Genomic DNA, 72089 nt, shown 5'->3' on the forward strand with positions numbered 1-72089 from the left:
AAATTTGTATAGCCACTTTAGAAACCAATACAGTGGTTCCTCAGAAAACTGGAAATCGATGTACCTAAAGACCCTGGTCATATACCCAAAGGATACTCCATCCTACCACAGATACTTGCTCAACTATTTTAACAACAGATTTACTCATAATAGCCAGAAACTAGAAACAACCTAGATATCCCTCAACTGAAGAATGGATAAAGAAAATGTATGTTTATACAATGGAGTATTACTCAGCTGTCAATAATGACATCATGAAATGGATAGAACTAGAAAAAAAAAATCATCCTGAATGAGGTGAGCTAGACCCAGAAAGACAAACATGGTATTTACCCATTTGTAAGTGGATATTAGCTGTTAAGTAAAGGATAATCATGTTAAAAATCCACAGACCCAGAGAGGCTAGGTAACAAGGAGGCATCTAGAAGGAACACATGGATCTCTCTGGGAAGAGGAAAAAGAGGATGGACTGGAGGCTGAGCTGGGAACAGGAACAGGAGGGATTAGGTCAAGGGAGGATGGTGGGAAAGAGCACTGGGAGAGACAATTGGTATTGGGGGACACTGTTGAAGGATGGGGGTGGGGTAAGAAGTGGCAATACAGAGCCTGAAGCAACCTTTTATAACAGACAAGGCCTTCTTTCAGCAGTGTGACTGGGACACCAACCCAGCCACAAAACTTCAGCCTACAATTTGTCCCTTCTGCAAGAGGTTCTGAGGTAATGGTGGTGCAGAACTTGTGGGAGCAGTCAGCCAATCACTGGTCCAACTTGTGGACCATAGAGGCCCATGCTGCTATGAGAGGGAGCCATGCCTGATAGTGATTGGATGGCCAGGAACCAGGGGCTGGCTGGACAGCCCAGAGACCCAAGATAGAAGCAAACATGAGCCAAAGAAATTACTAATCATTTCAATGAAATGATTACTGATGATATTCTGCTATACTCATAGCTCAGTGCCTAGCCCAATTGTCATCAGAGAGGTGTCATCCAGCATAAGAGCAGATGCAAAGATGCACAAACACTAAGTAGAGCCAGGGGAACCACACAGAAGAGGAGGAGAAAGGATTGTAGGAGTCAGAAAGGTCAAGGATTGACACCATGAAAACACAACCCAAAGAATCAACTGTGCAGAGTTCATAGGGGATCACAGAGACTGAACCAACAATCACAGATCCTATATGGGTCTGAGCTCAGTCCTCTACATAGACATTATGGTTGTGTAGCTGGGTATCTCCATGGGTCTCCTAACAGTGGGGATGGGCGGTGTGTTTCCTCCTCAAACCTTGGTATGGGGATTTATGCCTAGTCATTGTAACTTAATACGCCATGTTTGTTGATACACTGGACACTGGGAGACCTGCTCTTTTTTTTTTTTTTTTTTTGAAACAAAGGAGGAGTAGATCTGAGGGAGAGGGGATGTGTGTGGTGGGGACTAGGAGGATTAGAGGAAGGTGAAACTGCTGTCAAAATGTAACATGTGAGAGACAAATAAAAATAAAAAACGCAAGCATTATTAGCAAGAAAAGCACCACCGTGGTAGGAAATATCCACAATGTTTATTCAAAACAGAATGGAAATCTATAAGTACCTGTGACTATATTAGGTGCTTAGAGTTTGTTAGAAAAAATAGGCATTAAAAAGACAATTAATTTTAACTAAAATAAGTATCAGAGGAAATTAGAGGGATCTTATAGAGTTAAGAAGACAAAATCTATTGGGAGTCATAGAAATTTTCCCTTAAAAAGTGACCTTCAAAGGGGCATGTAAAGGACAAATATAGTCTATCCCAGGGAAGCGACGGGGAATGGCATTGGGTGGAGGATATGAGCAGAGCATTCCAAAAAGAGGAAGCAGCATGTATCATTTATTGTGTGGCAAAACCCGACAAGCTAGAAAGAAGAAAGTGTGGCCCGGGGCTGGGGAGCTTGGCAAATACCTGCCCATCAGAACCCTACAGACCATGATGAATGAATAAATTAATAAATATAATAGGCATTTGTGTAAATATTCCTAGTTAGTGTTTTAATGAACAGTTATAACTCACAGAAAAAGGCATAAGCACGCAGAAATACATGAAATAAATTTTTCTTATCCAGGCTTTTGAAAGGAAATTTTCCAGCTGGAATGAAGGAGTACTTTCAAAGTCATTGGAGGTAAGAAAAAAAAATGGCGTTTTCTAGAAATAGTGGAGGGAAGGACAAGAGGAATAGTTAAGCTGCATATGTGGCCAGATTGCTGAACTTTGAAATAACAGGATTGGGCAAATGAGTACACCTGCTGTGCAGGAGGTATAGTGACAGCAGATTCAAGGTTATGCAGATGATCATTCTATTTGGGCCACTGAGAAACAAGGAGACATTTGCTGAGAACTCTCTGGGAAAGAAGCTTTTGTGTGGATCCCAGGGTGCTGGCCAAGGGGAAGGTCTTCTTCCCTTTATGACAATGATGAGTGGGAACCTGAATAGCTGCAGCCTTTCTATACATGGATGAAGAACCTGAATGATATAAGCCTATCACAGATGTCAGAGCAGAGTCAAGAAGCCATAGAGAAGCCTGTCCAGTTCCCCCATGACTACAAGGACTTCTGATTCAATGGCTGCACTTCAGTCCTGTGACCAGAGATATCCTTCCTGGTATTAACATCTGAGGTAATCCTACACCTGACTTTAGCCAAAAAGCTGAAAAGCCATTAGGGTTTATTCTTTCAGTTATTTTTGCTTGTATACAAATTTATTCTTGCAAAAATGGGCTGCTAGGGCAGTAAGATTGTTCATCAGATAAGGGCGCTTGCAACCAAGCCCAATGACCTGAATTCAATCCTTGGAACACACATGGTGGAATGAGAAAACTGACTTGTATAAGTTGTTCTCTGATCTCTACAGGTGCGATGCACTTCGTACACACACACACACACACACACACACACACACACACACACAAACATACATACACTCACACATAAGTAAATGTAAAAGAATCAAAGAATTAGATCCTGTATTATAGCTTGAGTTTTACATATCACAATATGTAATAGTCACATTTCCTTGTCAGTAAACAAGAATTTCTATAATTCTTCTCTTAGAAATTTCATGGCTTTTGTAAAGAATATCCATAGGTGATAAAGGGTTTAAAGCCATAAGGCATTCTCACATTTTGGCTCTGATATTTACCATTCAAATTTGTTTTCTTGTTTCTGTTTTGCCATTTATTTATTTTTAAGGATTTACTGATTCTTTCTGTATGTGGATGAATGTTTGCCTACATATGTATATGTGCACCACAGTTATGCAGTTCTCAAAGAGGACAGAAGAGAAGGCCGGATCCTCAGATCTCCAGGAAGTGGGTTTACAGATGGTTTTGAGCCACCATGTGGGTGATAAGAACTGAAATCAGGTCCTCTTTAAGTGCAGCAAGTTTTCTTAACTGCTGTCCATGTCTCCAGCCCACATTTTGCACTTTAAATGTTGTATGTTAACACAATACAAAGATGACTGATTATCATACTATTTTCCCATTATTAATATATTGTATATGTCAGGAGGCCACAATGAATAGATGTGAAAAATATTTATTAGAATTGGATATAGAATAAAATGTCACTTTCTGTACAACAAAAGAAAATATATCAGTAAAAACTCTTCAGAACTTATTTTCCTTCATATAAAAATTATAATGTTAGTGTGAGGGCATGATGAATTTTATAACATGATTGATACAAAATCAGAGCGATGGGTTTGCTAAACAACTGAAATTTGAGCCCCTTGTTTTGATTCTCCTCATCCTCCAAACATTAAGATGAGCAGAAACAGAAGAGTGGAGTGTGTGTGTTTATGAAAAAGTGATTTTCTCTGTGTCCTTAGGCAAAATGCCTTCGATTGACAAAGGCTCCATCTGTATTCTAAGCAAAGCTGCACATTCTTTTTTTAAATGTGTGTTTTTAAAATACCATTCGGCACCTACTCTACAAAGCTTAAAAAATAGCTTTTGGGGAAAAATTCACCCAAAATGTTGCTTCTTGTGTAGAGGCAAGAAAATTGGATTCATGTAAATGATCCTTAAGAAATGTCTTTATGTCTGTATGCCAACAATTGCATTTATAAAAATACACATTGATTCTCTTTTAAAATTCTAGTCTTGTTATATTTTTATCCACTATTGGAAAAGAATCTGAATGGTGCAAGTCCTTCCTGCATTAAGACGCCTAGTGAAGGAGAGCTCCTGTGTGCGTGAAGGGCTGACTAGAGAATCATTATTAATTCTTTGCATTTTTTTTCATTTCAAAAGACATTTGTATATGGGTGTTTTCCTTCTTTAATTACCTTTCTTTCATTAGCATAGAAAGAAATAGGATTCATTGTAGCGTTTCCATCTGTCTGTATCAGTATACTTTGTTCTTAATTGTCCCCCATACTCATACTGCCCTCCCGACCATGTGTCTCTCTTGCCTTCTTGCTGCACCTTCCTCCCCCTCAAACACTTATAGTCCACTAGCCTCTCTTGTTTACATCTCTCTGTCTCTAAGTTTCCTCTTTCTCTCTCATAGTGCACTTTCTACTTGCGCACTTCCACATCATACAACACACACACACAAGTCTACATTTAGCATATGCAAAACCACAAAATATTTCTCTTTCTGAGTCTGATTTACTTCACTTAACATAATGAGTTTCAGTTCCATCCATTTTCCTGTAAATGTCTGGCTTCATTTTTCTTTAGAGCTGCATAGAATTCCATTGTATATGTGTACCACTTTTATCCACTGATCTGTTGATGGACCTTTAAGCTGGTTCCATGTCTTGGCTATTGTAAATAGTATAGCAATAAACACAGATATGCAAGGATCCGTGGTAGACTGACAGAATCTTTTGGGTATAATCTCAGGATTAGTATCATGGATTATATAGTAATTATGTTTTTGAGGAGTCTCCATATGAATTTCTGTAGTGGCTGGACCAGTTTACATTCCTACCTGAGAATATGAAGGCTCCTCTTTCTTCACATCCTTACCGAATATGTTTTCTGTTTGTTTGTTTTTTAGTCTTACCATTCTGCCTGATTTTTTGCCCATGTTTTGACTGGAAGATTTAGTGTTCTCATACCTTTTTTTTTGTTGTAGATTTTTACAGAATATATATATACCCAAATACATAGTTGGTGTAGCATGAATCTTAAATGGTCTTACTAATAAAAACAAACCTGGGGCCTGGTATTGGGGGTGAATGCTGGAAGATCAGAGAAGCAGAACAAGCCACAGCTACCTCACCTCACCAGTTCCTCAGCTGATCCTGTTTCCTCATACTGGAAGCTTCTGAGTCCTCATCCAGAATGAATCTCAGCTGAACTGTTGCTCAAAAGCCTAAAAGCTTAACCAGCCAAATGCTTCTAGTTTTTGGTCTTCATGCCTTATATATCTTTCTGCTTTCTGCCATCACTTCCTAGGATTAAAGGCTCTTGTTACCACGCCTGGCTGTTTCAACTGTGGCCTTGAACTCACAGTGATCCAGAGGGATTTCTGCCTCTGGAATACTAGGATTAAAGGTGTGAGTGCCACTATTTTTTGGCCTCTATATCTAGTGGCTGTTCTGTTCTCTGACCCCAGATAAGTTTATTAGGGTGCACAATATTTTGGGGAACACAATACTACCACAAGTTGGCAAAGTTTTCTTGCATCCTACAAGATGTCTCTACTACACTGGTTATTTCCTTTGTTGTGAAGATGCCATTTATTTTCAAATCCCATTTTTTCAATATTGGGATAATGCTATCACCTATTTATATGCTATTAGAGTCTTTTTCAGAATGTCCATGCCTATGTCCATATCTTAAAAATATTTCAACCATGTTTAATCTAGCAGTTTGTGTGTTTTAGGCCATTGATGCAATTTGAATTGGTTCTTGTGCAGAGTGAGAGACGTAGATCTAGTTCACTCTATAAAGATAATCAGTTTTCTCAACATGATTTGTTAAGGTTGTTGTCTTTTTTGTGATGTGTGTTTTTGACACTGGGATGGTTAATCTTGATTGTCAACTTGGTGGAAGTTGGAATTGCCATGGAAACAAAGCTCTGGACATGTATATGGAAGAGTTTCTGATTAACTGAAGTAGGAATACTCACCCTAAAAAAAGAAAATGAGCCAAGCCCTGGTAGTCACTGTTCTCTGCTTTCTGACCATGGGTGCAATGTGACTACTTGCCATGACATCCCAGCAGTGGTGGATAAACCCTAGAACGATGAGTCAAAAACAAAACCCTGCCATTCTTGAAGTTGTTGTTGTCGGGTTGTCACAGCAACAGGACCAGTGACTAACAGAGAAGATCAGCTACCTGAGAGGTTCATTATTACCACTGTAATCGCGCTGCTTGCTCTGCTTCTGTTTAAACTGTTTATATCTTCTTGATTTTATTTTGGTAGATCATATGTGTCTAGAAATTTGCCCATTTATTTTAGGTGTTTCTAGGTTTTATTGGAATGTAAGTTTTCAAAGTATTCCCTTATTCATTTCTTATCTCTAATTTTATTAATTAGGGTCTTCTCTCTTTTTCTTTTAGATTGATTATTCAAGTATTTCCCAATCTGGTTTATCTTTTCAAAGAACCCACTTTCATTTGCTTGATTCTACACGACATACTGTTCCTTTAGTTTCCATTTCATGGGTTTCTGTCCTGCTCTACATTCTTGGTGCCTACAGCCCTTAGATTTGGCTATTTCTTTAGAACCTGAGGGGCATGGTTGGGTAAGTTAGTTGAAATCTTCTTGCTTTTCCTTTAATAAGACTTTCATTGTAAACCTTCATATCTCCAAGCTTTTCTCTTAGAAATGTACCAAGCTATACCTCAAAGATTCTGGTAAGTTGTGTTTTCATTTTTATTTTATTGCAGGAACTTTTTATTTCCTTTTTTATTTCTTCAACTTGTTCGGTCTTCCAGTATTTGTATCATTTCTGTCATAGCTCTTGTCATTGAATTTTTAAACATGATTCCCCTGTGCTTATACAAGAAGTTGTTTAGCTCCTTTGTATCTATTAAGACTGCCATTATACTAGGTTGTGTTATACTTTAGAAGAGTTTCCATAGGCTACTGAGAAGAATTCTTACTACAACTATTGGAAATAATATTCTTTAGGTATCTGTTCAGCCCCTTTGATCTGTGGTGTATGTAGTTTAGCTCTACATTTTATTTGTATGTTTTTAGTTTAGATGTCCTCTTAGAAGACAAAAGTTGGGCACTGAAGCCACCCACAGTCCTTCTATTGAGACTTATCAAACTCTATATTATCAATGTTTGTTTTGTGAAATCAGCATTAAGCACAGAAATATTTGCAAGTTCTTACTTATTCATAAATCCCTTTCTTAGCACGTAGTGGCCTTCTTTATCACTTCTGACTAACTTTGTTTGAAAACTACTTTATCAAATGTTAGAATTGCTGTGCCAGCTGTTTTCAAGTTTCCATTCACTTCATAGTTTGACTTTCATCCTTTGATCCCCATTCTTTGAGTACCTTTACCAATGAGGTATGTATTTCTTAAAGACGATAGCTATGTCTTGTTCTTTAGTCCAGCCAACTAGTCTACATCTTCTCATTGGTTGGTTGAGGTCATTTACATTTGCTACTTTTGAGAGAGGTTAGATGACTCCTGGTTTTTTTTTTTTTTTTTTTTTTTTTTTTTTGGCATTTTATTCTGGTTGATTGGATTCTTGTGTATTTATTTTTATCCTCAGTGTGTTTGTTGATGTTTTGTTTTGTTTGCTGTTGTCTTTAGTATATTTCCTTGTAGCACGAGTCTTAACTGGTCTCATTAATAAAAACAAACCTGAAGCCAGGTATTGGGGTGAATGCTGGAAGATCAGAGAAGCAGAACAAGCCACAGCTTCCTCACCTGGCCAATACCTCAGCTGATCCTGTTTCCTCAGACTGGAAGCCTCTATGTCCTCATCCTAATGGATCTCAGCTGAACTACTGCTAAAAAGCCTTAAAGCTTAACCAGGCTCTAGTTCCTCATCCTCATGCCTTAAATACCTTTCTGCTTCCTACCATCATTTCCTCTGCTGTGATGAAATATTCTTACAAAAACAACTTAAGGGAAAAGGGATTTATTTTGTTTAACAGTTCCAGGATACAGTTGCTCATAGTGAAGAAGTCAAGGTGTCAATGGGTCCCATTAAACCAGTAGTCAGGGAGAAGAGAATGAGGAATGCTTGTGTACAGCTCAGTTTTTCTTTTCTTTTTCGTCTGGGATCCAAGCACTGGGTGTATGTAATATAGGACACAATTAAGGTGTGTCTCCTCACCTCAAAATAACCAAGATTAACCTAACCAAGATAATCCCTCACAAACTTGCCCAGATCCTTGTCTCCCAAATGGTTCTAAATTCTTTTGAGTTGCTAATATTAGTCATCACACTAATGTGTGTTGGACATGATGGGTTCCTTTCTGATCTCTTGTTTATGTATTCCTTTCATTAAATTTATTTTTTCTGTGATGTCTTGATAAGACTTTGTTTCTTCCATGTCTTTGTAGCATATTTTTAAAGATCTCCTGTACTGTTGTTTTGATGTTCATGAACTGTCTCAATTTGTGATTATCTTAAAATATCATATTTCTTCATCAATTTTAAAGATATTTTTGCTGAGTTTAGCTACCAGAGTAGGAAGTTATTTACTTTCAGGTTGTAAAATAAATCACAAATTGAATAAAATATGTCACAAAGAGGTTTGTCTCTAGCCATGACAGTTTGGGTATCTAAATTCTTTTTCATCTGGATGTAAAATTGTTTCTTTATAATTGAGACTTTTCTTAAATTTTGTTGAGTAGATCCTTCAAGATGGGAACTGTGTTTTATTTATATCTTTTTTTGGTGCTCATTTCAGTAGTACATATTGAGAACTTGCATTATAAAACTTATGTTCTATGCATCATTAATAAACAGTGAATGGCTATAGACAAAACTAAAACAAGATCCCTACCATGCTCTGTAACAAAATTGCTTTTACTTGGATCAAAGAGTAAAAGAAGAAAAGAAACATACACTTTAACTTTAACATGAAAGAGTAGGTTTTTATCAGATATCTTCATGGTACAGACACCTGTAAGTTTGAATTAAAACTTTTAATGTTTTGTTGCATTTGTGTGTGTGTGTGTGTGTGAGAGAGAGAGAGAGAGAGAGAGAGAGAGAGAGAGAGAGAGAGAGAGAGAGAGAAACAGAGAGAGAGAAACCACAGCACGCCTTTAGAAGGCAGAACAATGGAAGTCAGTTCTCAACTTCTACCATGGAAATCATGGGGATCAAATTTAGGACATCAGGCCTGGAAAATGCTTTTAGCTGCTAAGCCTTCTTAACAGTTCTAAAATTTTTAGATCTATTTTAATGCACAGAGAAACTACAATGAATTTCAAACTTCAGTTTCCTTACCAGAGGGAATTGCAAGTCCTTCAGATCAAAATCAGTAATAAAGCTAAATAATGTTGCTGAAATTTCTTATTCCTGGTGACATAAAGTCTTGATTTTATTAGGCCACATGTGACATATGTGGCTAGTAAGGAAAAAGAAGAAAGTAAAATAATAGAATAAATAAAACAAGTACTTAAATATTGGTATCCCCATTAAGCAATAAATTTACAGTCAAAAGAAAAACTTAGTCTGTCTCAGTTTGACTGTAGATGAGTCTAGGGAAAGGGAGAGTGAGGAAAAGACATCTCCCCCTAAAAATTCCTAACCACAGGCTCCTGCTTGCCTTAGATACAGGATGAAATTACTTTGACATATGCACTCCCATCCCCACATACCCCTGACCACAAGTGTGGTCAAAGTAAATATGTAATTACTGGTACACTTGACACAAGTTATGTTTCTAAAATAATGAGTTTTAATGAGAAAAATAAAATTGCCTTTCTACCTCACACCATGTACAAAATAATTATTGAGACAAATTTTTAAAATATTGAAAAATAAAGGATGTATTTTAAACCTTGACCTAGAGAAACACTGCTCAGGCAATATACAAAATATGTAAACCAAAAGGAAGAGGCTGATAACCTTGATAATTGAAATGAAAAACCATAAATAAATAAATAACTATTTATAAAATTTATCATAGTAATGGGGAATTTCAATACTAAATGGAGACTCTGACATGCTCAGAAGTGAACTTGCAAAGCTCCCTTTTCCTTCATGTCATTTGGAATCTCCTCCCTCTGTTCTTCATGTAAGAACATTTCTTTGATTATGATGATGCCATGACACTCAACCATCTTATCCACAAGCTTGTCATGCAGTCTCTATAAGTTCTCCATGACAAACTGTTCAGATATTGTTTGGCAATATACTCCAAGGCCTTCTTACAGTTATTCATCAAATCATGAATTTATTCATTCATGGATTACAGGGAGCTGTGATTTTTTTTTCATGCTGACAGAATGGGTTCAATGACTTCTTTTGTCTTCTTAATTTTAGAATTTAACCCAAGACTTGTTTGCACTGAAGAGTAGCATCTGACAGAAAGAAAGGAAGAAATCTACAGTACTATGTAACTATTAAACATTTAAACCTACCTACTACATCTACAAAACAAACTAAAACTTAAAATCCTTTGATGAGTTAACATTTAGGAATAAGCAAATCTGCTAGATTCATTTGCCACAGACAGGCATGACTACCCTAGTTTAAAATAAAAATCTGGGGGCTGGATGAGTAAAAATAGCTGAGTGAGTAGAAGTTCAGTAAGTATAAGGACCTGGGTTTGAATCCCCAGCCTCCATGCAAAACTGCTGTCATGGCTAAATATGTCTGTAACCCCAGCATTGAGACTAACCAGCCTGAACAAAATGATAAGCTTCTGTCTCAAGGGAATAAACAAGAGAATGGCAGAGTAGATAGATACTTGACATCTCTCTCTGGTCTCTGTATAGTGTCCATGGTGTGCATGGTGTACATAGCCACATATTCATACATTGCCAACCCACACACCACACACATATACAACATGCAATACACACACACACACACACACACACACACACACACACACACACACGCACAGAAACAAAGTATAGAAATGCTAAGTTATTTCAATAAGTTGTCAAAATTAGAAAGTGAAAGATCTGGAATTTGAAAAGAAGGTCTATGTTATTTCTCAACTTCATTCCAATCCCTTAGTCATATACTATAATATTGCTATTATAATTATTATATTATATTGTTATTATATTATATCATATTATATTATTGCCCCTAATACTGGCCATACAGCCATCCTTGGTTCTCACTCTCCAGACAAGTTATAAACACACTTGTTGCATTGTTCACCATTCAAAACAGAATTGGTGGAATTAAACAACCTCCTCAATTACTAGACCTTTCAGCATGTTTCCATAACAAACACTGGGGTTCATAGACAGCTCTGCATGGCAGAAATCTTGATCTTTTTAGCATCTTGGCCTCAGGAAATAAGAAAGAGGCTTTTTGAAGTCCTACTGCTTCCTGAGGATGCTTCTCTCCAAAGGCTTCTGAATGGAATCCTGCAGAGAGAAAATTATAGAAAGGGGCCAAATTGCTAATCTGATTAAATAGCTCGATTGCTTGGACTCAGATGCTTGACAGCATGTAGAGATGCACTGATCAGTTTATAGCCATGGAATCTAATCCAGATAATGTTCTGCCTAAAAAGATAGCAGCCCAGGCTGAGAGCTTTCCGGTTAAAGAAGCCAAATGCCCAGGCCATTGTGAGCTTCATCTGTGGTGAAATAACTGCCTTTGCTTGAATTTTGATTTTCAGTGTATCATTAAAGATTCCCTCGTCACCCCTGAATTTTTGCTGTTGTCTGTACAAATGGCCCAAAGCATCCTGAATAATGATTTGTGCACAGTGATAGGACTCTTTTTCATTCTTAATATCATGACAATAACATATTGGCCCATTGGGCAATTATAACAAACATTGTAAATGACATAAGTAGTAAGCTATAAATTTATTTATTGAAAGGAAATCCAAGATGAAGGCATATTTGGTGTCTTGTGGGAGGTTACTTTCTGCCTCATAGATGGTAACTTCTTGCTGAAACTTCACATGGTAGAAGAGGAAACTAGAGTAACTAAGTCACTAATCTTATGTCTCAAAATCTTTGAAAGGTTCCTACCTCCAATACCATCACCCTTCAAGAAGAAAATCTTTTTTCTTTTTTTGGTTTTTCGAGACAGGGTTTCTCTATGTAGCTTTGCGCCTTTCCTGGAACTCACTTGGTACAGGCTGGCCTCGAACTCACAGAGATCCGCCTGCCTCTGCCTCCCAAGTGCTGGAATTAAAGGCGTGCGCACCACTGCCCGGCTTCAAGAAGAAAATCTTAACACAAGAATTTGAGGGGACATAAATATTCATCCATAGCAAACAATAAAGTAATCAGTTCTAGGTACATATTACATGACAGGTACTAAAGTAAGCAAGTGCTTTAGGTCAATTGTTCTAGAAAAGCTCACAACCCTGTCATTGAGAGCCATTGCTATTATTCACATCTTACAAATAAGGAAACTGAAACTCAAAAATTTTAGATAGCTTATAAACTTTGAAAATTTGTCCTGAATTTACTTGGCATTGATTCATTTTTTAAAACAGTTATCCTGTAGATAATTATCTTGGGGTATACAGAATTCATGTATACATATATAAGATCATACTGGCTCCAATGGAATAAGTTCTTTTGCTCAGTATGGTAGACAGCACATAATAGTTTAAACCAAAGATCTGGGATCATTTCTGGATCCGTAGTTGGTAAGGCATTTAATCTTGAACAGATAACTTTTTCATAGTCTGTATTCCTTGGTTGTAAAATAGAAATGATACAAACACAACCCAATTATATTGAGAATCTGATGTATTAACCACCCCGTAACAGTTCTTTTCCATATACTTAGCTGAATATTCGTGATGTTAGAGGACAGATCTTCTAACTTCTAGTCTTCCATGCTCTCTACTTGATTGGAGACCATCTGACTTTCTAGTTACTGTAATATATTAGGCCAGTAGCTGTGACCTCTGTTTAGTTGAATATGCTAAACAAATCAAACACTAAAAGTTCATTAGGAAGGAAAGAAACAAGAAGAAAACTAAGCATTAGATATACAAACAGAGGCCATTTCACACTGGGGAAATACCTAGGAAGATTTGAAAGCTTTCTTTTGGTAGCACATGAAGTTAATGATATTTTTAAGTGTTGATAATTGTTCAATAAATTTTAAAAACCTGTCTACTGAATATACTCCAAACTTAAAAATATTTCCTAATTGGTAAGACAAATCTGCTATCTGGCAATTACACTAGCCAGAATTTCCCTTGCCCAGGTTTACTGATCTAGTCATTCAATAACAACTGAGACACCTCTCATGTACCATATGTAATAGGACACAATAGCCTGCTTTATAAGGGGGAGACAAAGAGGAAGTATATACCAGTGCAGCATAGAACAATAGTACTAACAAGAGAAATAAAGCTGCAGCAGTGTCCATGAAATATGGAGATTTAAAGCTGGCAATTTATGTACAGTGGATTCCTCACAAATAAAAGGAATTTTTTAAAGCAAAGCCATGGAAGAAGTGCTGAAACTAGCTCGGTGTTAATGTGCCATCATCCTATGAGGAAGGAAAATGAATGGCCCCACGGTGAAAACATGGGCATGCCTGGATTGCTGAAATGTCAGCCAGAGGGGGACAAACAGTGATAATGGACACAAGTAAAGGCAGAAAGGGACCAGCCAGGCAGAATATTAACAATCACAGCAAGAACTCCAACTTTTATTCTGTGTTAAGTAATTTATGATACAGTGACAAGATTGCTTCTTCTGTTTGTTGAGAATTGACTATTGGGGGCAAAAGCAGAGTGATGAATTAAGATCTAAGAATCCAGGCAAGAAATGGCTTAGAGGATGGACAGTGGAAGTGATGGGGAAGTTTAGATTTGGTAGAACTGTGTGGATTTAACAATGGACTTGTGGTCTGAAAGAAGGGGATGAGTCAAGGATGATTCCAAAGTGTTCTGCCTGAGTTATGGAAGGAAGGTGGAATTATGCCAAGCCAAAGGTCAAACCATGCAGAACAGGACCCAGCACCTTTTACTATGACATGCTCTAATCTTTCCAGCCATTTCCCTCCAAGCTTATTAGGACTCCCTCTTTCCTCAACATGTGGCATTCATTCATTCCTCCAGTTACACTATTTACATTGTTCCATGAACAGGTCTTAACATCATTATTAGCAGTATTTGAAGAATAAGTGAAATGAATTCCTGAAACCCAGTTGCTAAGGCTTATCTCAAAATGCCATAATGTAGGTAAGAAGTTTGGCCAAGGCTTAGAGACAGAAATGTGAATTAAAGAGCTACACAGAGGTCTAAGGACCTACATGCTACAGTTGCTAGAGTCTAGTGCATAGAGTAAAGAGAGACTATGTTTGCTTGCTGTACACCCCTCATCAGATTAACCTTCAGACAGTGGGATATTGGCTAAACCTCTCATTTGAAACCATCTTAAGCCCCAAGAGACTACCAACAAAAGTAATATTCTCTCATGCAACAATCTATGTCCAATGTCAGCCCATATTTGGATGTAAAGACCCGGTGGCTTCTATGTCTCAATTTAGAAGAACTCTGAAGTAACTTATCAACAGAACTCCCCAGAGGCCCAAGTTGGAATTGCCTTCTAGGTCATCTTCTGCTTAGTTTTGCCTTCCAAATTTCCTTATGGCTATATTTCGGAAGAGCACTTCCCAACAAAATTTCTACAAGCAACCCTTCATCTCACTCTTTTCCCATAGAGCTCAATCTAAGTCAAGACACATTTTGTCAAAGTACAGATCCATTGTGGACTTCAGGAAAAAGATCTCTCTATTACTTCAGGTCACATGGAGGCGTTAGGGGATGTGGCAGCTATGAAGTTAAGCCCCTGATAACTGGAAATGCTCATTAGTGAAAATGTGCAGTATAATTTCATAGAAGATTATTCTATTTGGAAGATAACAGATGCTATGAAGCCAAATTCAGGACTTACTGAACAGAGAGATTCTGCTGATGTCACTAGCAGTTGACTGGGTGTTCTAGTGTGGGCTTTTTAAGGGTTTTTGGTTGTCTTTTTTATTTTTCCCTTCCACAAACAGCCATAGAGCCTCGAGAGTTAATTCAGCCTTGCAGTCACTCCAAGGCCATCTGTTGTTCAAATTAAAATACATATTTTTAACTTTAACCTTTCAATCTCTAAAGTTTTAAACCTTGGCAATAAAAACAGTTATTTTGCAACAGCTTTTCATCTTCCTGGTTCAGTGACATCAATGAAGGGGTAATGTCATCTTTAGGGACGTCAATGAGGAACATTGGCAGGGCTGACACCAGTCTGGGAGTATGGAGAATATACTAGGTTATTTTCTGTTCTTGCATGACAGTGTTATACCTTCTTAGAGTTAACCAAAACTAAATAGGTTTTGTGAAGAATAATTTGAGAATATACATATCACTTGAGGCATAAATAAATAATGAGAAGCTGCAGAATCTAGGTCTTTTTTTTATTAGACCTATTTGCTTTGGGATGGTCTGTATGTCAAATTACTCTGATTGGTCAACAAATAAAACACTGATTGGCCCGTGGCTAGGCAGGAAGTATAGGCGGGACTAACAGAGAGGAGAAAAGAGAGAACAGGAAGGCAGAAGGAGTCACTGCCAGCCGCCGCCATGACAAGCAGCTTTTGAAGATGCCGGTAAGCCATGAGCCACATGGCAAGGTATAGATTTATAGAAATGGATTAATTTAAGCTATAAGAACAGTTAGCAAGAAGCCTGCCACGGCCATACAGTTTGTAAGCAATATAAGTCTCTGTGTTTACTTGGTTGGGTCTGAGCGGCTGTGGGATTGGCGAGTGACAGAGATTTGTCCTGACTGTGGGCAAGGCAGGAAAACTCTAGCTACACCTATTAATCTATCAGCATATTCTAATTTGGAAGGTAGAATAAAATAAAACCAAAATACTAATTTCTTTGTAAATATTTTTTCTTATTTGGAAAGTCGTACATGCTCAATGTAAAAAATGTGCAAGCCTGTGGAAATCCACAAAGATACTTACCATCTAGAAAAAGACTGTCACTCAGGACAAACCAATGTTCTGAAATAACAAAAGGCTCGTCAATATTCTTTTCATATGTCAGTGAACCAGTCCCAAGTATATTGCCACAGCTACTCCCTTTATCTTACAACTAAACCAGTATTTCCTGTACCCTAAATCATTCCTGGGCAGGTACAAAACAGCCAGAGACCAACTTCCTAGTACATAGCCCATGAAACTCCGAAGATTAGCCAATATCAAAGTGTTCACATTTTCACAAAATGCTCCACTTCACATTTTCCCCATAATCTCCAACAAAAGATTTGACCTAGATCTCCTTGCTTCTACCTCTGCCTTCTTTCAAATCCTGGTTCTCCCTCTGTGGTCTTGCACAGTGTGGCATGCTTCCTTCTCTTAAGTTATAAATCTTTGTATAACTTGCCACTCCCTGCTATCACTCAGTCACTTTTCATAAACTAAGAGCATTGAAACATAGTGGTAAGTACTATGAAAGCAATACAGTGGCCCAAACTGACCAGCTCAGTTACCACCCAGACCCACATTCTGGGCCTTGGGTTGGCCCACCCTAACATCCACCCCATCTGTGACCCCTGGAACACAAGAAGGGACTGGTCTTGCAGAATAATACAGGCAGGATCCCCATGACTGAGGCAACAGCAAGACACCAGAAAGGAATTTTGATGAGGGGCTTCTGATAATGGTGCGCTAGAGGAGTGGGGCCTTGAGCCAGATCAATGACTCGTTGAAATGAATATTTGTAGGTGGGGCTGATTGGACCACTGCTGGCTGTGTGGCTCACCATAGCTCCCAATGCCACTGGAATGGGCGTAAAGGTGTTGGAGAGATGGAAAAGACGAAGGAGCAAGGTGTTTTTCTTGTTTGTTTTTTAATTAATTTTGGGGTTTGTAGGGGATACTGCAGGAGTGTGGGGAAATATGGAGGGATGGGGTGAGGGAGGGATTGGGGTGCACGATGTGAAATTCCCAGAGTCTATGAAGAATTATGTTTTACACACACACACACACACACACACACACACACACACACACACACAGCATATAGATAGATAGATAGATAGATAGATAGATAGATAGATAGATAGATAGATAGATAGATAGATAGATAGACAACTAAGGTATTTTGGTCTCATCCAAATCCACCTCCTAAGAGAATTATTTCCTTGTTATTATGCTGAAATCCTTAAGGACTAACAGGACTAAATGGACTTAACAGGAGTGTGAAGTGGAAACGATCTAAGCACAGTACTCGTGTAAGAAGTTATATATAAAATAAAAATAAAAAAAAATTAAAGATAATAAATGCCAGATGTTTAAAAGGCGGGGAATGCTCTGATAAATGCAACTTGAGGAAGAAAGGGTTTATTTTACAGTTCCAAGGGGATACAGTCCGTCACTGTAGGAAAGATAGATATCAGACAGGAACAGGAAGCTGAATGGCTATATTGCATTTGCACTTCGGATATAGAGAATACACAGGAAGAAGTGGGGCTGGCCTGTAGCTGTGGAGCCTCAAGCCTGCCTCCAGCGACCCACTTCTTGCCGTTCTACACAACCTCCTCAAAGAGTGGCAGCTGCAGAGGACCATGTTCAATCATGTGATCCTATGGGGGACACTTCATATTCAAACCACAGTAACCATATTCTTGAAGGAGCAAGCCGTACAAAGAATTTTCTAAGTGATAGGGAGCAAGTGCAAAAATCCTGAGGCAAACCTAGATTTACTTGTTCATTGAAGAGAGGGGTCGGGATGACAGAGGCAGAGTGGGACAGAAAGGAGAGGTGAGTGAGACAAAGGTTATGAAGGGCCTCGATGTAAAGCAGGCCAGGCACACATGCAAATAAGCATGGTAATGTGTGACCATCTCAGTCTCTGGAGACCCTACGCTGGCAAATTAAAAAATTCAACCTCTGATGCAGTTCCAGGAACCATGACTTAGCCAGGAGTGACAATTCTGAATGCACTAGTCTTTGATTGCAATCTTTTAAATTGTAGTCTTTCTTTTCTTTTATAAAGCTGTATTTAATAAAAGACAAATATTACAGTTTATTCCATACAAGCAAAAACCAACTGTAAGGTGTGTATCCCTTTGTGGCATGTGGGCTTATGGTAAAAAGCTGGGGGCAGGGATAAGACAATTCTTAATAAAATCTTGATGCCCAGTTTACCAACTGTTGGATTCAGAGCCAGCTCATGAATCACGATTCCCAAGCTGGGCCTGAATTCTAATTAAAATGAAAACCAAGTAGATTAGCCCTGACAGCTTTATATTAGGTCACGTGAAGAAAGATGCATTCACCATTTCACTGCGGTATATCACAACAATGTTTTTACAATGTTTTACCTGCTAAGTTCATGAGCATATTTACTTTTAAAATTCAGAAAACAGACTATCAGTTTTATAAATTTCCCTTTCCTTTTAACACAAAATATTTTCTCTTGAGCAAAGTTGGCCTGCAGCTTTACTCAGATATATGGGTGTGGGGGTAAGGTTTATCAAAAACGAAGCCAAGCTGTACACTTGGGGCTATTGAATTTAATACAATTATTATTATCGGGATACTGTTCTGTAGCTGCTAATATTTCCCAAATTTTATAGACTAGGAAACTAGATCTCAGAAAGTTCAAGTTATTAGCCAAGGACTGACTTGGGTGCTTGGTGGACTGGGAACTCATGAGGAGTGTCAGACATTTGTCTTCACTGCCTGTCAAACCACATCCCCTCCTTGAGTACCATTTAACTATCTATGGAGCAGGGGCAGGGCGACCCCACCTTCTCAGTTCTGGTCAGAACGGAGGATACAAATCATAGCTTGAGAAGGACTTTGTACATGGTAGTTTAAATATGAGAAAATGACACCTATACTATCCCCTGTAGGGCCCAGAGAACAGAAGATGGGGAGGCAAGAATGTAAGAGCTCAAAGATAGGAAATAAGAGTTATAAAATTTCCTGAGCAAGACATGGTCGTTGGACAATGAACTTACAGCCTCTATGGATGACTGCACTGGATCTGCCCATGAATGGGACATCAAAAATCAGGCACGGATAGAGGGGGGACTTGGGGAGTGCCTTATGCCTCCCTGAGGAAAAAAAAATAATTTAAAATATTTATTGTACACCATATTTAGGGAGCAGGGAATGATTGCCTTTATTTATGTATTCATGAATGATGACCTCAAGCTCCAGTGTATAGTTCTACTACACTGGTCACACAGACGGCCCTGATTAAAGGAAAGGGGTCATAAAACAAAATCAAAAGTCATAAATCTGAGCAAGGGACTAGGAGGGAACAGTGGGGTTGATAAAGGACGGAACTGGGGTAAGAGAAGGTGAGTGGAGAGACTAATGGGAAAGCATTACATACATGTATAAAATTGTCAAACAACAAAATCAGTTTAAAGGAAACAAGAAATGAAAGAAAAGCTCACATTGTGGTGTTTGATCTAATTAACACACTGCATTTCAGTAGCAAGTGAACGCTTTGGTGATGCTGAGCAGGAACTCTGTGAGCATCAACTCTGCTGACATTTTCCTTTCTATATACATGGGTTTGAGACAAAGAAATTCCTATTAGACAACAATACCATCTTAAAGGAGTATATCTTGATGTCAAAATCAACAGTAAGACGTTTTTTTCTACAATGCAATCTCTCTGTAATATATTTTCTTCACAATACATTCTCTGTATAATTCCCCTAACATGTGTTTCTTCAAGATAAAAATAGCCATAGCAATCCATCAAATATTAGGTTTGTGTATATTGAACAGGTGCACACTCTACCAACATCAGATGAACTCAGCATCACACAGCAACAACAATAATTAAAGAACAAGAGGTCATGAATTTGAGATGAAATTGGGGGACAGGAGGAGTTGAAGTGGGAGGGAGTAGAAATTCTCAAAAGAAATTAAGTTTAAAGATAGTCATTCTACACCCTATCTCAAAAAGAAGAGCAAGCTCCTTGAAAGGTAGAAACACTTTAATATCATGATTATAGAAAAGGGGTATAAATAATTTTTTACATAGTGCAAGGAAAACACAGGAAAAGGAAATAGAATGGAGGCAGAGTTTGCATTGCGGATATATGTGCTTTAAAGCTCTTTATTGACATACTCCTGAGAGGTGGAAAAATTAGACTCGTGTGTGTGTGTGTGTGTGTGTGTGTGTGTGTGTAAGTATTTTATTAATTAAGGAATTGAGGAATTTTAATCTATAGATTGCTTTTGGTAAGATTACTATTTTTACTATGTTAATCATACCTATCCATGAGCATGGGAGATCTTTGCATTTTCTGATATCTGCTTCAATTTTTTTCTTCAAAGACTTAAAGTTCTTGTCATACAGGTCTTTCACTTGCTTAGAGTTACCCCAAGGTATTTTATATTATTTGTGGCTATTGTACAAGGTAATGTGTAGATGATTTTCTAAATCATCTTATTAAATTAAAAAAAAACATGGAGCCAAATATAGGGGGTTAAGCCTTAGAGAGATCAGGGAAACAGGGAGAGCTACCAGTCAACCTTACCTCACTAACTCTGTAGCTTCCAAATGTGAGCCATTTCCTGTCTACCCATGCTTTTATATGCCTTGCTTTTCTGCCCACTTATTGGCTCTTAGCCCAGATACCTCACTTCCTTGTCACTGTCTGTCTGTATAGACCTCCAGGTTTCTATGGTTGGTACTTGAACTAAAGGCATGTGTCACCATGCTTGGCTCTGCTCACTGGTATGGCCTTGAACACACAGAGACCTTGCCTGTTAAGTGATTGGATTAAGGGTATGTGCTGCCCGACTTTGTTTACTTAAAATGGCTGGCCCTTCCCCCCTGATCTCCAGGCAACCTTTATTTATCAAAGCACAAATAAAATATCACCACATTTCAGCACAAATAAAATATCACCACAGTAATGTTTCCCTGATTTCTTTCTCAGCCCATTTATCATTTATATATAGGAGAGCTACTGATTTTTTTAAGTTAAACTTGTATTCTGTCACATTACTGAGGGTGTTTATCAGCTGTAGGAGTTCTCTGGCAGAATTTTTGGGGTCACTTATATATACTATCATATAGTCTGCAAATAACAAAAATTTGACTTCTTCCTTTCCAATTTTTATCACTTTGATCTCCTTTTGTTGTCTTATTGCTCTAGCTAGGACTTCAAGTACTATATTGAATGGAGAGTGGACAGCCTTGTCTTATCCCTGATTATAGTGGAATTGTTTTGAGTTTCTCTCCATTTAATTTATTGGCTGTTGGCTTGCTATAAATTGCCTTTTTATGTTTATGTATATTCCTTGTATTCCTGATCACTCCAGGACCTTCATCATGAAGGGTTGTTGGATTTTTGTCAAAGGCTTTTTTAGCGTCTAATGAGATGACCATGTTTGTTTTTTTTCTTTCAGTTTGTTTATATGGTGTATTGCATTGACAGATTTCATATGTTGAACCAAACTTGCATCTCTGGGATGAAGCCTACTTAGTCATGGTGGATAATACTTTTGATGTGCTCTTGGATTCAGTTTGCCAGTATTTTATTGAATATATTGTGTCAATGTTCATGAGTATAATTAATCTGTAATTCTCTTTCTTTGGTGCATCTTGTGTGGTTTGGTATCAGGGTAACTGTAGCCTCATAAAAAGTTTGGCAAGGTTCCTTCTGTTTTTATTGTGTGGAACAATTTGAAGAGTATTGGTATTAGCTCTTCTTTTAAATTCTGGTAGAGAATTCTGTGCTGAAACCATCTGGTCCTAGGCTTTTTTTTTTGCGGGGGGGGGGGGGGTAAACTGGAGAGTTTTCTCTTCAGGTTCCGCCAAGCCCTGGCAGTCCAACAGCCCACTTATAAAATAAACACACAGACGCTTATATTATTTAAAGTGCTTGGCCTAATGGCTCAGGCTTCTACCTATCTATTTCTTACACCTTAAATTAATCCATTTCTATAAATCTATACCTTGCCACCTGGCTCGTAGCTTACCGGCATCTTCACATGCTGCTTGTCATGGCGGCAGCTGGCAGTGTCTCCCTCCGCCTTCCTGTTCTCTCAATTCTCCTTTCTGTTAGTCCCGCCTATACTTCCTGCCTGGTTACTGGCCAATCAGTGTTTTATTTATTGACCAATCAGAGCAACACATTTGGCATACAGACCATCCCACAGCAGGGATGCGGGGAGACTTTTCATGACTGTTTCTATTTCCTTAGGGGTTGTAGGGCTATTTGAATTGTTTATCTGGTCTTGATTTAATTTTGGTATGTGGTAACTATCCAGAAAATTGTCCATTTTTTTCAGATTTTCCAATTTTTGTGGAGTACAGGTTTTTGAAGAATGACCTGGTGATTCTCTGAATTTCCTCATTGTCTATTGTTATGTCTTTCTTTTCATTTCTGATTTTGTTAATTTGGATGTTCTCTCTCTGCCTTTTGGTTAGTTTGGATAGGGGCTTTTCTAGCTTGTTGATTTTTCTCAAAGAACCAACTCTTTGTTTTATTGATTCTTTATATTGTTCTCTTTGTTTCTATTTTATTGATTTCAGACCTCAATTTGATTCCTCTTCCTCTTCTATTCCTCTTGGGTGAGTTTGCTTCTTTTTGTTCTAGAGCCTTTAGGTGTGCTGTTAACTTCCTAGTGTGAGATTTCTGCAATTTCTGTAGGTGGGCATTTAATGCTATGAACTTTCCTCTTAGCACTGCTTTCATACTGTCCTATTAGTCTGGGTATGTTGTACATTCATTTTCATTGAATTCTAGGAAGTCTTTAATTTCTTTATTTCTTCCATGGCCCATTGGTGATTCAATTGGGCATTATTCAGTTTCCATGAGATTGCAGGCTTTCTTTTATTTTTGTTGTTGTTGAAATCTAACTTGAAGCCATGGTGGTCCAATAAAAAACAAGAGGTTATTTCTTTCTTTCTTTCTTTCTTTTTTTTTTTTTTTGTATCTGTTGAGATTTGCTTTGTGACTGAGTATGTGGTCAATTTTAGAGAAGGTTGCATGGGGTGCTAAGAAGAAGGTATATTCTTCTGTGTTAGGGTGAAATGTTCTGTAGGTATCTATTAAGTCCATTAGAGTCATTACATCTGCTAGATCTCCTATTTCTCTGTTAAGTTTCTGTCTGGCAGATCTGTCCATTGGTGAGAGTGGGGTGTTGAAGTCTCCCACTACTGGTGTGTGGGGTTTGATGTGTAATTTCAGCTTTAGTAATGTTTCTTTTACATATGTGGGGGCCCTTATATTTGGGCATAAATGTTTAGAATTGAGACTTCATCTTGGTGGATTTTTCATGTGATGAATATGTATTGTCCTTCCCGTTCTCTTTTGATTGATTTTAGTTTGAAGCCTATTTTATTAGATATTAATATAGCTACACCAGCTTGCTTCTCAGTCCATTTGATTGGAAAATCCTTTCCCAGTCTTTCACTCTGAGGTAGTGTCTGTCTTTGAAGTTGTTTCGTTTATGCAGCAGAAGGATAGATCCTGTTTTCATATCTATTCTGTTAGCCTGCATCTTTTTATAGTTGAATTGAGTCCATTAATGACCAATGATTGTTAATTCCTGTTATCTTTTAGTGGTAGTGTGTGTGTTTCCCTTCTTTGGGATTTGCTGCTGTGGGGTTATCTATTGCCTGTGTTTTTGTGGGTGCATCCAACTTCCTTAGGTTGGAGTTTTCTTTCTAATGCTTTTTATAGGGCTGGATTTGTGCATAGGTATTGTTTAAATCTGGTTTTGCCTTGGAATGTCTTGTTCACTCTATCTATGGTGATTAAAAGTTTTGCTAAGTATAGTAGTCTGGGCTGGCATCCATAGTCTCTTAGTGCCTGCATTCTGTCTGTTTATGACCTTCTAGGTTTCAGAGACTCCATTGAGAAGTCAGGTGTTATTCTGATGTGTCTGCCTTTATAAGTCACTTGGCCTTTTCCCTTTGCTACTCTTAATATTCTTTCTTTATTCTGTATGTTTAGTGGTTTAATTATTATGTGGCAAGAGGACTTTTTGGAGAGCTCTAGTCTATTGGTGTTCTATAAGCTTCTTGTATCCTCATAGGTATTTCCTTCTTTAAGTTGGGAAAGTTTTCTTCTATGATTTTGTTAAATGTATTTTCTGTTCCTTTGAGTTGGTATTCTTCTCCTTCTTCTATCCCTATTAATCTTAGGTTTGGCCTTTTCATGGTGTCCCAGATTTCCTGGACATTTTGTATTATGACTTTTTTGGCTTTAGTGTTGTCTTTGATTAATCTATTTCCTCTATTGTATCTTCCACACCAGAGAGATTCTCTTCCATCTCTTGTATTCTGTTGGTTATACTTACATCTGTAGTTCCTGTTCATTTACTCAGATTTTCTACTTCCAACATTCCCTCAGTTTATGTCTTCTTCACGGCTTCTATTTTTTCAGGTCTTGAACTGTTTTTTTCAACTGTTTCATTGGTTTTTCTTGGTTTTCTTGGCTTTCTTTAAGGGATTTATTGATTTTTTTCCAATGTTTTGTTTGTCTTTTCCTCAACTTCTTTAAGGGAATATTTCATTTCCCTTTTAAAGGTCACTGTCATCTTCATAAAGTTATTTTTAAGGTCACTTACTTCTGCTTTTTCTACATTGTGATGTTCAGGTCTTGCTGTTGTAGGACTGCTCGGCTCTGGTGGTGCCCTACTGCCATTTATGCTGTTGTTTTTATTTTTGCACTGGTGTCTACCTATCTCTTCCTCCAGTGGGTGCAAGAGGTGCCTGTGTCTGAGTGAGCTGCTCTTGGTCCAATCTGTGCTTGCTGTGTCTGTGTCTCAGGGGGCCACTCTTGGTCCATTCATAGCTCTTTGTCTAATTGGAGCTGGCAGATTCTGTGTCTCAGGCAGCCACTCTTGGTCCAATACAAGCTGGCAGATTTGGTGTCTTAGGAAGACGCTGAAGTTGCAGGGGGATGGGTGGATTTGGGGCAGGGCATGATTCTTATAGATTGCAGGGTCTGATGAAGGGGTGTTGGTCAAGAATCCTGCCTGCAGGAGTCTCCCCTGCTGGCCAGCAACTGGAGCAGCCAAAACTAGACTCTTGATTTTATTATATAGATGAAGAAACTGAGGTACAGAAAATTTAAATGATGTTCTGAAGATGACAGAACTATCAAAAGAGACTAAGTGTTCCTAACTGCTTGTTCTGAATTCAGTGATGCCAAGTTGCCTGGATGGGTTAAGATGCCAGAGACTGGGGGATTCAGGTAGGATGTGTCTTGGCACAGTTTACTCTTTTCTGGTCTGCCTTTAAACATCATCCAAAGCCCTTTTTGTATTTGTCCACTGTCCACATCCTCTTGTTAGAACTTTTGCCCATCTATACTTGAAACTCTACCTCTTTCAAAAGAATCCCTTGGTAGAGGTGCCTCTCCTACATCGTGAAAACCACCCAATCCAATTGCCAGGTCTCTCATTGCCAATTCTTATCTATGGTGTACTAGCTGCATACTCAGGATTAGACATATATTCAGTCAAATCATAAGCCAACAGTGGTGATTACGTTCAGTGATGTCTGGGTCTCAAAATAGTAAGACCTCATTGTGACTCCACTGTCCCAAGCCAGAGTATTCTATTTGGGTAAGGGAAAGAATGATTGAGGTGTGAGTGTTATCTCATGGTGGCTCTAGCACAGGCTTATGTCCCCTTGTCAGAAATAGAGTGGGCAGTGGATCACCCCAACATCTAGAGCAAGATGCAACACCAAGAACAGATGGATTAATTGCCTCTGATCCTGCTTCTAAATCCTTTTTCTTTTTCATCTTCAGCAAGAGAGTCTGTATTGATGAGCCATGATAGTTCTGTTGTGCTCTCAGACAACCCTTTCACAAGAGCCTTAGCAGTTAATGCCTTTAATCAATAGGTGGCTACATGAAGAAGAATTTCCCAGGCCTGCTGAGTTGGGGGTGCAGAGAGATTTAAATACCCTTTAATTGCTGTAGGAAAGAATTCACTGAACTCACACAACCTCATTTCCTGGGATAACCTCATTATATTTATAGGTTCTTTCCAAAGACTCTGTTTTTAGGGTGTTTAAAGGTTTTCCCTAAAAGATCACTGAATTGTATCTCTATTTTTAAAGGCCTAAAAGCATTTCTCAGTGAATTTGAATGTTGGGAAACATCTCAGCATTAAAGCAGCCTTACACTTTCATCTTCTCTGATCTCACTCTGATCACACAGCAGTTGTATCCACCGAGATTGGTGGTTACATAGAACTGGGAAGAGGGAAAAGAGGACTCCCAGTTCCTCAGCCAGCGTGCCTCTTCCCAACGGAGCACATGTCAGCACTTTTACAGTAATGTATGTTGACAGTGCTATTCCAAAGACAATCACACAAGAGATATTTGAGGAAACAAAATAAATGCAGGAGCATAGAGCACTCAGATAAGACAACCCATGACATCATCCCCAGCCAAGGTCCAACCATTTCCCTGCCTCAGCATCATATTCTCCTTAATGGCAGTAGTATTTGTGCCAACAAAACAGTCAGTCAGACACCTGCTCTGTGTGAAGGAGGAGAGCTGATGGTCTTCCTGAACATGAGAAAGAAAAATACTTCTTATGCTGCACTTGTTCAAAAAAGAAAGTTGTTCACCTCGAGTGGGGAGCATGAGTAACAACATGAAACAAGATCAATGGCAAAGTGCAAACCGTAGATGAATAGCTCCAGTGTGGTATATCCACACTAGGGTACTATTCACTCATTGAAAGGAAGGCTATCAAGACATATGGTATACCTTATAGGAAACTTGAGGATAGGATCCTTGGTGAAGTCAACCAGTCACACAAGGATGAATATGACCTGCTCTCTCCTTCTCTTCTTCCTCCCTTGCTCCCTCCCTCCCTATCTGTCTGTCTGTGCCAAAAATATTCAAATTCACAGAGACAGAAAGTTGAATAGTGGTTGTTAGAGGCTAGAAGAAAAAACAACCGTGGACCTGATGTTTCATAAGCATAGAGCTTTAGTTTGAGGAGATCTGAAGATCTATGGTGGGGACACATGCCCAGAAATGTGAATGTATTGAGCCTACTCTTAAAAAATGGTTAAAATGATAAATTTTATGGGGTTTTTGTTTGTTTGTTTGTTTGGTTTTGGTTTTTTGAGACAGGGTTTCTCTGTGTAGCTTCAGTGCCTGTCCTGGATCTCATTCTGTAGACCAAACTGGCCTCAAACTCACAGAGATCTGCCTGGCTCTGCCTCCCAAGTGTTGGGATTAAAGGAGTGCACCACTACCACTTGGCTCCCAAATTTTATGTTTTTATAAAAATTACACCTAAACGAGCATTGTGGTGCATGCCTTTAATCCCAGCATGAGACCAGAGCAGGAAAAAAATCACAGATTACACAGTGAGTTCCAGGTAGACCCTTTTCCCCTGTTTTATTGAAAATAGATTCTTTTCTTACATAATACATCCTGATTATGGTTTCCTCCAATTTCCTCTCCACCTCTCCTAAAAAGAACAGGCTTCTAAGAAATATTAATAAAATAAACAAAATAAAATATAAAGTTGAACATGACAAACAAACAAAAGGAAAAGATCCCAAGAGAAGGCACAAGAATCAGAGACCCACTCATTCACACTTAGGAATCTCATGAAAACATTAAACTGGAAGCTATAATATTTATATGCAGAGGACCTAGTGCAGATCCCTATTAGTCCTGTGCTTGCTGCTTCAGTCTGTGGGTGTAGTACATGGCCAGTGGGATGAAAACATCAGGTAGACGAGTCAAGTGTGTAGTACATGGGCAGTGGATAAAAAACATCAGGTGGATGTTTTTCATGTTCCATATTTTTATTTGTCCTTATACCCACAGATAAATGTAGCCCTCACCTCTCAAGAAAACTACAGCCAATAAAAATGCAGAGCTGTGGAGCCCAGCCCCAATGGAAACATCCATGAATCAGCTCCTACACTTAAGGCTCAGGGAGCATTAGAGAAGAGGAGGCAGAAACACTATAAGAGCCAGAGGATTGGAGAGTTTACTGTGAGACTGTATCTCCTAGGAAAGTTAGCACCATCCTTAAAGTCACCAATATGACTGCCTACACATGAGCTGAACAAAGACAAGGACAATAGACCTGCCAAAGTGGACTGTGGAAAGCCCATGAGGCCTCCACCCTACACAAAAAACTACAGGCAACTAAAGAAAGCAGAGAGCAGGAAAAATAGTCTTCCCCAGGGAAGGGCACATCAATTGCTTATCTAACACCAAATAGCCAATCCTGAAAACATAAATACAAGTCACATTATACAGACAGAGGAGATGTATTTAGAAATATATGTGTGTACACACACACACACACACACACACACACACACATATATACTATACACACATATGTATTACACACACATATATACATATATATGTATGTAACAACAATTAATGAGGAAAGATGACATTAATTTGAAAGAGAGCTAGGAGGGGTGCATAGGAGAGTTTGGAGGGAGGAAAGGGAAGGGGGGAAATGATGTAGTTACATTATAATCTCAAAAATAAAAGAAATATTTTTTTTAAAAAAAAGAAAAGAAAACTGTAATTTAGTCAGCAGTAGCCTTTGAGTCTGAGACAGGTCCCATAGGAATTTTATCAACCAATCCCTCACTTGAGGCCCCTTATTTCACAGAATGGTTTCACACAGCAGTTACTTCATAAACCACTGGTCCAATAGTAGACAAAGCAGTACTGAGTAAATGGAGGAGACAATAAGGGATGAAGACTCTAGGAACTCACAGGAAAGTGTACTTCCTGAGAGCTCATCCGTGGGGGAAAGGCTTAATAAAGTAGCAGAGCTTGGAAGAATAATTTGGATTCCTCCCTGGCACACGATAAGCACGTGTTTGGGAATGAGTGTTGATATTTTGGTCCATTTGGGCTGCTGTAACAAAATAACTACAAAGGTTATACAATTTATGGACAACAAATTTGTTACAGATCTGGAGGCCAGGAAGGTACCAGAAAACATAGTGTCTGCTAAAGGCTGGTTCTCTGTTTCAAGGGTGCTACCTAGCTGTGTCCTCATGTGACAGAAGATGGAAGGGGCATATTGGCTTCCTCTTCATAAGATCACTCTGACCTTTTGTAACAGTGGAGCTCTTATTACTTGATCATTTCCTAAAAGCTCTAACTCTTTCAATTATTACATTTGGCAATGGATTCCAACATATGTTCTCCAGACACCACCAAAGTCATATGTGTGGCTGCTAAGACACTTATGCAGAACTTTCTGGAGACACCCAAGCTTATGCTCACTTAGGTGTGAAGTGTGAGCTCCCTCTCCCTCCTCTCCTTCTCCCTTCTCTCCTTCCTCTTCTTCTGCCTCCTCTCCCTCTCGCTTTTCTCCTCCCTCTCCCTCATCTCTCTCTGCCTGTGCTTAAGCCCTTCTTTAAAAGGTTTGAAAGGTAGCTTTGTGGATAGGAGCACTTGCTGCTCCTCCAGAAGACCTGAGTTCAGTTCTCAGTACCCACATCAAGCAGCTCACAATCATCCATAATTCCTGCTCCAGAGGATCCTACACCATCTTGTGGCTTCCACAGATACTCATATACATAAGTTGTATATTCTTGCGCGTGCACACACACACACACACAACACACACACACACACACACACACACACAATCAAAACAAACATTTAAAAACCACTTTCTTGCCGGGCGGTGGTGGCGCACGCCTTTAATCCCAGCACTTGGGAGGCAGAGCCAGGTGGATCTCTGTGAGTTCGAGGCCAGCCTGGGCTACCAAGTGAGTTCCAGGAGAGGCGCAAAGCTACACAGAGAAACCCTGTCTCGAAAAACCAAAAAAAAAAAAAAAAAAAACCACTTTCTTAATAAACTCCATTTTACTTCATATTGACTCGTGCTGAAATTCTGTTATGTGGCTGCTGTGCCACTTTCCCTAAGGATGTGTAAACCAACACCCACTCATCTCAGAGAAGGCACTAATGACAGAACATGAGTGACAGCTCAAAAAAAAAGCTCATTCTCAGAGTACTTATGCCAGGTAGTATGGCAGGTCAGCAACTATTGACTGCTTTTCTAAACATGGGGTGGAGCCTTGTGAATCCTGTCAGTTTCAGGGATTTTCTGAGCTTTGTAACTTTCTGTTACTTTCTCAGTCTAGTAAGTTTCATTAACTTCCTGAGTCTTGTGAGCTTCCATATCCCCACAGGAGAGATTGTTTCAGTTCACAAGAAATAGCTACACAACTCTCTACCCCTTCCTCTGGCTGTGATAATCTTTATGTCACCTTTTGCATGAGCTTTGTAGGAATATAGAGTCTGGTTATTTTCCACCATTTATGGATAAACATTGGGACACTTATTTCCAGGAGCTTGAACAGTTATGAGTCTCTCCAGCAACCATTGCCCACTCTAATAAACAGGTCCTTCCACAACTGAGACTGATAACCCTGTAATCTATGGGTGTAAACAAAGTGTTTAGAAGGCATTTGGACAGTTATATTACATATAGTTAACAAGATGATAACAGTAGCCTCCCCACTATGACCTATGACATCTCCAGACACAAACTGCTGTCTTGGCTTAGGATACCAAACTTATGATAGCCTAAGAAATGCAAATATTTAAGAGCCTAGGAAATATGCAGAATTAAAAGTCGCAGAATATGGGACTCAAACGTTACCAGGTTGTTTCTGCAGACCATCACCTCTCCTATTTGTTTGCTTGCTTCCTCTACTCTTGGTTACCCTTACCTAAATACTGGGAAGCCTAATCACAAATAATCTATGTTAGCTTTAGCTACAGAAATGGTCATTTGCCATTATTAGTTTCTGAATTTAAAAAAAAAAAGTTTTGAATCGCTGGAATGGATGAATATGAACAGCTGAGCTGGAATCAGGCACTTACTCCTAAATAAAGTAACCCTTGCCTGAATGTCAAGGTGTTTACAGCAAGGTGTTAGCCCAGTTACAGGCCAGAGTTAATCCTGATTCTAGGGAATGGGACAATAAGAACATACATGTAAGTCCCACTGATCTATGAGGCTTAGAGGAGGATTGCTATGCCAAAATATAATGTGATCTACATTTGGGGAAGTAGCAGCAATTGCCTTTCAAAAACTAACTTGGAACCTTGATTGTTTGTTCATGTTTTGTGGTTTTTCAGGAGTAAATCCAAGACCTCGCATATATAAGGCAAATATACAATTGAGCCAGACCCTCAGGCCCTAATTTGGAATTTTGAATCTCAGTGTAAAAGATAAAACATTCAGTTTATTGGGTTTTGAACACATAGGCAAGAAGACTATTATTTTTTCAAACAAAAGTTACATGAGAACATCAACATAATTTCAACCCAACTGCTGATTTGTAAGAGAATAAAGAGCCCCAGAATCCAGACTCTCGTCCTTCCAAGTTCTGTTCCCCAGACCAAATGAGTCTTGTTCATTCATTCAGCAAATGTTTATTTGAAACTTATTCTGCCTTAGGCATTGTACTAAGTAACTAAAAAGATAACGATTAAATAGAAATGAACACAATTCTTATTCCTTGGACAGTCTATGCTTGGCCTATAGCATTGTTTTAAAAAACACAATTCTGGATAAGGGGTGATATTAGAAAAAACAAAAATGAAGGACTAATAAAGAAGAGTATTGCTTTAGAAATATTAGGCTGGTGTTTTTATGTGTTGTCTATTTAACTTATGTAAGACTAGTCATGTTGATTAATTGAAAGACCATTGCAAAAGTCAAGACATAAAATGTTGAGTCTATATTGGAGGAAAAGCAGAGGAAATGAAGAAGACAGGTGGGTATAAAAAATAGAAGAAAAAATTGATGAGCCCCGGTGACAACCTTATAATGGATCCTCATATGGAGCTTTCATAGATATTGGCCCACCCTCTCTTTTCCATCTCAATCAAAAGTACAATGTATTCAAGTTCATAGCATTAAACTTACATATCAGTTCCTTATCCCCATTCTTTTTGTACTCTGATCACCTACTGTTTTCATAGTTCCAAATACAACACTCAGCTAGCTGATAGCAATACATGCTATTCCTCATGCCCTCTTTAGATATAAATTTAAGCAATGTTAAACTCCTAAAAATTAAGGTTAACATATACCAATTATGACTTTAGCCAAAATAATGTTCTCTAGCTTCTTGGGGTCTTATTTTATGTCACATGAAAAGTTAAAAATAAAAAACTTTTAATACTTTTATATGTCTTAAGTTCATGAATAGTTCAATATATGACTTATGGAATAAAGTCCACTTTTCTGGCCTTCATAAATACTTGACAATTATTAGACATATTTGAGAATTATTTGAGAATTTCAAACATTGTACTTTGATTATGTTTACCCCCAATGTCTCCCTCTTAGTCTTCCCAAATCCATTCCTCCCTCAATTTTCTGTCTTTCTTTTTTTTTAATTATCCATCAAATTAAATTTGTGCTTTATGTATACTTCTGGACATGGGGCCATTACCTGGAACATAGTTGCCTTACTAAGAGCCATACTCTTAAAGAAAATTGACTCTCCATCCCCATAGAAGCCACCAACCACTCATAGTTCCTCAGCTAGTAGTGGAGATTCATGAATCTCTTCCCACTCCACATAGAGTGTTGATTGGCTTGATCTTGCCCATATCTTGTTCAGGCAATCACAGCTGCTCATGAGTTTGCAGATACAGCACCCATGTCATGTTTTTTGCTCCAGTCTTCCCAAACCTATTACAATCTTTCTGCCCCTTCATCTATGATACCCCTTGGGCCTTAAGGAAGAGGTGTAATATAGATGTCCAGTTCATGGTCAATCACTCCACAGTCATTTATTCTCTGTATTTGGACAAGTTGTGAGTTTTTGGTTAGCATGAAGTTCTGATTGGCAATCAAGAACAATGGCAATAGCCTTTCATATAATATGAAGGGGAAAACTGAATAATGGGAGGAAGGGTTAAATGGTGAAAGAGATGGGAGGGTAGGGAAGAAAAGGGGTTTGGAGGAGGGATAAATAACACTATGCGTGTGTGGATGAGCCATATGAAAATCTACTATTTTATGTTTCATATATATACATATATGTATACATACATTATATATATATGTATGTATATATATATATCCACACACACATACCCATAGATATATGTATAAGCAGTTTAATTAGAGTTGCCATACACAGAGGACTGTGCTCATTGCAGTCATGGGTGCCATAGGATGCCAAACAAAATGTTTAGTCTTAGGTATGGGAGACCTCCCTGGGAATTGTTTGTCAGAGGTGTCCCAGAGACACAAAGCAAGTCTTCTGATTTGAAGAAGTATCCCATTCTTCTTCAAAGTCACCTTGGAACAAGCAGAAGAATGTAATTAAAAACACAGAGTGAGAGGAAAGAGATGCCCAATGCAGAAAAATGTAGAAGGGCCCAAAGAAAGATGAAGCCAAGACCCATATGAAATTGTTGAGCCTGCAGGACACATGTTCTCCTAAGAAATGGGAGAACACAACAAAAGAAAGTCCTAATTACCCATGTAAACAATGATACTGGAATATGCAGGAACAGGAGCTTTTTTTTGGTGTTCATACGGCACCTCAGAGAAACAGGAAGTCTGTAATCTGAAACTGAATCAGATGTGACATCCCCAAAGGAAGAAACCTACTGATGAAATTATGAGCAGTGTACAGAATGACCCTGAATCTCAAGATGATGTTGTTGGTAAAAAAAACACAGAGGCAAAGTGTCTCTGCATCCATACATACCAATAGACACACAACCCTGTGTTATAAGAAGCCCTATTACTGTATTGTTTTATTAAGAATAAGCTCAGCTATAATAAAAACAAAAGACCAAAAAGCTTTAGAATGGTAGGTGTTTATTTTGTCTCATTTAAGAATTTCTTTTTTTTTATTAAGAGATTTTTCTTTTCATTTTCCATACCAACCACAGAGACTCCTATCCTCCCTCCTCCTGGCCTCCAGCCTTCCCCTCCCTACCTACCCCCCATTACCACCTCCTCCAAGGCAAGGTCTCCCATGGGGAGTCAGCAGAGCCTGGTACATTCAGTTGAGGCAGGTCCAAGCTCATTTAAGAATTTCAAGAGTAGGATTTGTGTGGTGGCATCATCTTCTAAGAGAGAACCAGGTTCCTAATTTTCTACTCTGTGAATGACTTCCTTCTTCAAAATCACCTCACAGCGTTGGGTGCCTTTCAGAACATCAGTTATTACATCTATATTCCAAGCTGTAGAGATGAGGAGAAAGCCCCCACCAAACACTTGTGCTTTTTGAACTGTTCATCATAGTTTAGTTACATAACCATAACCAGCTACAAAGAAAATTTCTCGGGTTCTGGTTGACATAATGACAATGAATAGAACTGGTTTCTGGGGCTGGAGAGATGGCTCAAAGGTTAAGAGAGCACTGGCTGTTCTTCCAGAGATCCTGAGTTCAATCCTCAGCAGTCACATGGTGGCTCACAACCATCTATAATGGGATCAGGTGCCCTTTTCTGATCTGTAGGCATACATGCAGGCAGAACACTGTGTATACATAATAGATAAATAAATTCTTATTTTAAAAAAGAGCTGGTTTCTATTATAATAATAGAGAAAGAGATGTTGGAGAGTGTATGCAACTAGTAATCTCTTTGCTATAGCTATGAACCAGAGAGAAGTATTTACATCTAAGAGCATAACCTTGCCCTGTATCCTAAAGACAGCTAGTCAAAAAGAGCTTAACCCAAGATAAACCATGATAAAAGAGAAGCTAGCCCACAAACTACATAAAGTGATTACGTGAAAACAAGAAAGACACAAGTGAGACAAATGGAATGTGAAGAGTGAACATGCACCAAACAAAACTGCTGCTGTCGGGCAGACAAAATTGTGATCAAGTCTCTTGCCATATAATACAGCAACTTAATTAAACTTTTACACTGGCAAAGTATTTTTATCTAGTTAAAATATAATTACATCATTTCTCCCCTCCCATTCCAGCCTCCTCTCCCAAAACCATTGTTGTTCTATATACACACAAATGAATTTACATATAAGTACAATCCGCTGAGTCCATTCAGTGTTACCTACATGTATATGTTTCTAAGGCTAACAAAACTTTTAATAACCTCAAGGCAGAAATATAGAAATCAGAAAAGGAATATATATTGCTAAGAAGACTATATGGTATACAGAAAATAGAGCTAAAATTGAGCAAAATAAAAGTTTTTGAGATAGACACTCAGTTTGTAGCCTAGGCAGACCTCAAACTTAACATAGTCCTGCTTCTGCCTTGTAAGTTCTGGGATTGCAGACATATGGCACCACATTAGAGAAATCTATCAAAGTTAAATGAAAGCATGGATATGGGCCTCCTTGGGTTATAAGTATCCCGTTCTGCATGTAATTAAGATGAGATTTTAAAATAGACAATAACAAAATCAAATGTATAATATGCCAAAGGAAATTGATATAGGAATATTGTGACCAAGATAAAACATAGAAGTTGCTTGATTCTTTCAAGGGGTAAAGAAAAAAATCCTTTATACCTTAGAGCAAAATTACCAAGTCTCTAAGCTAGACAATAGAAATGTAGATAAGAATCCCACTGACCTTTGATATCTATTCAGCATCATTTTACGTTAGAAGATAGAGGAGTCGTGACTACAAGAAATATATTTTGGTTCAAGGATTTTAAAATATATAAACTAGAAGTCATATTTTTTCAGTAAAGACCAGATGGTAAATAATTTTGGTTTTGTGGGTCATACCATCTCTGTTTAAAAAAAAAAAACTGTTCAATTCCAACGTTTTGACTGAAGACAGCCATAAATTTTATGTAAATGAATAGGCATGGTTATATTCCAATAAACTTTAATTACATAAATAGATAGCCTGCTGGATTTGCACTGTGGGCCATCATATGCTGACCCCTGAGCTAAACACTACTCAAGTGTAAAAGTGAGAGAAATATGTTAGGTATTGTAGGATATTAAGGGATTCAATTCATATATTCTAAACAGTTAGAAGACAAACTTCAGTGGACAAAGATAAATGAAGAAACTGACAAAAATACTGGCAAGAAATAAGAAGCTAAAATATGCTGCAATACCTGGAGAAGAGAAAAAGAGTCATACCTTCCGGCTTTTTGGCAGCAAGTGCCTTGGAGAACCCATGACGTGAAAGGATAATTCAAGAAATCAAGACATCTGTTGGAAGCCATAAAAATTATGATCAATTCTAAATAAAGAAGCTGATGTCACTTTCACAGAGTCCTTTCAAAAACATCTAGCAATTCACAGGAATATTTGGATGGTTAGCCCACAGTGACAGCTGAAGGAAGAGAACCTCAGTATTTTCAGACATGAAATGAGGGGCTTGGATCTCACCTGAGTTTCCTCAGCCCTGCCTACTCATCAGCATCATAGCCACTTTTGAAAATGCCTGTGCTTAAGCTCATGAAGCCCACACCAGATCCTTGAGCTAGAATATCTGGAGATATGGAAAAGCATGTATTTTGAAAGTTCTCCAAATATTCAGGTATATAGTCACAGCAGAGAGAAGCACTGGCTTAGATTGTGTGTGTGTGTGTGTGTGTGTGTGTGTGTGTGTGTGTGTGTGTGTGTGTGTGTTAGGGGGCAGGGAGGTCAGGCTCACCAATTCAGATAATCTACAAATACAGACATACACTTAAAGAATTACTTGTGGTTTTGAAATATGAATATGACACATTAAAAAGACTAAACTACTTAGTTAATTATACAAAGGTACACTAATGTGCATCCTGTTCCTGGTAACTAGGATGTCTAGAGAAAACATAAAACCTGATGCTACTCTAATGTAAAGTAACTGCTAATTATTCACAAACAAGGACAAAACTGTAATTGTAAGTTTTCTCTGGTCCCATCTGGCTCCTGTGGCCTGGCAATCCCACAGCCACTTTTAAAATATAAAACTCAGAGATTTATATTGTTTTCAAACTATATGGCCTAACGGCTCAGGCTTCTTGCTAGCTAGCTCTTACATTTAAATTAACCCATAATTCTTATCCATGTTTAGCCACATGGCTTGGTACCTTTTTTCAGTCCTGCCTTGTCATCTTGCTTCCTCTGTGTCTGACTGGTGACTCCTGACTCAGACTTTCTCTTCCCAGAATTCTCCTTGTCTGCTTATCCTGCCTATACTTCCTGCCTGGCTACTGGCCGATCAGCATTTTATTTATCAGCCAATCAGAGGAACACATATTCACAGCTTACAGAAAGACATCTCACAGCACTTCCCCTTTTCTGTCTAATCAAAAAGAAAAAATTTAACTTTAACATAGTAAAATTACATATAATAGAACAGTCATCAAGCAAGAATTATAGTTATAATATCTAGTCTATTTGTATTTGGAAAAATTAAAGAAGATATTGTATCTGTCCTATATTTGTGAGTCTAAGGTTTCATATCTACCTTATCTCTTATCATAACCAAGGAAAAACATAATTATAATTATCTAGTCTTCAACTACATCAAAGAACTCAGAAGGATACAATATTATCTAAGTACACAGGAAGAACATTGTAAGCAACTTCCAAAAATCTAGAATGACAGAGACAGCTGCCTACCTGAACAGTTACCCAAAGTTCCTCTGCAACATTGGGGCATCCATCTTTAGCCCATAGGCCTAGAGTCTCCCAGTCATTTTTGTATGTGTCCTGTAAAATATCTGGAAGCTTCATCTGTGAAGCAGAAACCTGAAGGACCATCTTACCTTGCAAAGTTCAGTGGTCACCTTCCTATGGGTCCTGCACGTTCAGTCAATACAACATTTTGTCAAGTAGTCCAGGCAAGAACAGTTTCTTGCCCAAATGGCTATTTTTGTCAACAAGAAGATAAACTCCATATAGAGTGTCTTCAATGCCCATCTTTCTCTTTGAAGTAAATTGGTGTTGCCATGAGCAGATGTGTCTCACTGTCCAGAAAGTCTAAGTTTTTAAAACATTTTAAATGCCATATTCTGTAGGTCTTTGAAGTGTTTGAAGATTACCTACCTAATTGAAATATATCTATGTGTATCTGGAAAACTTAACTAATATGACTACAAGTTTGATTATCATAGATAATTAACTATTAATCTGTATTTCTTAATGATACATTACAATTTTAAATAAGTTGTATAAACATAATATCTTAAGCAAGAGTAAAAATATACATACAATATAAAAAATTAACTTTAAATTTGTATCAATAAACTAAAATCTATAGCAATGTAAAACATTTTAAACAAGTTGCTGCTCTTTAAAGGTAGATTCAATAATCTACCCTTTTATCCTATCATATCTATATCCTACATTTCTATATCATATTCCCCTTTCTTCTTTTAGAAAGAGATTGAGTGCCAGGCGGTGGTGGCACATGCCTTTGATCCCAGCACTCGGGAGGCAGAGCCAGGCAGATCTCCATGAGCTCAAGGCCAGCCTGGTCTACAGAGTGAGATCCAGGACAGGCACCAAAACTACACAGAGAAACCCTGTCTCAAAAAGCTAAAAGAGAGTGAGAGAGAGAGAGAGAGAGAGAGAGAGAGAGAGAGAGAGAGAGAGAGAGAGAGAGAGACTGACTATGACCAATAATAATTTATAACCAACAACCTAAACAAAGACAAACATCCATAATCCATCTTTTGGGAATGCGGGCGTAGTGTTCTAGGCTACTTCCTGCTGATAGGGGGTACTGGTAGTCTTATAGGGATCCTGAGAAAATTCGAGATAATGGTCAAGTCCTGGGAAGACTGGCTATAACCTTTGTTGATAGGTACCATCTGTTAAGGTTCAGGAGATCTGGTTTGACCAGATCTGATCCATCTTAACCTGGGACAAATGCATAGCCTCTTGCTCCCTGTGGAAATAAAAACAGAACCTCTTTTCCAAAGCAACGTATCCTTAGTCATACATTTTGAAGTCAAGATATCTTTAAAATATACATATTGGCTTAACTCAGCAGCCTTTACAACCAAATGTCCTGTAGTTAAAAATACCAAAAACAGTCTAATCCAGACTCTCTGTGTAATCTTCATCTTTATATGGGTTAACTTTTATATTACTTTTACTGTCTCTTTAAAGATTTTAGTTTTTAAAACTTTCTATGTCTTTATATAAATGTCTATATTCCTTTTCCTCTCTCTTTCAAGCCTACATACATTTTTACACACACTGTAAACTGTTTAGGGTTTATCCCAGGTGAATCTGTCTTATTTTGAATCTATAATCCTTTTCTGGCCAGGAGAGACTTTAAACGGTTAAACTGTGTGTCCAGGAAGAAAAGCAGCAGCCTTGGCTGCTGACTCTGCCCATTTTAGCTTTTCAACATGGCAACATGGCAGAGGTAATTCACCTCCAGCTCTGGGCCATGTGTACCATCAACTCTTGGAAGCAGTGGGTCTAGGCCAGAAACCTCTTTTTTTTTTTTTTTTTTTTTTTTTTTTTTTTTTTTTTGGTACTAGCAAAAGCTACATCCACCACATACCATGTTGAGTGGCTTGCAGAATCCTCTGTGTGACTTGGCAGGAATCTGCCATGCTGTAGCTCCAGCCCGGGGACACATCATTGTACCTAGGCCCACCATGAGCAACATGAACTAGGAAGGTGCTCCCAGCTACATTTATAATCTTTTCTTAAGCTCTCTCAGGTTTTAGGTGGAAACTCTTGCCACCACATGTGGGTGCCAGGGCCTTCCTCAATCAAACATGATTTTTTCTTAACCCAGAATCAATCCAGAGCCTCTCATTTCCTGTGGAGACAAAAGAAGAATCTCTTTCCCATATCTTTTAACTTAAATTTTGAAGTCAAGATATTTTTAAAATATATATGTTGGTTTAACTTAGAAGACTTTGCAATCAAATATCTCTCTACAGTTAAAAAAAAATCCCCAAAACAAACACAATAATATGCAGTATTCAGACTCTTGGTGTAATTTCCATCTTTACGTGGCTTATTACATTTTTTATATTACTTTTACTCTCTCTTTAAAGACTTTATTTTTTAAAACTATTTATTTCTTTAAGTACCTATACTGCTTTTCCTCTCTCTTCCAAGCCTACATACATTTTTACACACACTGTAAAACATTTAGGGTTTTTTTTTTTCCATCTATATCTGTTCTATTGTGTCTGTAATCATTTTCTGACCAGAAGAGATTTTTAAACTGTTAAACTACATGGCTAGGATGAATGTGGCAGCAGCTCTGGTTGCTGGCTCTGCCCTCCTTGGTTTTTCAACACAGCTCAGGTACCAAGGAGTCACTCTTACCTCCCCAATTCTGGAAAGCAGTATGCCTGTGTTTTTGAGCCCACAGCTGGGCTCCCAAGCCCTTGGGCAGTGGCTAGGAGAAGCCTCTTTGTATTATGGCCTGTGAGAAACCGCAGGAGCCCACTATGTTGCCACTGAAGTCTGCTGCAAGCAGGGGGACGCATCTCTGTACCGAGTCCCGCAATGAGACACATGAACTAGGAAGCTGCTCTTAGCTCCATTCTAGAATCTCTTCTGAAGTTTTCTCAGGTTTTAGGTGGAAACTCATGCTAACACATCTGGATGTCAAACATAGCCTCAAGTTTCTCTGGATGACTCTCTCCCACCTGCAGTCTCACAGCTGCTTATAAAATAATCACTCAGAGGCTTATATTAATTACAAACTGTATGGCCTATGGCTTAGGCTTCTTACTAGCTAGCTCTCACAACTTAACTCAACTCATTCCTATTAATCTGTGTTTTGTCACATGGTTTCATGGCATTATCTGTTCTCTCACATCTTGCTTCTCCTGGCAGCAGTTCCCAGTGTCTCTCCTGACTCTGCCTTATTCTCTCTCTATCTCTCTTGGTTTCCCTGCCTGGCTCCATACTGCCCTGCCATAGGCCACTGCAGCTTTATTTATTAACCAGTGGGAGCAACATATATTCACAGCATACAGAAAGGCACTCCACAGCAAAGTAGCTAAGAGTGAATACCAAAGGCAATCACTGTGTTTAAGAATAGAGTTTTAAAGGCTAGTGATCAGAAAGAAATGAAGTTTTATTTTTTCCTTCTGCTTTTCATGTGTGTGTATGATGTGTATGTGAGTGTGTGTTTGCACATCTGTAGGTGTGCACACATGGAAGCCAGGGTTTGATGTTGAGAATCTCCCATACTCATTCATCCACCTCTTTCTTTGAGTGAAGATCTTCAATCAAATCCAGAGTTCACCAACATAGCTAGTCTTTTTAACTGGCTTGCTCTGGGGATCACCCATCTATAACTTCCTAGACTGGAATTCCAAGTAGATGGCCCACACACCTGGCACATACATGAGTTGAGAGGATCTGAACTCTGGTACTTTTTTGCTTGAATGGTTAAGCACTTTAACCACTGAACAATCTCCCCAGCCCCTGAAATATATTTCTAAAGACACAAGTATTTGAGCTACACTTTGAAGACTCACACGGTCTTTGAAAACTATTATGCAAAATTACTAGATGAAAAGGAGAATCTGGGCCTGGTGGTATATACCTGTAAACTCAAGATTCCAGAGTCAGAAACAAGAAGGCTGTGAGATTTCTAAGTCATCCTGTTAATTCTAATCTAGCCAGGCCTAAATAGTAAAGCTGTTCTATTTGAGGTCTACATCTGAAGAATGGTCTTCAGTAGAAAGAAGAGGAAGCCAGGCAAAATGGAATTTGTATCAAACAATAGGGTAGACTAAAGTAAAGAAAAGCACTGTTAGTCCTTTCAAGAACTCAAATATCAAGATCTGGAGACCAAGAGTTCTCTCTCAGACATCATAAGTACAACTAATGGACGTTGATATAATGATGAAGCTGTGAAATTACCCTGATAAGCATATATGGAGGTAGAGATATGCTTCTTTAAATAAGTTAGCAATTTAGATATTTATGAAATTTATTTTACTTATAAAGCATACATAGTTTATTTTAATACATTCTTATGTGGAATATTTAATCATTCAAATCAAGTAAAATGCTTTTAAAGCTGACCAACCATTGACAGAGATCATCCATTAAAATTTTTGCTTCGCAGTGTGGTAGTGACACCTTTAATCCCAAAACTCAGGAGGCAGAGGCAAGTGGATCTCTGAGTTCAAGGCCAGTCTGGTCTACAGAGACACCCAAGGCTACGCAGAGAAGTGTAGTCTCAAAAAGCCAAATTTAAAAAAATACAATCTAAATGAAATCACCAAATAACAGAAGAGGCAGAGCCACTACTGGACATCTCTCTTCACCAAATGAAGCTTCCATACCAGGAATAGGCTATATTTCATCGAGTTGTTAGCCAAAGGATCTCATGGGAACCCCAAACAACCAGCTACTGCAAAGGCTATAAGTTGCTCTCCACAAAATGACAGCAAGGCCCTATTCCTGAAAGTAACACCTACACAACTACTCCTAAGGGAAGGCTGCATGTCCAGCAGTAGATAGAAAACAGAAAATGAATTCAAAGGCATCTTTAGCAGTTCCTTGTCTCATAATGCACTGTTAGAGCTTCTTAAAACTTTATTTGTTTTTACTTTTATTTATATATTTATTTATTTATATTTACTCTATAGGTTTTGTGTATATGTTGTTGTTTCCAGCTCTGTGTTTTTTGAGCAATCCCTGAATGTGCAAATGAGTGTGTCTCTGAATCTATTCCTGTTTCTTGAGCCTTTTCTTGGGCTCTTTTCTTTCTGTTTTGTAGCATTCTTATTTGTTTGTTTTTGTTCTATCTTATTATATAGTTTATTTTATTTTATTTTATTATTCTCCCTTAGGTGCCTGTTTGTTTTCTAACAAGAAACATAAAGGGGGTGGGTAGAACCGGGGTGAGAGGTAGGGAGAACCTGGGTGGAGTAAAAAGTGGAGAAACCATAATCAGAATATACTGTATGAAAAAAAATCCACTTTCAATAAAAGAAAAATGAAACAATTTTTGCTTCATTTTTCCAAAGATTGACAGGTATACATCAAAAGTATTCTTACTAATCCAACAAGAATATCAGTGTTTATGATGAGTCAAGGGAACTGAGAATATAAAAATGATCCTTTCCTGTTTATATTGAGGAACACAATCATATGAGCTGGTTGGTGCTCAAAACAGCATCTGAAATACCAAAATCAAGGCCTTCAAGAGATGGCTCAGTTGTTCTTTCAGAGTAACTGAGTTTGGGTCCTCGCACCCACATCTACTTACAGCCGCCTATAACTCCTACTCCAGAGGATGTGACACCCTCTTCTTCTGGTCTAGACAGACACTCACACAAATGTGCAAATGCCCACATACAAACACATACACACACATAATTAAAAATAAACTTTTAAATTAAAAAAAAAATACCAAAAGTTTGGAGAAGAAATACCAAAAACAGGTACAACAAAACAGCTATCTGAACATACAGATGAAACAGTAATATATCAAAGCTAATATATCAAAGAAAGACAAAGGCTGTAGGTAAGATTGCTACAAAAAGGTAAAGACTTAGATGGTACCACATGTCAGAAGAGGCCTCTGACAAACCAGGATAGACTTGAGCTTGAATACCAAGCACAGTGATGCTTATGGGTACCAGCTGGAAGGCAGCCATATTCAGATGAGCAGTCTCAGAGGGACTCACCTTCAAAAGGTTAATGGAATTATGACAAGTATAAAATGGGAAGGAAGAAAAACCCTGTGATTTGATGAAAGAAAATAAGCATACAGATTTAAAAAATAGATTGAGTACAATATAACAAGTATTTCTAGTTCAATGATAGATTGGCGTGGTTAGGATTTGCAGAGTGAGGTAGATGTGGCTGAAAAAGCTATTGAGGACTATCAATAGCTTGGAATTCCTGAAAAGGGAAGTTGAAGTTTGTTAATTTGTTTCAGCTCCCAGGCAATTGTATTAGAACTTAAAAGAAAAACAGGGCAGGCAAACTGTAAATCTCAACAGCTGTTTAGAGAAAAGAGATAAAGAGGGGTGGAGAGCCATGCATTTGAATGAAGCTGGCAGGTCAGTCATCAACATGGTCAGGAGAAGGGCTTCAGATAGAGAATGAAAATGTTCAAGGTACCAAAGAAAGCATATTTAGGCTCTGGCCACTAAAAGAAGCAGAAAAGAAGGAAAAGAAAAAGTTATGTTTGTCTATGTAGATCAAAAAAGTGTGCAGACTTCCTCATCCACATGACAGTGAGTGTTGAATTTAATTAGCTGTAACTAATCTAAGAGCTATCATTTACTGAGCACATAATCTTTACACACACTACCTCATCTAACTATCAAAATTACCCTGTTAAGAAGAAAAATATATTACCACCACTTTACAAACTGAGAGTTGAAGATGTTGTGTATTTTAGGCAATTTCAAAATACCGGATAATGCCAGGTAAGTATTAGAATTTAGATTTAAATCAATAAATCCATAAATTAAAATTCCTATCTAAAGTAAACTATATTCCCTTAATTGTAGAGAAAATAGAAATCAAAAAAACATATTTCTAAGAGGCAGGCATGGTCAAAACTGCATTTCAGTAAGATAAAAATATAATGTCTGTGTGTTTCTTAGAGAAGTAAATATGGGCTGGGGATGTAGCTTGGTAGGTAACATGCTTTCCTAACATGCATGAAACCTTGGGCTCAATCAACAGAACCACATAAACCCAGTGTGGTGGTACATGTCCATAATCCCAGCTCTTAGAAGACAGAGGCAGGAGGATCTAACATTCAGTGTCATCTTAAACCACATGGTGAGTTCGAGGCCAGCTTGGCCTATATGAGAATCTGGCAGAAACCAAGAAAGAAGTCTTCTCAAAGTGTCTATTCAGTTCATTTGCCTGTTTGTTGATTGGCAGCTTTATTTCCTTGGTATTTAATTTTTGAAATTGTTTTTAAATTCTAGAAGGAAGCCTTCTTCCTTTCTGCCATATTCTCATATAGGCCAAGCTGGCCTCAAACTCGTCATGTGGTTGAGGATGACCTTGAATGCCAGATCATCCTGCCTCTGCTTCTCAAGAACTGGTACCTCCAGAGACTTTGCTGTTTGTTTTATATTTCATATTTACAGTGTGGTTCAGTATGTACTGTAGTGGGTAGCTGTTCCAGCTTTGACCTGGAAATACTACCCCCATTGAGGTTTCCGGTAACCGTCATGCCTATAAGACGGGGCAAGAGAGGAACCCTTAAGACCTGAGGTCTGGATGGACTGGCTCTCTTGGTTCCTGGATCCTGGACACTGGAGGTAGATAGAACATAGTTCTCCAGAGAACACTGCTGGACTTCACTACACCTTTCCCGGACCCTGTAACCTATCCCTTTACTTGTAAGTTACCCCACAAAATAAACCTCCCTTTTAACTACGTAGAGTTGCCTTAATACTTCCACCAATAATGTACAATGAAGCTCTTTACAATTTCTGTCTTAGGATTCAATTGAAAATACTCCCGTCCTTTTTTTTTTTTTTATTTGCTTGTTCTTTTTTGAGTCATGGTTTCATGATGAGTTTCTTGTTATCCTGAACCTTGTTCTATAAACAAGTCAGTTTTTGAACTCAGAGATGCATTTGCTCTTCCTCCTCAGTCCCGGGATTAATGGAATATAGAAACACCAGCCTGCAAAATGTTAACAGCACTGCCAGTATGCTCTTGATAGACTGGACAAATTATTATACTGATTGAAAGATGTATCTATAAACAGAAATCAATCTCTTTAATGATATTAAAGTTAATTGATATCAGAAAAAAAGGAAGAAAGAAAGAAGGATAGAAAGAAAGAGGGAGGGAGGAGGGGAATGAACTGGTTAGTTTCTGTGGGTGTTGAGTCTAAATATGGTTTAACTAGGTCTCAGGTCTGTTCAAGGTCTCACAGGGCTGCATTTGAGGTACCAAATTGACTATACTTTACCTAGAGGCTTTCTGAGGAAGAATCTGCTTCCATGCTTATTAATTGGCAGAATTCATTTCTTCATGGTCATTGATACAAAATACAGATATCATCTCAAAGAGAAAAAGATATCACTTATTCTGAGCCATACATAAGCGATATGGCCCCCAAACAGATTCACATTGTTCCATATAACATATTCTGATAAGGAAATAGTTATAAGAACTTTTTATCAACACAGAACAAAAGAAAATCATAAATCAGGGTGAACACATTGGTAGATACATCAGGACAATCCTAGTCGTAGTTCTAAGATATTATCTGGTGATATTCTTAGCTTTGGAGCTGGTAGAAGTGAGTGTTCTGCTAAACTAAGGAATCCCAGAGGCCATACATGATAGTTGAAAGGATGCTAGGTCAGATAAAGAGCTTAATGTTACATGACTGTTGAGGAAGCTAAAGATAGACCAAAATAATTTTGACTCTGCATCTACATGCTAACTCCACAAACATCTTCTAGTCAGTCAGTCAGCCTTGTAATAATATTCAACACAGGTATGGATTTTCTCTGGGGAGCTTCAGTTGACATGCTAATATAACTAATTTCTCCATTGTCTTGATAACTCTCTGCTGGGAACACCTCTCATATCCTAGGGGGTCACTCTGCAGTCCTTGTCACAGCATTTTTGTTCGTTTTCCCAACACAAGCACAAGAATGTCTGCTGCTTCGAGTCTCTGGGTTAAGCAGAGTTTAATGCCATCTTCAAAAGGGTTCAATCCGAAGAGGAGACCCACCTGAGAAAATCACCTTTGACTAATACAAAAATTAAAGATCAGGGACCTTAACTGCATCTTCAAAATCTCTTTACCTTTGTCATGTAATGTAATTTTAGTGTGATGACACCCTTCAAGTTCATACATCTCATACACTCTGAAGGGAATGTGATTACCTGGGGATTACTGCTCAAGGGAGTCAAGAAGTCTTGGTGCACATTACAGAGTCCTGCCTACCAAGGTTCGACTGCTGATTTGATACAAGGAGGAGACAGACTGGACTAAGCTTTCAGCCTGAGTAATTAAGACGATGTGATGTCATTAACACAAATGACACACAGGAGGAAAAGGAGGTTAATGAGAAAGATAATGAAATTTGCTCAGGAGAACTTATCCTAAGGTACCAGTGACATGTCCATTTATCCTAAACCAATTGAATTAGTTTGTGTCAACAGTATCTAATGTTTAATTAAGTGGTATGGAAAGGGAGGCATACATCTAGAAGTGATTATATTGTTTGTAAAGTATAAAATTTTTTAAAAAAATATTCTAATGGCCATGGATTTCAGAAACAATTAACAACTTGATTACAGTTTACATTATTCTCCTCCTCCTCCTCTCTTCAACCATGTCTCTGAGTGTATGTGTCTGTGTTTGTGTCTGTCTGTTTAATTGAGTTGTTTTGATAAATGGTCTTTGCAGACTCTGTTATTTCTAAAAAATGACCAAACATTGTTTTTGCTTCAGGAATGTTTATCTTAAAATGTAACCAGTAATAGCTGAATGAGTTGTTCAGTAAGTAGATAAATGAAATACCAAAAATAACCAATGAAATATTAAGGTTACACTAATATACACTGGAATAAGTAATCTAAACTCTCTCTTTAAACCTATTAGCTTGTAGCTTTTAGATTCATGGAGATCACATAGTCTATGGTTCCCACAGTGAAATGCTTAGTATATAGAGAATTAATTTCTGCTAAGTGTCTTCTTGCTGCCAAGTCCCTTGCTAGAAATTTCACATATGCTAGTTCTTCCTCTTCTTTCAGGAGGAAAGGTATGTTTGTTTGTATTTGTGTATAGTGTTTGTATGTATGTATATATGATGTATGTGAGTGGCACATATACAGAGATCAGAGGACTTTGGGGAGTCCACCTCGTTCTGAGGTAGGCTGTTTTGTTTCTGTCATTACACTGCAGCTGCATATTCCAGACTAGCTAGGTCGTGTGCTTCAGCATGATTCTCCTGTCTCTGTTTCCCATCTTGCTGTAAGAGTGTGCTGGGATTACAGATGCATGCTATTCCAGCCAGCTTTTTATTTGGGTTCAGGGGATCCAAATTCAGGTCATCAGGTGTGCACTGCAAGCGCTTTTACTCATGGAGTCAGCTCCTGGGCTCTATTTCACTTCATTCTAACAATGCTGAACTAAGGCAATAGGTAATGCAGTTGAGGCTGAGCAATTAAACACTTCATCTAAGCTAGAAAATAGGAATAGCCTGGTTTCAGATCCAAGTGTATTTTATTCCTCACACGGTTGTTGCTTCCTCTCTTGACCTTTCTTTAATCCTCAAATTAGGTGCAACCTCCTTAAGATGCCTTCATGACCAGTATCTTAGCCTTCCAACTCTGTGTTAGATGCATGTTCCCACCACCATGTCACTAATTAATGTCAATATTGAGTAAGTGCTGAAGGGCCAGGACCATACAGACTGGATTCAAACCAGAAGCCAGTGTTCTTATCCTAGCTTTATACTTCGTAAGCTTACAAAGCTGCAAAACATACCAATCCTCAAGCTTTTTCAGTAAAATAGGAATAACATAGTTCCAGAGACCCCAGGCTCAAGAGATGATTTGAGGAATGACCTAGTGAATATAAGCCCATCATAATATACTATTCTACACGTTGCACTAGATTATAATTGCCTGTTTACTTTTCTGTGTTTGATAATGAATTTTAAAATCATCCTCCAGACAGAGACTATGCATTTATTCATTTGTTTGTTTACTTATTTATTAGTATGATTTTCCTCAGAACCTAGAACAGTACCTATGCCCTAGCTAGCAGGTATACAGAAATTCCTGCTATGAAAGGGAAGGAAGGAATGAGAAAAGGGAGTGGAGGAGGGAGAAAGTGAGGGATGAGATTATTATTGCTTTCCTCCAGACACTGCTCAATAAAGGCATGAGAATGCATGCAGAGGAAAATAAGCCATTACTTCTCTGGTATTCTATCTTAGGCTCAGAAGCCTTGGAAAGTTTATGACATCCTTAATGCCAAGTGTGATTAGAAATCCTAATAGTTCAATGATGCTTGGACAATGGCAAAGCCCAGGCAGTTTTTCAACACAAATGAAAATTTTTCCCTCTTCTAGAAAAATGATTGCTGCCCTTGGCCCTGCAGCCTAAGAGAAGTGTACTAAATATGAGAGACCTCCCTACTACCTCAAAGCTGCCTAAATGACAGGACTCATTCTCGGTCAACCACTAACTGCAGAGCTCTAATGAAAAATGCTCAGGGCCCACATCTCTTATCTGATTCATCTCAGTTATGCCTTCTACCTCTTTGTCACCTTCAGCTTTTAGCAGATCAGCTTCTGGGAGAAGGACATATCTGGGAGAAGGATTTGATGTTTTTTTATGTGAACCCACTTGAAGTCCTGCATATGAATGAGAGTAAAATTCCCAGACACAAATTTTTAATTAATATAGGATCACACAGTTTGGGCATGCATAGGAACTTCATAATAAAAAAAAAGAAAAGGATTGTTCCTATTTCTCATGGTTCTTATAAACAAAGGCAAAGTTCCAGGTAAAAGGCAAATAAGGCAAAAGTAACCACAGAGAAGGGAGATGAGCATCAAGATGAAGAGCCCTATTCATTAGTGATGCAAAAATCCATTATTAGAAACACATCTCCCTGGACAGCCTTGTGGATGCTGCATAATTCACCAGACCCCTGTACTTAGGAAGTGATGGTTAAATATTGAAAATCTGATTGGAAGACGGAAGTGGCTTCCTGCTCTTTCCTGTAATTGCCTTGTCTGAATTTTCCCGTGAACAATGTATCACTGGGATTTCTGACTGTGATAGAGTGTACCCCCGTGAGAACCCTGCCCTGAAGGTTAAGACTCCAGCTCCACAGGACCTATCTGACAGAGGACTTCATACATCTCCTCTACACCTGTCATCCCTTCATCCCCCTTCAAGCCCCAGGGTATTCTGTGGGAGGGAGCCTCTCCCCAGCCCATCTCCCTCCACCCTACTGCCTCTTATACATTACGGCAGCCTAATGAGCTGAAAAGACAGCGCCAGCCAGAGCTTCTTATTACAATCACATTCCATTTTCTTCAAATAAACCCTACTCAGAACAAAAGCAGAGCCTTCTGGGCACAGCCTTTGTTGTGGAGGTTTAATCATAACATTTTGGTGGAACCCAGGATATTTTGATGATTGCTTTCAAGTAATTGTGATATACATGCTTAGTGGGTGATGTAACTGCACATTGTTGCTGTGCTTTTTGCCCCATTGCTTCATGCAGTGTGGTTTTCTATGACATTATACTTCACAAATGTAGACAGACGCATTTCCCATGACCTTAACCCTGGCAAATAGAATGTTTTTATGTATTTCCTAGTTAACATTTTTAAGATTTTTTTAAACACACCCCCCTGTGCTCTCTCACTACTTGTACTTTCACACTTTGTACTTTCACTTAACTGTTTGAGATATTTCAGGAGTGACATAACACTAGGAAACATTAGAATGAGAAAGTAATATAAACACATATAGGCTCCAGTTATTAAGGGCTTGTTTTAAACATGATGGTTCCGCTTAAGCTTTACCTTCAACTAAGATGATAGGAAACAGCTTCTGAGAAATAGAATGTTATCCAAAGGAATGCCAAAGCAAAATCATGTAGAATAAGGTGATGTCTAAGTGCAGACTTGAAACTCCAGCAAGAAGAGTTAATGATGTATCATGAAGCCACTCTACAATAAACGTGTGATTATCTTTAAAGAGTTGGTACATAAAAGCTGCAATAGCCTTGTCTTCCCTTTTATCTGACTATGAAGTCACTGCCCTGTTCCCATCAAACTCCAGCTCACCATCTTTAGAAACCTAACACATGCCTCAGTTAAGTGGCAGAGTTCAGACACTGAGAGATATATCATGTAGAAATTTTCAAGCAATCTGTGACTATCAATTTCCACGTTGGAAGATTTAGGAATGAGTGACGAAATATATTGTGGCCAAGTTCCTCTACTAGAAGTTAATGTAACGGTATTGGGAAAAGTCATTTAGGGGGAGCATCTGCCACAAGAATGAATTTCCTCCCTGAGGATGAAAAGAACAAAGAAAAGCAAACAGGTTTGAACCCAAGTATTCCTGAAAGTCAATCAAGGAATACTTTTTAAATTTATTCTGGCTGCCAACTACTTATACATCAAAAGCTTACTTAGTGTTATATGCAAGATAGGGAAATTCACAAGATTATTTTAAAGATCTTCAATATAAAAAATGACTTTACTAAAGAGGTGGAGTCCAATGTACTCCAAGAGAAGCAGGGATGTGAAGAGAGATACCATGTTATGCCTGACTTTGTAGCACTCTATGAATGTTCCAGCTACTAGTTACTCCAATCTATTTGCAAAACTGTTACTATTAGACCTAAATACAGTAGCAAATCAAATATATTAATATAACAGTACATAAAATTATCCATTCATATGTGTCACTTGAGTAGAGATTTCACAACTATGGCTGAGCTTCCTCTAGTTAAAAAAAAAAAAATCTTCTAGGAAAAGAAGTTTTTTTTAAAAAACCTTTTTCCCCCCTTCACTTGGAACTATGAGTTCTCTAAAGAAAGTGGAAGTTTGGATTGTCCCTCTTTCTGTAAAGATTCCTGCTGGGTTGTTTTGTTTTTCTAGTGTCCAGTTAACTTTATGAAGCTTTTAAAAGTTGGCATTATAAATAAAATATCTAGAACATTTTCTCAGATAGAATTAACAAGATCAGATCTTTGTTCATTAGTTGAAAATTGGATGTCAGTTGTCCACGTTGAGTCAGTAAGGTCCTTATCCCTCCCAGCATCAAATTATCTCTGTTGGTGACTGGCTCATGTATGGAGGAGCTCTGTCAGTCCTGCCTGAGAACTTATTTTTACTCATATTTAATCTTTTCAGCTTTGATGATGTCACTTACAGACTCTGTTACTACCCAGTTTATAGCTTTGGGGTTGGAAAATAATTAGACCATTTGTTAGCTTTTCAATTTTAAAAAAGATACTTAAAAATATAGTCTACTAGAAAACACCCTACTTCAAGTTCCATCATTGTTTCAAGTAACTGATTTCTAATTTTTGTCTTTCTTTCTAGGGTCTAAGGAAAGAAAACGAAATTTGAGTGGCTGGAGTAGCCTTCCTGTGTGCCCGCCAGCATAAGCACTCGTCCCGAGCATTGTCACCGACACTGTGCAACACTGAAGAATGCGGACACTGATACTGGTGAGTTACCCATCCACCAGTGGGTAGATCCACACTCATGCCCAGCCTGGTTAAACCCAGTGGTCACAAAACAAAGACAAAACGACGTGATAATGGAAGGGACACTTATTAGGAAGAGATTGGAGTTGATGGCGCTAGAGGAGGAGAAAGGGGGTTGGGGTGGCGAGTGTGACCAGAATGTACTATGAACATATCTGAAATTGTAAAAGGAAGATTTTTTAAGAGCACTGGTTTTTGAAAACAGGCAGGCTTAAAACTAGAACATTGTTATTATTATTATTATTATTATTATTATTATTTAAGAGATTTTTCAATTCATTTTACATACCAACCACAGATTCCCCTCTCCTCCCTCCTCCCACCTCCCAGCCTTCCCCCTCAATCCATGCCCCATTCCCACCTCCTCCAAGGCAAGGTCTCCCACGGGGAGTCAGCAGAGCCTGGTACATTCAGTTGAGGCAGGTCCAAACCCCTCCATCCTGCACCAAGGCTGCGCAAAGTGTTCCACCATAGACACTGGGCTCCAAAAAGCTGGCTCATGCATCAGGAACGGGTCCCAATCCCACTGCCTGCCTGGGGGCCCCCTAAACAGTTCAAGCTAAAGAACTGTCTCATCTATCCAGAGGACCTAGTCCATTACCATGGGGGCTCCTCAGCTATTGGTCTATAGTTCATGCATTTCCACTAGTTTGGTTGATTGTCTCTGTACATTTTCCCATCATGATCTCAATGTCCCTTGCTCATAGAATCCCTCCTCCCTCCCATCGATTGGACCCGCCGGCGGCGGTGGATCTCTGCATCTGCTTCCATCAGTCACTGGATGAGGGCTCCATGATGACAGTTAGGGTATTCAGCCATCTGATCACTGGAATAGGCCAGTTCAGGCACCCTCTCGACTAACTGGAACATTCTTAAGTTTGGTGTAGCTGATTTTTTTTTTTTTTTAAGAATTTTAACTTGTAATTTTGAAACAGTTTTAGACTCACCAGAAAGTCTGCAAATAGTACAGACAGTCTCTGTTTATTTTATCTCAGTTCTAATAAGAGCCTCTTTTTGTGGGGGAGGGGAGAGTTTATTTGGCTTACAATTCAGCATTACTGTTCAACACTGAAGAAAGTCAGGACAGGAACTCAACGCAGAATACAGGAGGCAGGAGCTGATGTAGAGAGGCCAGGGAGGGGAGCTGTTTACTGGCTTGCTCCCCATGGCTTGTTCAGCACATCTTCTTATGGAAACCAGGACCAGAAGCCCAGGGATGACACCACCCACCATGGGCTGGGCCCTCCCTCATTGATCACTAAATGAGAAAATACCTTACAGCTGAATCTCACAGAGACATTTCCTCAGCTGAGGTTCCTTTCTTTGATGACTCTAGCTTATGTCAAGTTGACACACAAACCAGTCAGTATAGGACAAAAATTTTCAAGAAAAAAATTGTAGAGGACATATGTGAAATTAAAAGGAATAATTATTTATTGTGTTATATGAAAAAATGGCATTTATGAACAAACTTTGGCCCAGTTCTTGGACTGGAAAGATGGCTTAGTGGTTAAGAGTACTAGCAGCTCTTCAAGAGGTCCTAAGTTCAATTCCCAGCAACCATATGGTGGCTCAGAACCATCTGTAATAGGATCTGATACCCTCTTCTGTTATGCACGCATATGTGCAAATAGAGCAGTCATATAAATAATAAGAGCATCTTAGACCAAGTAGTTTCAGAACAAGAAAACTGATATTGATGCAATACATTCTCGAGAATATAGTTCTTAAGATTTTTCCCAAGTTTTCTACAAATTAGTTTTGAGTGCTGTGTGTGATTATTTTTGTAACTGGTGTGACCACTGGGATATAACATCACAATCTACAAATATTTTATCACTATAAAGAAATTCCCTTAAGGTACATGGCTTTTCATTTTTTTAGGAAAAACACTTATTAGAGAAATTCATTATGTGACATGCTTTTCATGTTTAACTTGAAAAAGAAATTGTCAATCTGCTTTTCAAAGTGCTAACACATCTTACATCCCATGTCAACAGTTAGCATTAGCACACAGCCTTTTGTATTTTGACTGTTTGACTATGTGTGTGATAATAGGACTTGTAACCTTAATGTACATTGCCCCAGAGGACAATTATGGGGAATGGGTTTTCGTTTGTTTACTTCCTGTTTGCTCCCTGACATTGAAAAATTAGCACAAGAGCTGAGCAGAGAGGCGTGACTAGTTCCTGTGAGATATAACAAGACTAAACTGAGGAAGTAGAAATGTTTATAAAGTAAGTTATTTTTTAATGTGTTTGAGAAGGACCTTGTGTATGGGCTCAAAGTGTCTTCTGGACTTAATGCTATCATGGAGTAGTCATTAAGAGACTGAAACAGGGTAAGTGGCAGAGTGCAACCAGAAGGACCTTACATGGAGACAATTGCTACCACTTTGGCTTGTGTGTCAGGGCCCAGTGCTGGGGCCACTCAGCACAATGAACATAAAGAAAGGATTCAGGTTTTAGATGGATTCAGTTTTCAGAACTTGTGCAGCAACTGGGTAGAAAGATCCACTGGGTAGGCCCAACAAATGGTAGATTTCTGAACAAAAACTATAAAATTGGGAATAAACAGAGATAGAACTCCAGGAGAGAGAAAAGAGTGTTATCATATCTTTCTACATCAAAAACGTACTGGGCTGGAGAGATGATTCAGTGGGTAAGGGCACTGGTGGCTCTTTCCAAAGACCTGGGTTCAATTCCCAGTACCCACATGGTGGCTCAAAAAAATCTGTAACTCCAGCTCCAGGAGATCCTACACCCTTTTCAGGCCTCTGTGGACACCAGGCTCACACTGTGGTATACAGACACATGCAGGTGAAACATCCATACATATAAAATGTAAAAACAGTAATAAAAACTAATTAAATAGAAGTCTACCAGTCTGCTGAGATATGTAAATAAAAAGCACAGACTTGGCATTTTTAGAAAATATAATGAATCTAGTAGGCTTGATGGTACACACCTTTAATCCCAATGCTCTGGAGGCAGAGAAAGAGGCAAATGGAGCTCTGCAAGTTTGAGGCCAGCCTGGTCTACATAGTGAGTTCCAGGCCAGCCAGGAACATAATGAGGCCCTGTCCCAAAAGGGGATGGTGGTGGAACATGTGTGTGTGTGTGTGTGTGTGTGTGTGTGTGTGTGTGTGTGTGTGTATTGACTATATAGGAGATATATACATATATATTGATATGACTATATAGGCTGTGAAGCTGCTTTTCCTTTGCCACTACTACATCTTGAGATGGCCCAACACATACTGACAAAAGAATAAAATAAACCATAAGAACTTGAATTTGCAGCTCAAATACACAACTGCTTGCAAAAGGGTTATTCTGCTGTGCTGTCCAAGGGCCTGTGCTGCTGCCGAGGGCCATGATGGTGTCCGTGGCCTGTGCGGTTGCCAGAGATCGTGTGGATATCTGTGGTCTATGCCATCAACAGAAACTATGTGGAAGTCCAAGATCCATGCTTCCACTAACTACAAATGGCAAGGAAGCTGCTTTTCCAGTGGTATTGATGACTGAAGAACTACAGTTGAGAAATAGGGACATAGGGGCTAGAGAGATGGCTCAGAGGTTAAGAGCACTGGCTGCTCTTCCAGAGGTCCTAAGTTCAATTCCCAGCAACCACATGGTGGCTCACAACCATCTGTAATGAGATCTGGTGCCCTCTTCTGGCCTGCAGTGCAGGCATGTGTGCAGGCAGAACACTGTATACTAAATAAATGAATAAATGAGTAAGTAAATAAATAAATAAATCTTTTTAAAAAAAAAAAAGAACAAAAAGAAATAGGGATGTAGAAGGCTTCTGTGACAATCCCCACCCTCACCCCACCCTACCCCCCAAAAAAGTAACAGTCTAGACAGGAAGCCATTGAAGAAAACTCTTAAAATTTGTGGTCAGAGCTTTGGACCTGCCTCAACTGAATGTACCAGGCTTCACTGACTCCCCATGGGAAGCCTTACCTTTTCGGAGGAGGGTGGGTTAGGGGGAGGTATGGAGGGGAGTGGGAGGAGCAATGAGAGTGGAATCTGTGGTAGGTATATAAAATGAATCAAAAAAATTCTTAATAAAGAAAAAAATCAAATATAACAGAAAAAAAGATTTTAGAGGATATTTTCCCCTAAAGACTTCTCTCGTGCCAGAATTGGAAAGTGTGATTAACTCTGTAATTTGTATGTTCTCTGACCTGTAATAAACTTCAGTTCTAATAGGCAGATTGCTCTAAGAAAAAGATTTATTAAACAAAGTAATCGTGTTTTGAGTGAAATGTTGAAGGTTTTGATGATCCTTATGGTGTGATTTGTTCCACTTTCCAGTGTAGTTTTATATTTCTCTTTTTATAATTGCCATTTAGGTGCTAAGAACCAAAACTTTTGCAGGCATTTTTGGTGGCCCATCCTTTCTGTCTTCTGGGAAAATCAGATTCGGCTTGGGTACTCAGATTGTTTTCTATGCTCTAGTTTGGCAGTATGTACGTCTTGACTGGTAGGTGCCCGTGCTATATCCATTGTCCAGAATTTTGAATATCATTCCTTACTTGTTGATCCTCTATACAGCTATGTTCTCAGTGAAGAAACTTCTCCTCACTGCCAAGAATGAATGGGAATTTGTCCAAGCTAATCAAAATGACCTTCTTCCTCTTGCCAATGACTGGTTTAAGCATTAGTAAGTAGTCCCATCCTGGCCCGTGAGATGGAAGGACAAATACAGTGAAAAAAGCTTCTAGGAAAAAATACATTTCATTATAAAAAGATACTTAAATGGCTTCTCAGTAAAGGTGACAAATTAATTTGGCCTCTGTTTATCACTAGTCTTTTGAAGAGCCCACTAAAACAGCAAAGAAGTTTCCTTTTAGGGAAAAAATAATAACAAAAAATAAAGAAAAAGAAACCAACAACATTTTGAAAGTCATAAATCACTCAAAAGGGAAAAAATAATAACAAAAAATAAAGAAAAAAAAAATCAAAAACTGATTTAGAGACTCAAGAAACCTAAATGGAAGCCACTATGAGCCATGAGTACAAACAGGCTGAGAAGTGACTCCCTTTCACAAGAATGTCTAAAGGTTCAGGAAATAGACACTAGTCATAGGAGTAGATAATAGGCTCACAAAAAGGACTTTGTTAAAATAAATACAATACTCATGCATGTAATTCTCAAATAGTAAAAAGTTTAAGTCAAAAATCAAGATAATACCAAGAAAAATAAAACAAAGAAGCAGATACTCAAACCTCCTCAACACATGCAGAAATTGTCTCTCCCCCCAACAAGAGCAAGTTACTCTCTGGAAGGGTTCAGGGTAAGGGCACCAAGCAAAAATGAGAACAAAGACACTGAGTAAAATTCCACATACTCAAAACTGAGAGCCTTCTATAAGTCATATTTCCAAGCTGTTAGCGTCAGAATTATACCATTCGTGCAGGTGACTAGAGATCTCTTCTCAAAGGTGTATCTAGCCCATAAAGAAAGGAATAAAGAAGTAAAAAGTTTGCTCCAATAAACCTACCCAGGCAGATCTCGAATAATAGTGGACTCACAGTTCACAGGGTCCAATCACATGCAAACAGTTTTCAATTAGCACCTTCATGGCAGTTGTTATGATTTAACTAAGATGGTCATCAGACGTTGAAGAAGGCTTTCAGGTGAAATAGTCTCAAGCTAGTATACAAGGAACTGAGAAGACAGGTGTGTTGTAGGAAGAAGAAAACACCAAGGAAATCGATGGCTTCAAACAGATGAGATGTAGTTGACATCCATAACACAAACCAAATGCTACTTATGAGGACTAGTGATTGAAAAAAAGAGCTCCCAGGCCGGCTCTTTTTGGAAAGTAGACTGGGGGAGAGGAGAGGTGGGGTAGCACTGGGAGGAGTGGAAGGAAGGGAAACTTCAATCAGGATATATTGTATGAGAAGAAGAATAAATTAATAAAATTAATTAAATAAGAAAAAAGAGCTGGGTGGCAGTGGTGCATGCCTTTAATCTCAGCACTGGGGAGGCAGAGCCAGGTGGATCTCTTGAATTCAAGGCCAGCCTGGGCTACAGAGTGAGATCTAGGAGAGGCACCAAAACTACACAGAGAAACGCTGTCTCGAAAAACCAAAAAAAAAGAAAAGAAAAGAAAGAAAGAAAGAAAAAGAAAAGAAAAAGAGTTCCCCAAAATTAATTTTTAGTGAAAAATTGGACAGATAAATGAAGGATTTTTTTCCTAAAATTTAACAAAATATGAGAAGAAAAGGTGAACACAGGTAGTTGAACCATAGAGCAACAAAGGATTAACATTTGAATAATAAAATTGTTTTAAAAAAAGGAAAGAAAAAGCATAGGAGAAAAAGTCATGAAATAATATTTTTTGAGCCCAAGAAACTGAGATCATTAATTTTCAGATTGAAGGGAAGTATTGAGAGCCAAACAATAAAAAAAAATCATTAAGACACTTAAGGCTAGATTTGATACACAGTATTGTCAAAAAATATAAATAACTAAAAGATCATTAAAATATTGCTATCACCAGAATGTTTTCAGCTCCCTCAAAAACTATGTGCTGAAATCTAATCACCAAGGCAAATTTCTTAAGTGGCTTTAGGAGATAGAGGCCTTTGGAAGATTCTGAGGTCATAAAAGCTTTGCTCTCGTGGATATTAACATCCTTCTTTAAAAGACCCTAGTAAAACAGTTATCTCCATCCAGCAAATGAGGATGCAAAGGAATCTATGAAACAGAAAGCTTGCACCAGATAGTGAGTCTTCTAGCATCTCAATCTTCCATGCTCCAGCTTCCAGAACTATAAGAAATAAGTGCTATTGTTTCATACTCCATCCAGTTTACGGGATTTTTGTTATATCACTCTCAGGAAGGCATAGCACCACAAAATCTATAACGGTTGGGGGGACAAAGAATAAATGGAGGGGAATTTACATTGCATAATAAAGATCAAAAATTCAAAATGGCACCAAATTTCTCTACATTATTATAGAAAATTGAGAGATTACAGAGTAATTCCTTCAGAATGCTGGATGAAAATTACTTTCAAACTGTAATCTCCATGAAGCCAAACTACCAATTACATCTGCAATCAAACTACATTTTCAACTATTCAAAGTTCCCCACCCACCCCCTACAGCTACTTTCTGCATACCCTGTCTCAGTGAGCTACTGAAGGATTTACTCCACTCAAGTAATTGAATAAACCAAGAAAATTAAAAGCACACACAAGAAATGCAAGCACCAGGTGATTTGACACAAGAAAACAAAACAAAACAAACAAACAAACAAAAAAAAAAAAACAGAGAACACTGGAATTGAGGTAGAAAATGACCTTTGCAAGTAAAGGAGAAAATTTACCCACCTTGGCAAAGGTCAGAAGATTTCAGGAGATATTCCTCCTAGAAAATAAGTCTGACAAATGGGACAGTTAAAGGCATGTGGCAGCTGTGAGGGAACAAGCCATAGGCAAAGGCAAAATGTCAACCAAGCAAATAGAACAGGTGGAATGAAACCCCTCCTGAAGACATCACTGAGCCACCTTAATACCATCTTTGTCTCCAAACTCCGAGGGACGAAGCAGAGCAATGGTCCCTGGTTTTCCATGGGCTTTTCGATTCCTTGAAGCCAAAAATCACAATGATTACTATAGAAACGAAAGATCTTCCAGCAAAACATGTGGGCAGGGTACATGGCATGGCGTGGAAAGCCATCGTGTGTGAAACCACTACTGTTGCTAATCACCAGAACACTCTCACTCACACTTTTCTCCTGCACTTGTTCAATCCTTCTCACCAGCTATCACTTTCTTATTGTTGCTTTTTTTTTTTTTTTTTTTTTTTTTTTGCCAATTGCTGGCCACACTCCCCAGTTTTATGGCTTCATAAATTCAATTCCCATTGTTAAAATCATACTCTCTGGTACTTTCATGAGAAAGTAAATAGCAAAATTAGATGACCAGCTCATCTTTCAATACTAACCCAGTGTCTTTGTCATTTCAATTAGTTCCCTTTTGAGGCAGGCAAACCTAAGGTTAACTTAGCAACCCAGGGCTTGACTTGGCTTGAACTGTATACAGGTGCCTTTCTCAGCAAAGCACTTAGCAACCTGGGACCCACCTGCACAGAGTGCTGTGCATACCCCTCTCCAAACAAAGCCACCTGCTCACTCTAACCTAAACTCCTTAGCAACCTTTAGTCACTCCACATTGGTGGCCAGATATATCCTGGAACTAGAAACGGTTCCTGCCTTAGCTTCCATCTACAACCGACTACAAAGTATAAGCTGAAATAAGCTTTGTCCTCCCCAAGTTGCTTCTGGTCATGGTGTTTGTCACATCAACCAGAAGCTAACTAGGATACCATCTTATGCTTGTGCATAACTGACAAAACTAGATGCACCATGGGAAAGGATATGTGCAGTGAACTAATGCTTAAATAGCTCAGGCATACAAAAGGCTGCTTACAGCTCACCTTAACAACCAAACTTCCTGGACCTACAACCTCTTCCCTTCCTTGGTAGTGACCAGGGGCTCTTGAGTAAATCTCACTCAGAGCTGCCTGCTCTCTTACTGCCCTGCCCTGAACTTTCACTTTGTCTCTGAATATGATCCCTTCCTACTTTGCCACTGTGTGCATTCTTTCAGTAGTTTGAATAAGGCTCCAAGAACCCAAGAACAGTCCAGATAGAAGACACTGTAATACTTTCATTGCACTTTTTAATTCCCATGTGCTGTTGGGGGAGGAAAAGAATGCCAAGGTCTTAGTGATAGAAAACTGGTCACCAGGACTTCTCTATCATGATGACAGAAGGTCGTTAGGAATAAAAAGAAGCCATTTCTAGAATATACTGTGGAGTAAACTGACTGACTTAACCTCAGATAGCAGGTTGACTTTTCGAAACATCAAAAATATAAATCACATACAAACTCCTTTAATGGTGCATTCCTCCTATGCTGCCTCACAGTAAAGGCATTTTAAAGCCCAAACCACAACTTCCTGCTGTAATCATTTTCTTTTGTGGTTTCATTGCAAATGAAATACAGAGGCTTCTCACCAGATCTACAGCATCCATTCTGGAAATACTACACACTTTGACTAATTTCATCTTCTGCCCAAAATAATAATGGTAATAATAATGATGATGATAATGATGATGATGATTATAATCTCACCTCTCTATCATTTGAAAGTCCAAGGAAGAAAATATTTTATTCATCAGATTTATAGCACTTCACAAAATGAATGTGTAGTCTTTGTTCAACAATAATAATTAGAAGAATTATGCAAATACCAAAGGCAATATTTTAAGTTATAACATGTTTACCCACAGGCCTTGTACTGACTATGATTTAAAGATACAAAATCTTCAGTCCTCGCATTGATCACAAAATTCATAGGTTATTTCCTTTGGGAAGCCAGATGCTCATGATGGATGATACCATAATGTATGCATATGCATATAGATATCCAGTACATTATGGAGAATTACAACTGGATCGAACTAATGTGTCCTTAAGTGCATATAAATTTTATGGTAGCTTAATGCATGTGCATCTATTTCTAAATAATGCTAATATCCTTTAGAGTTACAAGGGGAGGTTTGAAAGTATATATATAGTGTGTGTATGCATATATATATATATATACACATAGAGAGAGGGATGCCTGTCTTTAAAGAAACAAATTATCAATGTTTATTAATGTGTGCCATAAACACATGTGTCTTTAATAGATATTGTAATGTGCCTTTAAAACAACTCTCATCACAACTGAACAAAGATATAAAATTGGCCTAGGAATAATATCAAGACAGATTCATTATATAAGTCTGGGGCTTTTTCCTTAGTAATTTATATATCTACTAATAAGCGTATGGTCAGCAAGAACTCATGTATGCTGATACTTGCCAAATTCTAGGAATGATGCTAAAGGATTTCCACCCCATTTAAAGGTAAACAGAGAAAGCTGTTCTATACACAAATGTGGTCAACTATTCCTTTATGTCTTCCTCACTTTACTCCTTCCTCCCCACATAGGCTACCATCACCCCCAAGTAGATCACATCATTTTACAGCTGAGCTTGGCCATCACTTTGCTCTTTAAGTGGTTTACTGCTTGCTTCTCAGCAGTGAGGACTTCATGGGATCTCTTCTTCTTGACCTGTGAGTTTGGAAACTGTCTTCTTTCAAGTTTTATTCTGAGAGATAATATTGTTTGGGAGTCCTAGAGGGGAATCACTAAGCTTAGCAAAGTTTAGATCCTACCCTTCACACTCTGAATTCTTAGATAAATGGGTGCAAACTTCAGCATCTGGGAAATGGTCTAGATAGAAAGGCGATTTTAGGAAAATGATCTCTGTGATAGACTGTCACTCACTCTGTGGGCTTATCTGATCCATTGGGGTCAAAACTGAGGAACAATAAGATGGAAGAATATCAAACGTTCTTCTTCCACTTAGCCTGGACATCCGTCTTCTCCTGCCCTTGGATATCAGGGGTCCTGGTTCACATGTCTTAAGGCTCTAACACTAACAAGAGTCACTAGTCTCATCAACCACCCCAGTGTTCAGTTTCCTTAGATTCAGTCTGGGAGTTGTAGCATTGCCTTTTCCTTCTACAGGATAACACACTGACCTATGGAAATTATGCCAATTTGACTTAATGACCAACAGCAACTATCTAAACTTGTGGTATATTTCATATAATATGCTTCTATTTAGTGAAATTTCTAGGAGTATTATTGTGTGAGTCATTTTGAAATATCCCATATAATATGAATGATAAGTTGATGTATTTGCATTATAAGAAAGAAAGATACAAAATGTCTAATACATGTATTTGGATTTTAGAGGCATCATACTCCTTATTTGGGTATGCAACTCTGTCCCATTTACTGAGTACCTTAAAAATCTACCAGTTTTTAAGGGGCCCAAATCAAGACAAAGTGATACAACAGCTCTATGCTGTTATGCTACTTGGACCACATGGATCAGCAGATAAATAGTAGTTGGGGTATAAGGATGCTGTTTGAAGACTTTGGCAAGCCACCATAAGTGAACAGCATGGGAGGCCTTATAATTTTTAAGGTAAGCCCAACCATCATTTATGTAAAGCTACTCTTGAGAGACAGTTACTGGACTACTCATGGCCCTTAGTAGAAATGGAGGCATTGACCATGAGCCACTGAATTGCCATGCAAGCTGAGATACTGAGTTGTTTTTTAAATGTACGTGTGTGTGTGTGTGTGTGTGTGTGTGTGTGTGTGTGTGTGTGTGACTTCAAGACGCTCAATGAGACAAAGAGAGGTTGTCAGAACCCCTGGAGTTAGAGCTGCAGGCAGTTGTGAGCTGCCTAGTGTGGGTGCTGGAAACCAAACTCATGTCCTCTGAAAGGGAAGTACACACTCTCAACCACTGAACCACCTCTCCAGGCCCTTATAAATTGAAGTGTATTTCACTTTCCAATCCATGAAGTTCAGTGTACCCATCAGCATTTTATTCTCAAAGGAGAATGGTATATATGTGGTTAAGCCTAAGCAGTTACCAAAGAAACAGCCTGAATGCCCATGGTCCCATTCCTACTATGCCACAGTATTAGTTACTTTTCAATTGTGTGACCAAAATACTTGAGAGCAATTTACAAGGAGGAGTTTTCCATTTGCAGTTTCAGCCCATCATGGTGGAGAAGGCACAGCAGCTAGCTTCTACCATGGTGGAACACATAGCTGAGACTGTCAACACACTGTAAAAGGGATATACAGGTGTTCTTCTAGCTGTCTTCTTTCCCCCATTTCATTGCATCTGGGACTTCAGCCCATTCGGGGTGTAGTTTCCTCCTTAGTTCTCTGGAAACACCCTCACATGCCTACTCAAAGTCATGCCTCAACATCTCCTAGGTGATCCCAAAATCTAGTCAAGTTGATCATAAAGGTTAAGCATCATGATTACTTTTCCATACTGTACCTATGGCTTCATTTCAGCTAACACACGCAGAGAAAACGTGACTCTGGCTTACAAATAGTTTTGTATGGTGTGCAGACATCCTTGACAGAAGACAAGTACGCAACTATCACCCATCTCTGGGAAATATCTGAAGGATGAAGTAGATAAAACCAGTCAGTGCACAAGGTTCCATGCTTTCCTTCAAAGGAGAAATAGATAGACAATCTATGGTACACCGATCCATAAATTAAAGTCAGTTATTTGACTTAATAGCCAGATACTTGGAAAGAACATTACTAAAAGAAAAAAAAACAGGAAAAAACTTGGAGAGAAGGCATATAGATAGACCTTCATCAGTGGGTAGAAGCTGTGAGGATACGTGTTCCATGTGACTGCTCACCAAAGGGTGACCTTGGGAGAAAGTTTTTCCAATAATCAAGGTGATAGGATGACCCATTCTGTACGCATTTGTCAGCTTCTTTCCCCAGACACTCCTGTCATCACTCAATGGGTTCATGAGAAAAACACAGTGGTGATGGGAGTGGGAGATATGCAGCAACTTGAATGCAGTAGCATGGGACTTCTGCTCACTAAGGCTAAACAGGGTATAGACACTGCTAAGTGTATAATCTGCTGGCGGTAGAGACCAACACTAAGCCTAAATGCGGCATACTCCCCAGAGTGATTAGCAAACTGGCTAGTACCAAATTAATTACATTTGACTATTTCCATTGTGAAAAAGACAACATTATGTCCTGTTTCTCAGGGTATGGACTTGCCTACCCTGCACAGAATGCTTTTTCAACAATGAATTTATAAGATGCTTTATCCGCCATCATGTTATTTTATACTGCATCATTTCTAATCAAGGAACTCAAATAACAATAAAATAAAAGCTGGTGAAATCCTCTGATCTTTTGTTCTTTCTACCATCCTGTAACAACCATTCGAATAGAATGACCCTTTGAACATTCAATTACAGGCCAGTTAGGTGACAATACCTTTCATGTCTCAAATAAGGTTCTCCATAAAGTTGTATTTGCAATGAACCACAATGCGTATGGTGATACCACAGAAGAGAGATTTCTGGTTCATTTTGAATATCTTCATACTGTGCTGTCCTAGATGACTTAACTCCAGAGGAAGGAAACCTACCAGGAGACAGAACAATGATTTCATGGAATTGGATGTTAACATTGCCAATTAACTCCTTATACTTCTAAGTCAACAGCCAAAGGAGAGCATTATGGAGCTGACTTGGATGACTAAGGAAGAAAAAAATTGGACTTCTAGTCCACGCAAAGGAAAAGAAGACTCTGAACACAGGAGATCTGTTGCAGAGTGCCCTTATAGTCCCATGCTATGAATCAAAGCCAAGAGAAGACTATAGCATAATTTATGCAGGACAGTGAATGATCCAGGTTCTTCAATAATGAAGCTATGGGGAACTCCATCAGGTAAAGAGCCATAGGAAACTAAGGTGCTTACTGAAGACATAAGAACCCCAGAATCAGTAACAGAAGATAGTTATAACAACTACAATCGTGTTACCCATTAGAAAAATGAGGATTAGCTGGCGGTGGTGGCACATGCCTTTAATCCCAGCACTCGGGAGGCAGAGGCAGGCGGATCTCTGTGAGTTCGAGGCCAGCCTGGGCTACCAAGTGAGTTCCAGGAAAGGCGCAAAGCTACACAGAGAAACCCTGTCTCGAAAAACCAAAAAAAAAAAAAAAAAAGAAAAAAGAAAAGAAAAGAAAAGAAAAAATGAGAATTATTACTATGGTGCAAATATATGTCTTTGTTTCATTACAAATAAATTGTATTTATGTATACATATATGAAACAATTTGATTTTCTTTTGTGTCCTACTTCCTTATAACGTAAGATACATTGATTTATGTCAGTATTTAAGTATTGTTACTTTTTTCTTTCTTCTTTTTTTAAATAGGATCTCACTACATAGCTTAGGCTGACCTGGAACCCATTATGTATTCTAGGCCAGCCTTGAACTTACAATCCTCCTGCCTCTGCCCTCCAAATGTTACATAACCATGATCAATTCAAATATTACTTTTCTGTTATAGAATTTTAGTTATACACATCAGGAGAAGACCAAATATTACACAAAGACTATATCTCTTCTGGAAAATGGACTATTTTTTTTTTTTTTTTTTTGGTGCTAAACTCAAACACTGTATTGTGCTTGACCTTGTATTGTCTCTATGAGTTCAAGGCCACCCTGGTCTACATAGGAAGTTCCATAACAGCCAGTACTACATAGTGAGCCTATATCTCAAAAGCAATAACAAACATTTGTAGCTTGAGTTTTCCTGCCTTGCCCACAGTTAGGACAAATCTCTGTCACCTGCCAGTCCCACAGCCACTCAGACCCAACCAAGTAAACACAGAAACTTATATTGCTTACAAACTGTATGGCCATGGCAGGCTTCTTGCTAACTGTTCTTATAGCTTAAATTAATCCATTTCCATAAATCTATACATTGCCACGTGGCTTGTGGCTTACCGGTGTCTTCACATGCGGCTTGTCATGGTGGCAGCTGGCAGTTTCTCTGACTCAGCCTTCCGCTTCCCAGAATTCTCCTCTCTCCTTGTCCCACCTACTTCCTGCCTGGCCACTGGCCAATCAGTGTTTTATTTATTGACCAATCAGAGCAATTTGATATACAGACCATCCCACAGCAAACATTATATGGAAAAAATTATTGGTGTCTTTTAGGTTTGATTTCCAGCCCCCGTGAGGAAAAGAGAAGAGTTGAGTCTGTTCTTTCCAAATTTACCCTAGCACCACTATTAGGGATGGCAGCAGCTATGGAGAGTTAGATTTCACAGTGACTCTTCAAGTTGTCTCTGTGGTAAGTTTAGAATCCTTTGGGTATATATTCAAGAGTGGTAGGGCTGGGTCATATGTACATTCATTACTTTTCTCATTGTTCTAATTTTTAAAAAAGCTTAAATAAAGAAAGGGGGTTGGCTCACAATTGGAGGGTACAGTCTATTGTGGCGGCAATATCACAGTAGTAGGAACTTGAGGATCTGATCATACCAAATCTATAATCAGGGAGCAGAAATGAATGCTGGTGCTCACTTTCTCCCTCTTATTCAGCCCAGCACCTCAGCACATGGGATGGTGCCAAGCACATTTAGGGTTTGTCTTTCCACTCAAGCCAGTTTCAAAGCTTCCTCATGGCTTGTCCAGAGATTTATCCCATAGAGGATCCTAAATCCTATCGAGTTTGCAATCACTATTAACCGTCACAAAATGGTAATTCTATTCTCAATATTTTTAAAGGAGCTCTATACTGATTCCTGCCAAGAATGTACCAGTCTACATTCCTACCAGCAGTGCACGAGGGTTCTTCCCAGGTTAACTTTTCCCTAGAAAAGAAATGCCACGAGGGCTTTCTGGTTCTGTTCAGTTCAGGAGAATTACCTCATACATATAACACAACTTAGAAATATATTTGTTTGCACTATTTTGTCCCTCTTTCCCTTTAGCCCACCAAGTTAGCAGAGTGAACCACACTTCTTCCCCCTGGACAGACAGTGGTGGGTTTGCAACAGTGCAGCCACGCATGCGGCTTCTAGGCTGATCTGAACTCCAGTCACTTTGGATAAAGAAGAAAGGGTCTGTATATCTTTGTGACTCTTTCTGACAACTGCCCGGGAACTTAATATGACAATGTTCTCCAAATATAGTGGCAAATGAGAAAGAAAATTTTTAGAAAACGTAAATGTGATCTCACCAGGTTGCAACAGTCTGTTTCTACCACACAACACTTACATTATATGTTTTAAAGAAAAAATATGCAAACGTTCCAAACAACCTTTTCATCTATTCCACTGACTATTCAATTACAGAGATCAATTTAACTTCAAGAGATCGAGAGTTGAGAGTAGTGGGAGAAAAGCCTCCTGGAAGCTCACAGCAGCTGCTCTTAATTATAAAACATTGAGGAAGAAAGTGGCTTATTAGTCCAGAACAACTGCAAAAAAACAATCATAGAGCATAAAATCCCACCTTCCTATGTCTGCCAAATTAAGCCAGTTGCTACAGACTCCAGTCCCTAAATCAAAGTCTCATACGTTAAGCATGGACTTGCCTATGATTACTTTCACACAAAAACCAAACATATTTCTAGAAGGCTGTTTTATCTGTAGAATGTAGAGTCACACATGTAGCATGTTCAAAATGAAAATGCCAATTACTTAAACTGTATGTAGCAAGCAGTCCCATGGAGTAATGTTTCAATATAAATCCCCCCTTTGACTTCTATAGCTGCTTTTAACTTCTTTTTATATAAATAATTCATGCTTACTATAAAAACTCTGGAAAATGGTACTAAGTCTAAGAAAAATATAAAAACCATTATGTTTCTTATGCTATTACACTATAATAAGTTTTCTATTATGGAATACATTTCTCTAATCTTTTTTCTATTCAAATACATTTTTAAAAGTTATTTTTTGTGTAAAGTTATTTTTTCCCTTTAGGGATTGAATGCATACATGTCATATACATTAATATTTCTCTACTATTTTTGATGACTACAAAGTAATCTATGAAATGGGTTGGCCATAGCCAAAAGAACTGCCTCTTTATTCCACAATTAGAACATTTACAATTTTCACTGCTAAAATTCACGTGGCTCGTGATTGATAAATTATACACATTTATGATCCTTTCCTCCTTTCTATTCCTCAAGACAGATATACTGGATCAGAGTTTGCAATGTTTTTGACATGGTTCAGTTGAAAGAATGTTTTCCTAGCATGCAAAAATCCTTGGGATCAATCTCCAATACTTCGAAAACTCTAAACAACGACAAAAACAGATGTGGGACCATAAGTTCGTAAAGTTAGCACGTGAGAGTAGAAGGGAAAAAGATCAGAAGTTCAAGGTCATCCTCTGCTATGTATAATGAGTTTGAAGCCAGCCTTGGCTATGAAATCTTATCTAAAAAATTATAAATGCATATATATATACATATATATATACAATAATAATTTAAGATTATAGGCAATGAATTTGAGAGGGAGTGGGATGAATTAGAGGGAAGTGGGGGCAATGAGGTAAATGCAGGACTCATATATAAAATTCTCAGAAATAAATAAAAGCAAATATACAAAGAAGTTTGAAAGCAGAGTCTTAAAAAATGAATCCTTTTAAAAAAGTGTGCACAAAGGATTCATTAAATCACCATTTCTTTTGGGAGACTTAGAAATTCTTCCCAACTTGATGCTGTTGTTATTGTTTGGAAGAATAGTTCATGGCCTGGAACTCATTATATAGTCCAAACTAGCTCCTAGCAATTCTACTGAATCAACTTCCTGAGTGCTGAGTTTAGAGGTATGAGCCATCAGGCATGGCTTCAAACTTGAAGTGCTTTTTGTTTTAATCTTCAATTCTTGCAGAGCAGCAGTTATTAACCTATGAGTTGAGACCCCTTTGGGGGTTGAATGACCCTTTCACAGAAGAAACGTAAGACCATCTTTATATCAGCTACTTAAATTAGGATTCACAACAGTAGCAAAATTACAGTTATGAAGTAGCAACAAAATAATTTTTATGGTTGGGTGTCACCACAACATGAGGAACTGTATTAAAGGGCCACAGCATTAGGAAGGTTGAGAACCACTGTTGAAGAGTCAGCTGGAGAAAATTACTTCTGGAGATTCTAATTGAAGTCCTCAGTCCTCTGGAGTAAGGCATACATTGGATTTTGTTGTTGTTGTTGTTGTTGTTGTTGTTGTTGTTGTTATTCTATAGTTGACTTTACAGTGCAGCCAAACCTGAGAACCACTGGGGCGTATGAGTGTGCTTCTTGACATAGATAAGAATTTTACTTCCAAGGAAATAATAAGAGAATTACAAATCTGTAAAACTTTATGCAGAAATATAATGACCAGAACAGAAAATGTGTGAACGGTGCCACTGTGAGTCACAGAAATGAGCTTCATGGATATCTTCAGTCGACACATGTCTGGACACACAGCTGCTTGCTCCATGTCTAGACTGCAGCAGTGAGGGGAAGACAATATAAGTTAACTTCCTGCACGTTGCCTCTTCACTTTGGAATTCAAGAGTAAACCCTCAACAAACAAGTGAGTTGATCATTTTTCACCTACTTTGTCATCTTTATTTGAAGTGATTTTGCAAAAAAAAAAAAAAGAATGAATGAACGAATAAGCACCTGAAATGTGTGCCCAACATAATAAATTCTCAGAGACAGGAAGAGGAGATTCTACAGCTTCCTTTTCCTAAGCTTCAGTAATCTCTCAGAGCATCACAATCCCCTTGTCCTAAAGAAATCCGATCCGCAGCTTACTCATGCTGCTCTCTTTCCAGGCCTCTTTTGCAGCATAAAGTGCTCTCCAGTTTCCCCTCCTCCCTCAGTCCCAGTCAGCTGTGCACCCTGATGCCACTTGATAAATAATGCCTCCACCCTGCCCCCACACCTGCCCCCTAGGATAGTGTGCTCATCCATTTATATCTTTGGTATTGTCTCACCATGCATCCCATTTGAGCTCAGTCCTATGCTTTCAACTCTAAACATCCCTGCAATTCTCACTGAGGGGCCTAACTCTGCAGGCTTAAACTACATAAAGATCAATTTACAAAAGGCAGGAACTATTTATGTTGAAATGTTGGCTTGTGTGGTCTTGGGCAATTTCCTACAAGCTAGAGCCACACTTCTCATGATATAAAAGTAAAGCCTAATGTGGGTGTGTGTGTGTGTGTGTGTGTGTGTGTGTGTGTGTGTGTGTGTGTACACCCATGTGCTGGTGTTCACAACCATACATTTGAGTCTGGAGACCAGAGGCTAACATCAAATGTCTTCTTCCATTGCTCCCTACCTTATTTTTGAGCTCACTAGTTGGCTAGACTGCCAGGCCAGGGAGCCACCAGGGTCCTCTAGTGAAATCTTGGCACTGGGGTTACAGGTAACACTGCGTTTGACTTTTTGCACGATTGCTGGGAGTCTGAATTCAGGTCTGAATGCTTGTGCAGCAGGCACTTTACCCATGATCCATCTCCCCAGTCCAAATATTTTATTTAATAAGGTGAGCACAATCTGTGTCTCAATCCTCGATATCTATTTTCCAGGGAGATGGGAATGCTGAGGCTAGGAGAAATCAAAATACTCAAGGGATCTGACACATAAGTGAATGAACTCAAGCAGTCATCCATCTGACATGAGCTCCCACATGCCAGGGACAAGCTATGCTTCTAAACCTAAACTTACACTGACAGCCATCTATTCTCCTCCACCAATTTATCTTTCAGGCAAACTCTAACCAAATTTTGCTACCACCTGTTCCCTTAGACACTATCTGGAACAATGGTAGAGGAACAGCCTCTCTGGAGTAAACCACAAAATCTTAAGAGAAAATTCTAGAAAATTAATCTCCAGATGAAGAAAGAATCAATTTGTTCAGTCATGTGTATGTCTACACCCTCTGCCAAAATTCTAGATACACTTTTAGACAAAATCTGGCCTTTTTCATATAACATGTGTGTTGTTCTGGTCATAGAAGATGACTGATGTGAAGGGAAAGGTTTGATAACTATCAAAATAAGACAGTGGAAGAAAAGCAAAGCAGATTTAGCTTAACCTTGACCAAATCACTTTCCTCTTAATCTGTTTCTACATTTTTCAATTCCAGAGGTTAAGGTAAACACAGTTGCTATTTTCTGTATACTTTTGCATTCTTTCCCCCTCTCTGTCACTGTAAGCACTCAACTAGTGATGAGTCAACCTACAAATTCTGAATCTTACACAGAAAAAAAAAATGGTTATATTTAGACCTCAAATATGCATAACTACTTGGCTTTTTTTTAATCATAAACACAAACTTTCACTGGAATTCTGGCTTAGGATT

This window comes from Peromyscus leucopus, chromosome 4 (assembly GCF_004664715.2).
Source record: "Peromyscus leucopus breed LL Stock chromosome 4, UCI_PerLeu_2.1, whole genome shotgun sequence".
NCBI classification, from domain to species: Eukaryota; Metazoa; Chordata; class Mammalia; order Rodentia; family Cricetidae; genus Peromyscus; species Peromyscus leucopus.